The 62,088-nt window shown below is 37.4% G+C and overlaps 2 protein-coding genes across 14 annotated transcripts; both read left to right on the forward strand.

The window, feature by feature from the left end:
* Positions 1–22,493: 22,493 nt before the first annotated feature.
* Positions 22,494–41,911, forward strand: EMB2738 (GTP-binding family protein). Of its 13 annotated transcripts, none has more exons than XR_005484854.2 (14): positions 22,496–23,006; positions 23,278–23,345; positions 24,188–24,271; positions 24,402–24,695; positions 25,124–25,263; positions 26,837–26,924; positions 33,926–34,108; positions 35,434–35,595; positions 36,525–36,718; positions 36,854–37,004; positions 37,238–37,403; positions 37,506–37,581; positions 37,849–37,985; positions 41,705–41,911. XR_005484854.2 is itself a non-coding variant. In XM_039045300.2 (13 exons), exons 1-12 carry the CDS (start codon positions 22,628–22,630, stop codon positions 37,571–37,573), a joined length of 1,977 nt encoding a protein of 658 aa, XP_038901228.2. In that variant the 5' UTR covers positions 22,494–22,627; the 3' UTR covers positions 37,574–37,581; positions 37,849–38,280. The 13 variants fall into 13 exon arrangements, 4 of the variants coding, with proteins under 4 accessions (XP_038901228.2, XP_090162026.1, XP_090162028.1 ...); XR_016523880.1 differs by having other exon boundaries at positions 37,856–37,985; XR_005484856.2 differs by lacking the exon at positions 41,705–41,911 and adding an exon at positions 38,113–38,451.
* A 3,759-nt stretch (positions 41,912–45,670) lies between these two features.
* Positions 45,671–50,769, forward strand: LOC120087742 (aldehyde dehydrogenase family 3 member F1-like). Its single transcript, XM_039044629.2, has 10 exons — positions 45,671–45,923; positions 46,016–46,084; positions 46,211–46,307; positions 46,477–46,683; positions 46,822–46,946; positions 48,236–48,340; positions 48,441–48,613; positions 49,547–49,637; positions 49,748–49,897; positions 50,395–50,769. Exons 1-10 carry the CDS (start codon positions 45,735–45,737, stop codon positions 50,632–50,634), a joined length of 1,446 nt encoding a protein of 481 aa, XP_038900557.1. The 5' UTR covers positions 45,671–45,734; the 3' UTR covers positions 50,635–50,769.
* Positions 50,770–62,088: the final 11,319 nt, after the last annotated feature.

Here is a 62,088-nt window from a genome sequence, read left to right on the forward strand (position 1 = left end):
TCAAACCACATAGATGCAGCAATGACAGGAGCAAAAACCAATTTCTCTTTCAAAAAAATAAAATAATAAATGCCTTCAAATGCATCATTAGAAAACAAATTTAGCATTTTTTTCTAGCAAGTTACTCAAAGGTTTAGAGAATTTTGAAAAATCTTTAATAAATCTCATGTAAAACCCTACATGTTCTAGAAAGCTCTTAACTCCTTTCACATTTGTAGGAGGTGACAATTGTTCAATTGCAGAATTTTTTGCTCTATCCACCTCTAAACCATTCTGAGATATGTTATGCCCTAAAATAATACATTACTTCACCATGAAATGACACTTTTCTCAATTCAACACAAGATTAGCTTCTTGACATCTCTGCAAAACAAAAGTAAGATTAGTAAGACAAAAATCAAAAGAAGAACCAAAAACAGAAAAGTCATCCTAAAAGCAAATGCATTACATAGACCAACGGACATCCTCCTAAAAGCAAATGTCCCACAGGACAAGTGAAAGTAGTCTTCTCCTGATCCTCAAGAGCAATAACAATCTAATTATACCCTAAATATCCATTTAAAAAGCAATAGTAATAATAACCTGCAAGCTTATGAAACATTTGATCAATAAAAGGAAGTGGAAAATGATATTTTCTAGAAGTATTATTTAACTTCATATAATCGTTGTAAACACCTCATCCTGTCACTAATCTAATGGATATGAATTCATCATTGTCATTTTTAACTATAGTCATACCACCTTTCTTAGGGATAACTTGCACAAGACTCACCCAAAAACTGTCAGAAATAGCATTACTTTCATTCAAAAGTTTTAGCATTTCCTTTTTAACCACAGGCATGGAAGGGTTTAATCTCCTTTGATGTTCTACTGAAGGAGTAAATGAATCTTCCATCAATATTCTATGCACTCTTAAGATCCTTAATAGACCAACAAATAGCATATTTATTGTCCCTTAACACTCTCAACAATTTCTCTTCTTCATATTCATTTAAATCAACAGAAATAATAACAGAAAAAGAAGAAAAATCACCCAAGAATGCATATTTAAGATGACTAGGCAATTGTTTCAACTCCATAACAGATTTCTCTTCCTCACTCATAGCATGCAAAGAGTCAAGAGGCATGAGTTTATACATTTTGCTACAAAGTTGTAGACTATCTAACTATTTAACATACAGAGTAATATCATCCGAGCATGTATCAACATCATCACAACCAAAATCTACAATGCTTTGTTCTAAATAATCTCTAGCAAGTAAGACATTAGCATACTTCTCAATAGTTCTATCATTACATTTATCATATTGCAAGAGTTGACCTCATCATGATATTTCAATGACTTATAGATATTGAATGCTACCTTTTCATCATTCACCCTCAGAGTTAATTCACGTTTCTAGACATCAATCAAAGCTCTTCTAGTGGCTAAGAATGGATGATCTAAAATGATAGAAATTTCAGAGTCCCTCCTCCATGTCCAACACAACGAAATCTATAGGAAAAATAAACTTGTTAACCTTGACTAAAACATATTCAACAATACCTCAAGGATATGTCAAAGATCTATCAGCTAGCTGCAAAGTGATCATAGTGGGTTGCACTTTTCTAACATCAAGCTTCCTGAAAATATATAAAGGCATCAAACTAATGAAAGCACCTAAATCACACAAAGTTCTAGCAACAGTCAATGAACCAATAATGCAAGGAATAGTAAAATTCCATGGATCCTTGAGCTTCTGTGGTAACTTTTGCTACAGCACAACACTGCCTCTTCCGTCAGACCAATCATTTCATATTTCTTAAACTTATTCTTCTTTGACATAATATCTTTCATGAATTTTACATGATTAGGCATTTGTTCTAAAGCTTCTAAAAATGGAATATTGATATGCAACTTCTTAAAAATCTCTGGAAACTTAGAAAATTGCTCATCTAACTTATTTTTCTGAAACCTCTAAGGAGAAGGAATATTATTAGGAACAAAAGCTATAGGTGAAGAAGACTTACCTAACGATGATTCTGGTTCACTTACCATTTCCTTTGTTAGTCTTCCTTAGCAATTTCCTCAAATTCTTGCATTTCACTAGATTCTTCACTAAGCTCTTTGATAGACCTGAAACTTACGTCGTTAGTAAGCTTCAAACTTGATCAAAAGAAAATTTGTAAATACCAAACTACACCTATCACCACAAAGACGTAGCTAAAGTGGTAAGTTCGAGTTTATCCGTAGGGAAGCGCGATTGGTTTCGTTAAGTTAATTTCCTAACTAGAGTGGTGAATGGGGGGTTTTGGTGTGAAAAAGATAAATGCGTGAAATTAAAATAAAAGGAGAAATGTAATCTAGAATAGGAGCCTATCTAATTTCTAGAGCAAGAGAGAGTTCCCTATGCAATTTCTTCATTACGCATCAATTACTTACACTAGATCTGTCAACCCCTCAACCTATTAGAAAACCTAATAGTCCAATTAGCCAAATTCGATATTAAACCAAATTAGCCCTAATTCAATTTACAACTCTTCCTTCTTAGTGACATACAAGTTAAAATTGAATTGCATTATGAAATGATTCAATTGTTAAGACATACTACAAGTTGGAAAAGCCATATCTTCTAGCATGATTTATTTGGAAAAGATTATATTAGGGCATACATGCATTTGGTCAGAAAAAGTCTAGACTTTACACATGTGATCCTAATATGCGCAACTAAATTAATCAATTTATGCATAGGCTATGATGATTTTGAAAACAAGAATTTCAATAAACTAATTTGTCAGATCAATTTATAAAAATTCCATCAAGATTCAATCAAATCATCCCAAAGAGTTCACAACAATTAAGTTAAAGTAACTAGAAATCCTTCAAGAAATTAAACATAGGGCTCTTGCTCAAAGAAATTAGATAGGAGTTACCTTTTAATTAATAGCAAAAATTTGTGATACACATCCAATCCATCGATTACAACCCAAAACAAAAAGAAAAACCAACCTAAAGATACTAAAATCTGAAGGGATAGGAAGAAGATTGAAGTTTAACCTCGACCTCCATCAATTCAGCCCCCAAAAGTTAGCATATTTTCACCTAAAGACGAGGGAGGTATTTATAGAAATCTTCACAGCATTCCAACATTGGAAACAATGTTGCAACGCACGACAGAAAAGGCCACGAGCGTTAGGGAAACATTGCAATGCTAGCATTGCTGCCAACTCGGAGCGTTGCAATGCTAGGAGTAGCGTTGCAACGCTCCTGTACACATCAGGCTACTACCTTGCAGCGTGGGGGCTTCGTATAAGGTGAGCATTACGATGCTAAAGTAGGGGAATTTTGGTCTTTTTGACTCCTTTGAAGCCCAGATGCTCAAATCAACTCCAATTTGCTTCAAATTAACCCTGATAAGCTTCAAATCGCCAATTCCACCTTTTGGTTGCTCAGTACCTACAAAATAGGAAAATAAACACGTAAAATCCAATAACAAGCCTGAATTAAGCTAGGAATAATAACTCTTTTTTAGAGCTATCCCTCTTCCATTTCTTTTTCAAGTGGTTCATCATCATCATCATCATCATCTATCAAACGGGTGGCCAACTTTTTCCCACTCCTCAATGTCAAGGCTTTACATTCCTCATTTGGATTCTTCTCAGGATAACTGGGGAATTTATCTTTTTGCATTATTTGAAAGGAAGTGGCAATTTGACTGAGATGCACTTCCATGTTCTGAATTGCCTTCCCATGAGCTTGAACTATGGTATCCAAGTTTGTAGTTCTTTCTCTAGACTCTTTGACAAATTCCAAAATTGCCTCCTCTAGAGAAGATTTCCTCTGGTGGCCTTTATAATGTCCTTTATCAACATAATAGTCGTCCCACTCCCCTGACCACCCTAAACTTGTTGAGATTCTACTGCTATGGTTGCTTGAGAAGCTATCGATGGTGAATTTAATGATTGTTCTCCTACAATCAATTTAGACAAACTGTTAGTAATTATGGTTAATTGAGCCCGAATAGTACTTACCTCATTAACTCCATACACTCCGATGGTTTTGGTGGTGGAATCTTTATCATTTGGCCAATTACAACTCATAGTGGTTGAAGGAAAAACCATTCAAGGTTTACATAGCGAAATGCGAGGATCGATCCCAATTTTCGTTTTTCATAGAACTTACAAAAATTACAGAATTAAAAGAGAATGAATATGCATTAAAATTTAACCTACAACATGATTTTCTAATTAGATAGAAGAGAGAAGAAAAAACTTTACCTTTGAAGAACGATTCTTCAAGAATTCCCTAGAACAGATCTCTTCTATCAAAAGGGACACCACCAAACGGAGCCTCCTGTATTCTCCTTAGGGTTTGAGAATGGCAGAGGTGTGGGCTCTGGCTTAGGGTTTTGGAAGAGGGAAGAAGATGGAGAGAAGGAAGAGAGTGAATTTTCTTCTTTGTAAACTTTTTCTAGAGCACACCTTTCACTGAGAGAATTTTGGAAGAAGATGAATTAGGACCATTCATTCTTCCACAATCCACGTAATTAATTGAGAGAATGGGGGGGAGGGAGTTGTAACTCCCTCCCTTAATTAATTTAAATTAAATATATAATAATATATATATATATATTATATTATATATATATTATATAATATATACATAATAACTATTTTATTATATATATATATACAATATATGTTATATCAAATATAACATATAGCCTATAGTATTATATTGCATCAAATACAACATAACCTATAAATTTTGTTTTCTCTCAATAATACATGGCATTTAATATAAATCACATTTATATTAAATTCACTTATATGAATCTCATTCATATAATTAATATTTGAATCATATTCAAATAATTTTTTTTTTTTTAGAATAGGTGATATTATTATACAACAACAAGGAGGATCCCACAGCCCGAGATCAAGGCATCAAAGCAACCAAGCACAAGCAAAGACAAGGCAACAAAACCAACATATAGACGTAAACTCGCAAACTACCAGGAAAAAAAGCAAAGAAAAGAACCCAAAACCCCATAAAACTAGGGGTTACAGCAAAATAGAGAACGTGAAGTTCAAAAGTAAACAACATCCGTATACACACTAGATAAAACCAAGAAGGTCAACCCGCCAGGAAGTCGCACGAGCACGAACCGTAGAGACCATAAGTTGAAACAGTGCAGACACTGACTTCGGTCGACCTCCATGCAGCCGCCGATTACGCTCCTGCCAGATGTAGTATATGGACGCACACCAGAAAAAATGGAACAACTTACTACGCACCCCCTTACCCGACCCCACTTGACACAATCAATTCAACTCTACATCCCAACCAGCCACCTGATGCGTCGAACCTAACTGACGCAACACACTAGACTACACCTCTCTCCCCGACCCACACTCAAAAAATAAATGATCCCACAACTCCACACCTCCCCCACACAGAAGACACCCCCCCTGACAACACACCCCAATTCCTCAACCAATCTCGCGTACCCAATCTATCCCTCACTACTAACCACGCACAGAAGAAGTGACGCGGAATACCACCCCCTGCCTAATAAATACCAGCCCAAGACACCATAGGACGACATTGACATATACTCTCCCAAGCACTAACGATAGAAAACCGACCACTAGCATCCGGCACCCAAATCCAATAATCCTCTCCCCTCACCCTAGGCCCCACTGCCTAGATAAGACCCAGATCTCAAGCAGCTCCCAAGATACTAGGCCACCTCCAACCTCCCTCACCATCTAAGAACTCCAACAACCGCACATCCAAACTACTTCTTGCATCATGAACCACCGTAGACCAGTATGAATCCAAAATCGCACCCCCCGGCAGCCAAGGATCCCACTAAACAAAATAAGACCGTCCATCGCCAATCATTAAACGAACCAAATGTTTGAATCTATCACTACTTCGCAAGATAGCCCTCAAGCACCAAGGCCTCCCAACCCCATTCCGAACAGCCCACAACGACCGCACATGCAAAACATACTCCTCCACCCACGCCACACATAGTGACCTCGATTTAATTAAGAGATGCCAGAGCAGCTTCATAATAGCAGCCTGGTTCCAATACAGATTAAGTTCTGCTACCCTAGTCCATCTCTCGATAGATCAGAATGACATCTTCACTTCTACTCTCACAGGTGCAGATGTCGTCTAGCATGCTTTAGCTAAACTTATTTTATAACTTTAATACAGATTAAGTTCTTGGTGATTCGTATTGCTCATCAGGAGATTAAGAAGACATCATGAAGAAAGTGACTAACGGGTGAATGGAAATAGACAGAAAATGGTAGATGGAATCTATCGAAATATTTAATATTTCTACTAAGCGTTTGATACATGATTTGTGAATGAAGAGGTAAAGAAAATATGGAATACAATGAAAGAGAGATAGAACAGATACAAACAAATGTCAATGTCTTGGCACAGATTCGATGGAGATCTGCTTGCCGGATCGGATGGTTTCGATGGTAGGAAGAGCTTCCCTCTCAGGCTTGCTCCATCGGTAGTAGAGATCTCTGCATAGAGCTTCGATCGGGTATATGGCAGGTCGGATCTGAGATTCTCCATTCAGCCTTACCTCGTTCTCTTCCCGGATTTCTTCTCTTCAGCACTCAGCTCAGTCTTTTCTCTCTAACAGCACTTAGCCCCGTATCCAGTAGCATACTTTTCTCTGAAATCAATGGGGTATTTATAGGAGTAGATCCTTGACTCCAGCCTTGTGGTCCCCACTTAATGGTTATGGTAATCCCACAGATGGAGGGATATTATTCCTTATGTTATGCAATTAGACCATCAATTCTACACAACCATTAATTATACACGTGTCGCAATCCTCCGCTCTCACATTGCTCAGTTGCATCTTTCGATCATAGTTTCGCATGCGGTTTTTTTTTTATTACACGTTACGCCGTAATTGTGACATAGATGCGTTGATTAGTTTCTCATGAGCCTTGAGCGCAAGCGGTGACTTGGTCTCCTACAAAATAGAGTAAAGTTTGGCTTGTCTTCCATCTTTTTGGCGTTAGTGGGTGTAATCGCAAACATTTATAATTATTGTCATACTAGGCTAATTTTCATACAACTGGCGCATAATTACTAACTTTTGGCCGCAATATCTAGATAAGGCAACATAAATAACTTGTATTTCTACAAGTTATCACACCCCCAATTTTAGATATATGCTTGTTCTCAAGCATATGTTCTACCAAGGCAATCATGCTCCATTCCTATCCTATATTTATGCGATGATTGGTTGCTCCGAATGTTACACTTAGGCACATTACCTGACATCGCACTTTCCTTCTATCCTTGCTAATCCTTAGCAAGCCTTACTTTATTCTTTTATGTAACAAAATTCTGCTCAAAGACACTTTTCTAGTTTGCAAAATAGAATGCTTATCTCTTTTTATCAAAACAACTTGATATCTATATGCGGTGAGCAAAATTTTGCATCATTTATTCACTTAAAGACAGTTGGTCATGGTTACACTCTTCGTTTTGGCTTGTCCCCACGGGTGTCATGCGAACATCCAACTACGGTTGTATGCCAGTTTCAACTTTAAACTCATGATAATCAGAGGATCGTCTCTTGCATTCCTTTTCTCTTTTTGGTTTATACTACGTTGTTCTTGGAAACCCACCTTCATTTTGGCTTGATCCTACGGGTGTCATACGAGCATCCAACTACGAGTAGGCTCCTTTCACAACTAAACTCTTATTAGGTTGGGAACAGTTTTGAAATTTTCCCTTGCGCTGGCATTGGAGTTTTGCCAAAAAAAAAAAAATTCCAGTATAAAAATGGACGCATTTTCTTAAATACTGCATATTCCTGATCTCATCTGCTCAGACCTTCCCCACCCCCAAATTTAAAGATGTGCAAGGTTCTCATTGCGTTGTTTCGATAGACTAGACAAACACTTAGGAGAAAATTTCAAAAAGAAGGTTTGAGCAGAACTGTGAAAGTACTGCTAAACTAAGAATTAACTAAGTGTTAGTCAGAATTTACTAAGTATGGGAAATGTTTCTATGTAACACATAATACATCATAGCAACGCAATGAAGATCGTAAAAATACAAGAGTAAAAATATAACAAAGATTAAAAAAGGAAGATAAAGAAAGAGGCACAGGCAAAGAGTAGAGTGAATTATGTACTTTGATTGTATTGGCTATTAACAAAGTATGCGAATATATTACAAATAATTGCATTACCAAAAAAAAAAAAAATTCTAATGCCTGTACAAGAGTCAAATAATTTGGTTAGGTTACAAAATAATAAAAGAATTGAATACAATTAATGAATGGCCGCATTAAAACGTAAAATGGGAGAAAGAATAAAAACTAAGGTTGAGGAGTCGAGGGATTTGGTAGAGGATATTGCGACGATGCAGCAGAGCCATTGTCAAACATTAAATGCTGCTTAGATGCAGAGGCATCATCGGACCATGCAGATAAGCGGTAAGAAAGTTGAAGTATTCTTGATTGCGGCCCGCTAGCTGTCGTTGGTGTTGGAAGATCTTGTGCATACTACGCTGGATATTGATGAGTGCTTCCCTTGAGGTTGCAGCACTGCGTTGAATCTCATCAATGCGCTCCATTGTTACCTCAAATTGATGGTTGAAGAAGTGATGTTGCTGAGAAACAAGTTCTTGCTGTTTGGCGAAGAGGGTTCTCATTTAAGCTAACTCGGCAGCCAAGGATGTGGAGGATGGTTGTGCCTGCAAAGTCTCGCCAGCACCGTTTTGGGGTTGGGCAGATGTGCCTTCACCCAAATCGTGTAGGTCATCAACTTGTAGCGATCGGTTAGTGGGATGTGGTGGTGAAGTTATTGGTGAAGGTGGGGCTACTGGTTGAATTGGAGAGTTGGGGACAAGGGGAAGGTTGGTAAGAGGTTCATGAAGAGGGGAAGAGGGTTGTGTTGGGGGGCTTGGAGGGCCTAGAGATCTAATGACCAAGGGACGAGGGTTTATGAACTCTGGATCATGCGTTGGCGACTCATGAACCCTTTCTTTTCCCTTATCTTCTCCTCGTCTTCTTTTTGGTCTGGATTTCTACAGCGCATTCAAATCAATCGCATGTCTTTTTGCTAGCAACTCTGGGCAATGTGGGGAATCCTTGAGGAGCATCCTTAGAATTTTATGTTGATGAGGTCGTGGACTTCTGGCATGGGCTACTCATCAATGCCTATACCTGCACTCAGGTATAAACTTGAGATGATCCATGGGAAGAAATACTGCCCTCGTATATGCCCCAACAATGCTCTGATCTGCCCTGCGATCAACCTTTCCACATCAATAGGAATGCCGCAAACAATACAATATATGGCCATCACCCGATCCCTTAATACGGTTTTGTCATGCGTTGTTGGGATCAGTCGCTTGTTGACCAAATAAACCCAGAGCCTTCCCTCTGGCAGCAAAGACTTAGACTCTAGAGTGCAGATGCCTTTAGGGGAGACTGTCCATCGTGTGCCTGATTGCGCTAGAACCCTCAGTGCCTCTCTCTTCAGTTCGTTTGTAGGATCATCAATGATCTTGTTCCCTAGTGGATCAGGGTTGTCCCTCATCTGATAAAGTTCATTGATGTCCTTTGCACTGAAGTGTACTATCTCACCCTTAAAAGTCACTACATCCCTATTTCCGTGCAGACGCCTCGATAGAAGTTCTGCACTACCTGAGGCACGATGATCGATGGGCACTGACAGAACGTGTCCCATCCATGCTCCACAATGACGCTCTTGATGAGGTCAGGTAGTGGGGTTGGCGCAGGGTAGAAGCCCATCTCGATCAGCATGTCATCATTTTCCTTTCTTTTACATGACCGCTTCTTGGCCGATGCAGGCCCGCTGCTTTCTAATACGTCTTTGCCTTGTACCTACGCAAGGCAGGCTGCTTGCCTTTGTCTCTTTTCCCGCTCCTTGCGTTGTTCTTCTTTCTTCCTCCTTTCTTTTTCTTTTGCCTCTCTCTCTTCTCTCTTAAACTCTTCTTCAAACTACTCAAAGGCTAGCAATAAGTGTTGATCCTCTTCGCGTTTCTGGATCCCTTCAAGTCGGGCAAGCTCGTTATTGCTTCGTATCTCCTCAAAATCCAATCTTCTTCTTCTATTCCCCTCTGCGATGATGAGCTTGCCCCACTCCATCTTTCCTTACTTCTCTTCTTCTTCTTTTCTTCTTCTCTCCTCCTCTTCCAATGCTAACATTAAACGTTGAGGGTCGATGCTAGACCCTTGCGGCGCATTCTCCCTGTGACGCCGCATTAGGGGGGTTCCCTCTGTTTCTTCTCCTTCGTCCGTCGCAACCAATTGTGTTGCTTCATGTTACGGTGGCTCCATCAACTAGGTCGTTTTCCCCCTATCCTCCCTTACGGAGGTCGATTCTCCATCCTTCTCGAGGCTTGCAACCCTCTACTTTGCTTTTTCTTCTTCTCTCAGGCACCTCTTCTCCTTTCGGTGCAATTTTCTCTCTTCTTTCTTCTCTCTCCTCTTCTTCTTGGCCTCTTCATTTTCGTCATCATCCTTTTTCTCTTTGTTCCTTCTTGACTTGTGATGATGCGACGACTCCGCCTTCCCCGCCTTCTATCTCTTACTCTTCTTCTTCTTCTTATCTTCCTTCTCAGCCTCAGCAGCCTTCTTCAATCTAACTTCTACTTTCTTCTCTGCCTCAGCTGGCAGCCCATCCCTTGCAACCTCCTCCATCGCAATGTCAGGGGTTATTAATGCTATCTCCGCTTCTTTGACCTCTTCAACTACGATCTCATTTTCTTCTCTTTCAATGATCGCAATTTCCTCTTCTTTCATTTGTGGAGGCTCATAAAAAATCTCTGCGATGATAGTGTCTCCGGAGTCTCCAGGACCAAAACATCATTCCCTTTTTCTTCTTTAACCACCACTTCATCCACCACCACTACTCCATCCATTATTCCTTCATCCGCCACAACTGCCGCCTCCTCCTCCGTAGGCAGTGGCTGGTTACAACCCCTACCTCGGGCAGTCCACCTCCTTGCTCCAGAGTGATTAGGATGTTGCCAAACACCTCAGTATCATCTCGCCTCTTCCGTTCACTTTTAGTGGAGACAGACGGTGTTGGCGTGGGCATCCTCCTCTCTTGAACGCAGGAGGCCTAATGGCCAAAGGATTTCTCCGGGATCTTCCAGTGGGTTTGGGGGCAGTACGGGCTTGTGCGGCAAGCCTGCGACTGGCAGCCAGGAATGCTGCATCTCGCATGGTTGCTTGGTCAAGGACGAAAGGTGAAGAAGGTTGGTTTGATGTTTGGTCGGCCATGGAAACGGATGGGAAGATCTGGTAAACTTCAAGCTTTTGGGAGAAGAACAGGGTTCTGAAAGCAAAATGTTTAGAGTTCCGATTTTTACTGGTAAAGAATTTTCAAAGACGGGGAAGAGGGTATTTATAGGTTGGGCTGTGGTGTGGCCCAACGCGATTTGTGCAATGACTGACCTCGAGCAGCTCAACAAGCGCGTCGTTCCACCTCCCGCATTTATGGAATTTTCAGAAAAAAGCGTCCTTTCGTCTGCCAAGCCATAATTGCTTGGGGATACGAATCAATTAGACTTCTTCCCGAATTACCAGACAAAATTTTCTTTAATATTTTATTTGAATGGACGCATGATAAGTTATAACGCTTTGTGTTCAATAACACAACTGTATCTTTGCAGAGGACAGGTAACAACGCATATATCCCTGCAACACACGCATATTTCTGGAGGATACCTCAACACAGTGCATTTGGCTAAGGACGGGCAAAGGACATATACGAGCGCAACACATCCCTCAACTTAATACAGTTGAGTTAGGTGATCGCAGTGCATTCCTATTAGGTTTAGGATGCGTCCATTGTCATCTTGCTTTCTTGTTGTTAAATGTTTTATTATCGTAACTTATATTTTATTTTACTATTATTATTTTTTTAATTGATTTTTCTTTATGACTCAATCATTCACAATTTAAAGCTCATACGCTAACCACAAAAAAACACAAAGAATTAAAGGCAGGAATGAATTAAATGCATAGAAGTAAATGAAGAATTAAATTCAAAGAGTCAAAATTTGAATTAAATGAATCATTAAAACTGGGTTCAGAAATCAAAGAAGGAATTCAATAAAGTAGAGTAAACGTAGTATTGAGATATGGACCAAAAATTTTGCGTTGTCTTTAATTATCACAATCCACATCTCCGCAGGCGGTCAGGATTGCCTGCTCAATGTCTTCATGGACATTCCTCTTTCCCTGTTGATTATGGGGCTTTAGAATTGCTGGGCAGTGTTCCAGGTGTCTGACTTCTCAGCTCAGAGGCCAGTTAGCCCACTTGGATCTCCAGATTCCTTATCAAGGACGCTTGCGCTTGCATAACTGCATCATTCTTGTCCATGTACTGTTTCAACAGCGCCTCTAACGATCCTCTCGAGGAATTAGATGATGACGATGGTTATTGGTTCTGCGACCTTGATTGCCCCTGGTTGTGGTGAAACAGGGGATTTCCTCTACTGCCCCCCTGATGGTTCATTGGCCCCCCTAGGTTGGGATTACTACCCCAATCGAAGTTAGGATGACTCCTCCAACCCGGGTTGTAGGTGTTGCTGAAGGGGTTGTTCTGGATAGCACACACTTGCTGAAGATTCAATGGGCATCCTTCAGCTCCGTGAGCCCTTCTACAGTTGACGCAACCAATTGTGGCCACTTGAGCAGGCGCAGTGGGTTGTGCTGATTGTGGAGCAATAGCTCCTTGATTAATGGCCATTGATTGGAGGATTGAGGTTACCATGGCCATCTGAGTGGCCAATGTAGTCATTGTCTTTGCAGGGACAATGGCTATTTCAGCTTTTCTTCTCTCGACACCTCGGCCTCTATATTCGTCATCTATCTAGTCATCCATATTTCACGAGATGCGGTCAAGGATGACTTTGGCCTCTGTGTATGTCTTGTCCATAAAACTCCCTGCCGTGGAGGCATCAGCAACAGCCTGCGTTGCTCTGTTCAGGCCATTGTAGAATGTTTTCATCAAGACGCAATCGGGAATCCCGATATGCGGGCAGTTTTTCACCAACCTTCTAAATCGCACCCAGCCGGTGCCAGGGTCTCATTCTCTTTTTGTTCAAAGTTCAGCACATCCTTTCATCTTCTTGCGTTGACAGTCGGTGGGAAGAACTTCTTCATAAACCGCTCAACTAATTGCCCCCATGAAGTGATTTCATTGGGCTCTAGTGAATAAGCCCACTTCTTAGCCTCATCCCTCAAGGTATAAGGGAACAAATATAACCTAATATTCTCCGGGGTCACGCCAGGTAGGGAGAAATTGTTGCACATCTCGACGAAGATGGTCAGGTGGGCATGTGGGTCTTCACCTTGCAGACCCCTAAACTGCCCTGCGTTCTGAATCATTTGTAACATGACCGGCTTGATCTCAAAGCGCGTATTCTTCTCGACAGTTAGCCTTGAGATTCCAGTTCAAAAAATCGTACAGGTTGGGTGTTGCATAGTTTCGCATTGGGATATTGCGATCAGCTGGCAGGAATACGGGATCCTGAGCTAGTCGAACAACCCCTTGATTCACATCTGGCACCGCATTATCGTTATTATCTGCCATGCTGGCTGCCTTTTTTCACCGATTTCTGTTCTGGCATATCCTCGCGCGGAAGGTTCGCTCGATCTCAGGGTCAGCTACAAATTTTGGCTCAGCACCAGGATTCATAAATCGTTAGGCTGCTCTCCACGTTGAATAGCCAGTACAATGAGATATGTCCTACAAAATACCAAAAACCACTCAAACAAGAAACCGTTAACCAGTCCTCGGCAATGGTGCTATAAACTTGTTGACTCGTAGGTATGTATGATATTAAATGCAAATGATGCGATACTACTTCTATTTATGCGTCAATTAGGAATATTCATGTAGTATGCTCTATGTTGTCACAAGTTTCATTACGATGGAGCCAAGTGTAATTTCACCGCAAGTTTCTCGGTATGATCCAAGGTCGAACACGGGGAAATGGTTTTTGGTTACTGCGGTATGTTCATGATATATGCGACCAGGTTTCCAATTCTTTATAAGAAGTTTGTACAAGTATGTAAATTGCGGTAAAATAAAGGAAAGCAGTAAAGATGCGATAAAACATAAAAATACAATAAACCTAAACTAGATGTTACAAGATACAGACTTCATGTACAAGATGCTAGGATTAAGGCTGGCTGTGAAGGTTGTGCAAAGATGTGGGATGTAGCGACAAATCTTATGAACATAATAGAAAGATAAAGATAAGTTTTTCAAACAACGCAAGTTCTTAATTAGATTGAAGGTAAAAAATACTATTCCGCTCTTCTCTTGGCGTACACCTCTCAATGATCGGCCGTGTTCCCCACGTATCTATGGTGAAACAGAGTCTAACGTAATGGAACGCAAGGTTGCTTCCATTTCTGGAAGTACTACTGGCTTTAGTTAACGCACTCTTCTGACCCTCTCTCGATAGATCAGAATGACATCTTCACTTCTGCTTTCACAGGTGCAGATGTCGTCTAGCATGCTTTAGCTAAACGTATTTTATAAGTCTAATATAAATTAAGTTCTTGGTGATTCGTATTGTTCTCAGGAGATTAAGAAAACATCATGAAGAAAGTGACTAACGGGTGAATGGAAATAGACAGAAAATGGTAAATGGAATTTATTAAAATATTTAATATTTCTACTAAGCGTTTGATACATGATTTGTGAATGAAGAGGTAAAGAAAATATGGAATACAATGAAAGAGAGATAGAACAGATACAAACAAGTGCCAATATCTTGGCATAGATTCGATGGAGTTCTGCTTGCCGGATCGGATGGTTTCGATGGTAGGAAGAGCTTCCCTCTCAAGCTTGCTCCACCAGTAGCAAGGATCTCTGCATAGAGCTTCAATCGGGTATATGATAGGTCGGATCTAATATTCAACTTTTTTACCTTATCTCGTTCTCTTCCCGGATTTCTTCTCTTCAGCACTTAGCTCAACCTTTTCTTTCTAAAATCTTACAGCACTTAGCCCCGTATCCAGTAGCATACTTTTCTCTGAAATCAATGGGGTATTTATAGGAGTAGATCCTTGACTCCGGCCTTGTGGTCCCCACTTGATGGTTATGGTAATTCCGCAGATGGAGGGATATTATTCCTTCTGTTATACAATCAGACCATCAATTCTACATAACCATTAGTTGTACACGTGTCGCAATTTTCCGCTCTCGCGTTGCTCAGTTGCATCTTTCGATCATAGGTTCACATGCGGTGTTTGTTTTTATTACCGCATGCGGTCGAAGCATAGCTCTAAACCGACTGTCGCGTTACGCCGTCACTTCGGTAATTGTCTCTTCATGGTTGATCGATTGGTGCAATTGTGACATAGATGCATTGATTAGTTTCTCATGAGCCTTGAGCGCAAGCGATGACTTGGTCTCCTGCAAAACAGAGTGAAGTTTGGCTTGTCTTCCATCTTTTTGGCGTTAGTGGGTGTAATCGCAAACATTTATAATTATTGTCATACTAGGCTAATTTTCATACAACTGGCGCATAATTACTAACTTTTGGCCGCAATATCTAGATAAGGCGGCATAAATAACTTGTATTTCTATTAGTTATCAAAAACCTTCAAGGGAACCATTAATCATCACAGAGAACTTAGGCGAAGTAACACAAGCCCTCACCTAACAAATTGAAGGGGCGTACCTATAGCCAACAACACCCCAAACAGAAAATCCCAATTCACCGAATCGTAAGCCTTATGAAGGTCTATCTTTAACACACAACGTGGTTTTCCTCTGCCCTTCTTATAGCTCCCCACAAGCTCCTGACACAATAAAATGTTATCGAAAATCGACCTACCCAGAACAAATGCAAACTGATTACCACTGATGAAATCTAGCAACCATAAATGCAATCTCCCAGCTAAGATCCTCGAGATACACTTATACACAACATTGCAACGTGAAATAGGACGAAACTCCTCCATATGTTCAACTCCCCGCCTCTTAGTGATGAGAGTAATAGCAGTAGAATTAACTCCACCAAGCAGGTAACATGATTAAAAAAAATTCAGTACATCGTCACAGGAATCATCTCCAACCACACTCTAAGCAACTTTGTAAAAATCCACCGAAAACCCATCAGGCCTAGGTGCCTTCCCAGACTTCATCGAGAATAAGGCCTTCTGAATCTCCTCCCGACTCACTGGGCGACCAAGTGCCTCCACCCCCTCCTCGGGCCAACTAAACTGCACAATATCCCCAATTCGGGCAATAAGAACCCTACACCCCACATGATGGCACCTAAACAACCCCGAAAGAATTCTGCCGCCACCCCTGCCACCCTGTCATGCACCATCTAGCGAGTCCCTCCAGCATCCACGACCATAAATAAACCACTGCAGCTACGACGAGAACGAATACAATGATGAAAAAAAGTTGTGTTCATATCATCTAACTCCAGCCACTTGACCCTAGCCTTCTACCGGAGCGACGCCTCCTTCAATCTCGCCACTAACCAAAACACCTCAGTGGCCCGAGCCGCCTCCGCACACACCGACTCTGAATGAGGATTCCTTTCTGCCGCAGCCTGAACAACCTCCATAACCTGCCTAGCCACTCACACCTCATCAGCTAGCACAGAGATACACCTACAAAACGATGTACGAAAAACCTGCTTCACTGCCTTTAAATTGGCACAAAACTAACCATGGGAGACGCATCCTCAAACCTTTTCCACACTGACCTGATAGCATCAAGAAAACCCTCTTTCTCTGCCCAATGAGAAAAATAATGAAACATAGGAGGTGGCCTACTCCTCGTCTCCCCTGTAGAAACCAAAAGAGGGCTATGATCAGAAATCCCCCACTGACCAACCCTAATCTCCGAATACGGAAAAGCTACCTTCCACGCCTCATTGAACAAGCATCGATCCAAGCGTCGTAAGATACCATTCCCCTGAAGTTTACTAGTCCAGGTAAACCAGTTACCTGTCATACCCAACTCAATCAGATCCGCCTCCAATAACACCTCATCAAACTCTTCCATCTCCCTCAAGCTAGGGCAACCCCCAAAATCCTCCGAACTACTACGAATAGCATTAAAATCCCCCAAAACAACTTCAGAAAGCTGCCACGAGGCACATACATCAATCAACTAAGACCACAAGTTCCTCCTCTCGCTCACGTGATTAGAGGCATACACAACACCAATATGTACCCTAGTACTAGATACAATATCCACTAAGGTTCTAGAATTGATCCCCACTGACATCAATAGAAAAATCATAGACACTCCTTCGCCACATCACCCAAATCCTCCCAACTTCTTGCACACTATAGCTACATACACAACTCCAGGCATCACCAAACCTACCCATCACCATACCAAAATTCTCATGACGAACCCTCGTCTCAAGCAAACAACAGAAAGTAACAGAGGAGGAAGCTAGAAAGTCTGCCACCACTTTATACTTGACAGGGTCATTCAACCCCCTAACATTCCAAGAACACCAAATCATGAATCTTGTAAGAGATCACACCTACTACTTCCCACTGGGCCTTTGCCCAAACTCCCGAACATCCTGTCCATAACAAGCAACAGATCAGGATCTGCCTGCACTAGTGCCAATGCCAACGAGTCTCCCCTTTTATCACATAAAACATCAAACTGATTATGATCATCAACATGCTTTACAAACCCCGTAATTCCAGGGTACCCATAAACTACTCTGCTTTTCAAAGATGTTGTGCCTGGTGACCCACTACTACCCCTATGCCCTACAACTCCTCTATCATGCCTACATGACTTAAATTCTTCAACCCTCTCCGCGCCCTTAATATCATCCACTAGGCTAGCTCCCATCGCACCCATACCCAATTCCTGCTCCTTCCTCACACTCTTTTACTCCCTCATTCTCCTTTAAACACCCCTCATTGACTGCCACAATACACAACTCCTAACCCTTCTCTGCACACTGTTGCTCACACACCGCCCCAGTATGCCCAAAGGAACCACAGTAAGAATACCTATGAGGTTTCCCCTCATACACTACTAGAATAATAAACTCCTGACCCCGCATTCTAACAATGATTGAAGTGGGTACTAACGAATCACCATCCACCTGAACACAAACCCCTCATATACGATAACTGTCACCGCTCTCTTGTTGCAACATCAAAAGAGACAGGTTTACCCACGACACTAGCTAACACTGGTAAACCCCTATCCGTCCACAACTTCAGGGGAACACGCTCCAATTTAATCCAGATAGGAATAGAGTCAAAAACAAATGTTTCAGGAAAAATACCTGGAGACCACTGTCGTAATAAGATGGGCTTTTCACCCAAGTGCCACGGACCATTCTCCAGCACCCAATCCTGTGACTCTACCTTCTGAAAATTAAAGATAATAACACTGTAATCCATGAAGGTAATAGTCGACATCTCTACACATCCACAAATTCTCTGAATGAGATGACAAATAACAGAATACGGGAGTTTGACATTCACAAACTAACCAACTAGAGATTTCTCTCTCACACAGACACCCTTATCAATAATCTCTTCACAAGGTTCAACAATAACTTTATCATTTTCAACCAAATTACACCTCAACTTAGACCCAAAAAGGACTGCCCACGACTTTCCCCTTTTCACGTCGAATCCAGAACCACCAGAACCACCAGAACCACACCCCTCCTTCAATTGAACCACCTCTGGACCAAACCCCCTAGCTAAATGGTTTTAGGAACTAGCTCCTCCCACTCACGAAGAACCTGAAAGTCCACCGATCGACACTCACTTCCACAAAGCCCAGCTCGCGAAACCTCCTCACTGTCTGGCTTCTGCGCCCCCCCCCCCCCCCCCCCCCCCCCCGAGCCTCCTAACTTCGGCCCTGCACCACGTGGCCCATCCATCAAAGCTCCCACGCCTATCGACCCTTTCCCCAGCTCCCCTTGCACCAATCCACTTCCTTCACTCTGCCTCAGCCCACTCCCAACAGGCCCGCTCATCCAGCTCCCTCAAGGCCCACCTCAACACCCCCTCATAACTCGGTTTTCATCTGGTCCTCCAACACCCTCAAGGCTTCTAGACGCCCCTTTCACTTCCTACCTATCAACTAAACCAATACCCAGCCCACCTGATTCAACCCTCACAACCCGAATTTCCTTCTTCAACCCAATACTCCCTATACCAGACCTTTCACCTTCCTCAGAGCGACCGTTAGACAACCCAAAATCCTTCACCTCCGAAGAACGAGCACCCAATCCCAAATCGATCTCCGGTCTAAGCTAACAAAAGGGTTGACGAATAACTCACCCTCCATTCTTTTCCTTCAGTCTTAGAGGTGACCGCTTATGCACCATCATCACCAACTCTCACCGTGTTAAACCAACATCTCAATAAGATGTCTGCCACCAACAGAACCCAACCTCACCAGTCAACAAGCCGCGAACGAAACCCGCGAGCACCTCTACCAGTCAACAAAACTGTGAGCACCTCTACCAACAAGCCACAAACGAAACCCACGGCGGCCATCGATCCCAGCTTCGAATCCACCCGAATAGGAACCTCAGTCGACGGTGAATAGACCAGACACGAAACTAACCGAATAGTCCACCCGAACATACACGAACAGATGCGAACAGGCCAGACGTGAAACCAACACTATTTACCACTTGAACTCACCCGAAAAGATGCAAAAATGATGACCGACGGAAGCCCACCTGGTGCAGACGAAGCGACGACGAACTGTAGAGATTCACCCGACAAACCCGTAACGACGAAGGAAGCCACGACCCGTAGAGAACCCTAGGCGGCACAATTTCTTCATATGATTATGGTATTTCTTCATATTCAAATAAATCCTCTTAACTTATTTATGGTATTTAATATAAATTATATTTATATTAAATTTAATTACATGAATCTCATTCATATAATTAGTATTTGAATTATATTCAAATTCCTCTCATATTACCTTATATTATAATGTATCAAATACATTATATTAATTATATAACATATATAATTAATTTAATTAATTATATCATATATAATTAATTCCTCAACTAATTTGAACACTTCAAATTAATCCAAAAATAATTCTCAATTAAATCCCTGTTGAGCTATAGAGGGGACCTTATGGACCTGTAGATTGAAGCTCCAACGGTACTTGGATAACTAATTAAAGTCTTTAACCCAACAACCATTAACTGTCAGTCATTCCACTAAAGACCAACAGCTGCACTCTTTGTACTACAAATAAATTTTTGTATCCATTGGATATAATCAACAATGCGATGACCTTTCACAAATTGTTCGTAAGTATAACTGGGCCAAAATTATCGTTTTACTCTTGTAGTTACATCTAACTCTTTAAGTACCACTGATCCCTCTAATGAATAATAAGTTATAGTCCAACTATGACCAAGTCCCTCTCGGGCCAGGAGAGAGTGTGACCACTATGTTCAAGCCCCGGAATCAGCCTTTAAAGGAGCAATTTATCTACTTATCCCTGCATCGGGGAAGGTGAGAATTTCGTTTCGTGTAACTGTATTTCCAACTCCCAAGTCAAATGAATCCCCAAAATGGTAGGCTTATTGAGTTGACAATCTGGCCACTCCCACCCATACAAATCAAAGGATCGCCTTCATAAGCAGGAGTTCACACCTTACTCAAGATTCAGGTCATGCCACCTATGGTCATTCTAGTGAAATATAAGTCTCTATCATTAATGGTGTTATATAAAGAGACTAATCATTTCGTCATCTGGTCTTATACAAACTCTTTGTATAGGATACCCTCGCTCACATATCTCTACATGAATGATTAGGATTAGATCATTTATAGCACTTTACAATACTTGTAACACTTACAAAGTGGGTCATATCCATAGTGTCACAAGAATAAAGTACCTAACCTTATCTATCTACTACAGACCGTTTAAGTTATTATTTAAACAAGATCCACTTGTATATCTCTACATACTTGTTTAAATTATATAAAATAATCTAGGATCTTAGTTTATTAGATTCAGTACATGCTTATAAAATAACACTTATTTTATTAACAACAATATGTTTATACAAACTTTACAAACTACGAGATTACAAGGAGATTTAGGACACCAATCCCAACAATCTTCTACTTGTTCTAAAGCTTAGGGAGCCTAATGTACAATACAAATAAAGTACAAAATCATACTAAACTAGGGCATACACTATACCTTCGTAACATCTCCCACTTGCCAACAGTATGTCGCATATCCCATAGACCCAGGCTTTCTAGATGACCTTCGAACTCTTTAGCTGTGAGAGCCTTTGTAAATTGATCAGCAATGTTGTGCTCCGAAGCAATCTTCATGACAGACACATCACCTTGATGCACAATCTCCCAAATCAAATGATATTTTCGCTCTATGTGTTTGCCTCTTCGGTGACTCATAGGTTCCTTAGAATTTTCCACAACACCATGTTATCACAATAAAATGTGATGGGCAAAGACATATTCGAAACAACTTCCAAATCAATAAGGAACTTCTTAAGCCAAACAACCTCTTTAGCAGCTACATATTCGAATTCCATTATAGAGTCTGCGATGCATCATTGCTTGATGTTTCGCCATACTATATCTCCTCCATTCAGAGTAAATACTGACCCTGATTTAGATTCTCGAGAATCCCGATCAGTATGAAAGTCAGAGTCTGTGTATCTTGTAAGTATTAAATCCTTATGTCCATACACGAGCATATAGTCCCTCGTTCTCCGAAAATATTTGAAGATCATTTTAACCGTCGTCCAATGATCTAATCCTAGATTGGACTAATACCGACTGACAATCCCTACTGCATAGCAAATGTCAGGTCTAGACATAACATTGCATACGTAAGACTGGCAACAACCGATGCATAAGGAATTCGTCTTATTTCCTCAACCTCTTGAGGAGTCTTAAGACATTGTTCCTTAGACAATACATTTCTATGCCTGAAAGGTAATAAACCCTTCTTGGTATTGTGCATCGAATATCTCACAAGCATCTTGTCAATATACGATGCCTAAGATAAAGCCAACCTTTTGTTCTTACGATCCCTAGAACAAACTGCACCTCTCCCAAATCTTTCATTTGGAATTGGGCGGCTAGCATCTTGTCAATATACGATAACAATGTCTATCACAATTATTTGAAAGCAACATAATTTTCAATAACAATGTCTAGTATATGGATCATAAACTATCTAAAAGCAAAAAAACTACCAACAACTAGCGACAATGTAGGAGGAGGAAGAAGAGGAAAAGATAATTGAATTTTACTATTTTTGTAAATATTTTCCTTTATTTTTCTATTCTTGAAAATTCCCCTCTCATTTTTTGAAAACTTTAAAAATAGGTTTTTATTTTAAATAAAAGCGATTAGTTTTATTTTAAAGTTCTTATAATTTTTTTTTATAAAATATATTAATTTCAACATTCAAGTAGTATTTTCCAAGTGGCGTCACCCTTAAAACCCATTGCCACGCCGAGCGGATAAAGATAAACCTTTCTGCAGTCTGCTTAACCACCAAAACGTTCGTCTTCCCAATTTCGTGTTCCTGGCGCCAGTTCGGAACTCCGGCCATGGCTGCTCTGAAGCTCTGGTACACTTCAACTTTCTTCTCTTTCACTCCATCTAAATCTCTCTCTAGGCCTTCTCCGCTTGCTGCCACTCCTTCAATTTCTTCCTGTTTCCCTGTTCCACCTTCACTTTCCTCGTCAAACTTATTCGGTTGCCACAAATCTTCCTCGCTCTCGTTTCGAACGCTTTGCGAATGCACTGCGGTTACTGGTAATACTGGACTCCCTGAAAATTACGTAGATGCCGAAGGAGAGGATCCGGGAGAGTTCGATGACGAATTTGACGATGAGGATTACTCCATTGATGTGGAGGCTCTGGAAGAAGAAGCCAAAGACGTTCTTCGAGATTATTCTAGCTCTTTATCTCTCGAACTAAGAATCGGTGCGTGTTCGAGTATTCTCACTGGCGTTCTTTTTTCTCCTGCGTGAGTTACATATTTGTATTCGTAAAAGAGAAATTTGCTAATTCATATGTAATATGGACTGCCAATTTTGTATAGATTATGGTCGGATTACCTAAATTCCTTAATTATAGTGTTGAATTATGTATCTGATCCATAGCTTTTCCAGTTGTCCTATTGGTCATATTGTCAACATGTTGCATCTGATATCTGTGATTACTGCTAACTCCATTCATTTTCTGGTCTCCTTAGATGATGAATTGAATGATCAACCAGAGACTCGTCGGAAGAAGAAGCGTAACACTACACCTAGAAATTTAGTAAGTCTCTACTTGTTAATATCGATCTTCAGTTCATTGGGGGCTATGTTTAGCTGATATCATCAGATGGTAACATAAAATAGTTCGGATTAAAGAATTAATTTAACTAACTAAAGGTATATTAGTTCCTGTTGTTTCTTCCTAGATATTACGGTTGTGATCGAAACAAGAAAGGAAATTAGAAAGAAAAGAATAAGGGAAAAATAAGGACCCCCTTGGTTGTTTAAAATTGTGCTTATTTTCTCACAATTTCTTTACAATTTGACTCATCTTGCTTGAGGAAGCATTTGAATTCTTAGTCAAATTTCAATAATAAAAACTAGTTTTTATTATTTTAAAAGTATTGATAATACAAAGAAATCCATTGGAAGTAGTGTTTATATCCAATTTTCAAAATCCAAAAAACCAAATGTCAAATAGCTATCAAACATGACCTAAGTTACCTTGCAGCAAAATTCTCTAGTAAATTTCCAAAAACCATAGTTCGCTAGAGGATTTGGAGATCATTTACATTAGTACTTGACACAGGTTTATAACAAACTTAAATGCTAAAAGTCATTGACCGGTCGTAACCTGTTAGTTGCCAATTTCATTAACTCACCACTGACCATACCCTTTACTTGTATTAGGACATTTTGGAACTTTGTCAAGTATGCAAGTCTTTGCTTTTTGTTATTTACCAATCCATGTGCAAAGTTATTGTGTGAAAACCAGGATGCTTTCGAGCTTCTGTTGTTGCAAAACACAGGAGAACAGTGCTAACTTAGGAATTCAGTGGTGGCTTATTTCCTATGCCACAATGTACACGTTTTTTTGGCTACTCATATAAATTTTATCTGCAGATCCCAGACCATCTTCTTCCAAGAGTCGCAATTGTTGGAAGGCCAAATGTTGGTAAATCTGCATTGTTTAATAGACTTGTTGGGGTAATAATCTTGTTTCTTGATACTCCAAGTACCCTTTGTACTATTCAATGCCCTGGAAATGAGATTTAAAGCTTCCAGTATGATTATTATCCAGACTATGTCGTTCCTTCTAAATTAGCCTTTACCATAGGGGAACAGGGCTATTGTCGTGGATGAACCTGGCGTTACTAGGGATCGGTTATATGGTAGATCCTTTTGGGGGAACAATGAATTTATGGTGGTGGATACAGGAGGGGTTCTTTCTGTCTCGAAAACACAAAATGATGTTATGGAGGAATTGGCTATCTCGACAACCATAGGCATGGATGGCATTCCCCTTGCTTCCAGGGAAGCAGCTGTTGCAAGGATGCCGTCAATGATTGAGAGGCAAGCTACAGCAGCTGTGGAAGAATCATCTGTTGTCATATTCCTTGTGGATGGCCAGGTAGTCTTAATTTATGATCATCAAAGCATACTTCCTTTGAGTTTATTTTCCAGGATTTATTACTTTATATGTTGGAGGCTTGGAGCATAAGATATTTTGTCAAAATTCAATTAGATTTTTTTTTGGATAAAAAGGATGCTTGCATATAAAAAGTTATTAAAAAAAAAAAAAAAAAAAAGAGCTATATATAAGAAGTTTTCCCCCTCTAATAAAAGTGGCGTTGTCCCTACTTATTGTAATATTGGGTACTTATCAAGTTAAAGTATGAAGTTTTTGTTGTATTTCATCAATGATGTGTATGTGTGTTTTAATTTGAACAAAATATACGGATAGATTTATTTCTTCCTCTTGATTTCCATTATGTGATCTTATTCTCTGTTGCTAAATACTATTAGTAATCTGATCAAGAACAAAGGTATTCTTACCAGGCAGGTCTAACTGCAGCAGATGAAGAAATTGCTTATTGGCTCCGTAGAAACTACTCAGATAAGTTTACAATTCTTGCAGTTAACAAGTGTGAGTCTCCGCGTAAAGGAATGATGCAGGCATCAGAGTTTTGGTCTTTGGGGTATGTTGTTATTGGGGAGTTTCCTTTTAATTTAATTTTTCTTTGCAGTACGTAGTTCAAAAGTTAACATTGTCTTTGATATTCCTTCAACCCAAACTCTTACCATTTAATCACAGATATCATTGAGAATGTCATTGAATTAAAATATATATATATATATATATATGTTGAAAGTAGGGATTTTTCCTAGGGGTATTTTTGTAATTGTCTTCCACCTTAGGGCTCTCTACTATCTATTTATTCGCCCTGTTCTCTTGTATTCAGTGTATCCATTAAATAATAAGAAAAAGATCTGTATCGTGGTTTTTCTCCCTGTTCTAGGGTTTCCACGTAAACTGTATGTTGGTCTCTCTTTTCTTCTCGCCTCTTTTATATTTCATCAATATATATATATCACAAATATTATTGAGTATGGTGTTCTCTTTAGACCTTGGAGAAATATATGTATACTTGAATTTAGAAAAATGGTGTTAGGTTTATTTTTCTGAAACAGCATAACGTGGAATAATAATAGAAGTGAAGTTACAAAATGTCATCCCTTTGGATAAGTTAACAGAGATCCAAATAGGAGAGAGTGAATACTCCAGAACTACTGTTAATCATGACAATTGATAATAAATCCTGAAAATTTTCCTTGAACTTATTTTAAACTAATATTTAATATTATAGGATTTTCATTAAAGTGAATTTGATTACAGTAATCAAATAACTACACCCTTACTTGAATAGGATATGTTCTATATGTTGTATATTTGTGTCTTTCAGTTCTACAAAAAAATAATAAAGTAAATCTTGCACAGACGAGATCCCTACCTGGAGATGATGTGCTATTAATTTTATCTGATATAATGTATGTCTGGACGTGCTGTAATATTTATATGTGGGATTTATTTCTAGGATGCATGCTATAGAAAGGGTTTTTTTTTTTGAGTTTGGAGATGTTGCAGAAAACTATGTGAAGGTTGTAGCCTATAAACTTATGGAATGAGGAATGCAATTGGAACAAAATAAGTAGTGGGAAGGGTGCCAAAGCTAACGAACTTTTGGTGTTATTCTTTTGGTGTTATTTGGTTTCTTTTTAGCATGAAAATCTTTTTTTGAGAGAGAGAAAGCCAAAGCTTTTCATTAGGGGGGGAAGTTAGAAACATGGTCTTGGCTTTACTCCTATGTTCTCATCTTGCTATTCTTTCTTTTTATCTCTTTTTCTTTTTCTCTCTCGCTCTGTTTCTCCAATTCAATTGTTGCCTAGATAGTAGTCTTGGGATGGTTGGAGCCATGAAATTTGGATTGTGGTTCAAATTTAAATATTTTGGAATGACTATGATCTCATAGGGAATCACTTCAAGATTCCTATTAGTGATGGCTTATTCTGTTATAATTTTTCTGAATGTCTTCTTGTCTTACGTTATCAACTGCCAAAATAGCCTACTTGAGTTAATTTAGTATTTGTAGGAGTGTGAGGACTTGATTGAGAGTTTCATGGTTGGAGACTACTTGTCAAGTTTGCTCTTTGCACTCCCAGACTCCACAAAGTCTAATAGAATTGGCTTTGATCATTTGATCTATTAACCAGGTTTACACCTCTTCCAGTATCTGCTCTATCTGGAACTGGGACTGGAGAGCTTCTCGATCTTGTATGTTCCAGACTACAAAAAATTGAGGTGAGATTTGAATGTTTCAATGTGTGTCTTTATAAGTAGATATGGATGTAGTATAATTTGGTCGAATAATTTTCTGCTGTGTTGGCATCTGCACTTGTTTGAGTATCTACAGTTACCAACTTTGAAACACTATTGTTGAAAATGTTGTTTAGCCCTAAGGGCATTTTAGTCTTTGTACGTGGTGTCTATAGTCTAGGGTTTCTTACATTTGGTTCTTTATACTTGTCCTTGTTGTAATGACCCGAGTTCAGGAGGGGTACATGAATGAACCGATGTCACATTCGAATGAGAGGGATCTTGAGGACATGAAAGTATGGTTAAGAAAGGTTTAAAAGAATTGAAAGTTACTACCTATACCAACAAGGTGCACCTTCCTTTTTGGTGGCTCAATCATAAGAACTCCAAAGTTAAGCGTGCTTAGCTTGGAGCAATCCTATGTTGGGTGACTTCCTAGGAGTTTTCCTAGGATGCATGTGAGTGAGGACAAAGCATGCTGAAAGGACCCGTGTTGGTTTGTGGGGACAACTTTCACTTCTAGAAGCATTCGAGGCAAGTGAGGATGATATAGCCAGGTCGCAGGGGACGCGCAGGGGAATGCTTTGGCCATCAGGGACCGAATCCGGATTTCGAATCCTGGGCCTGGAGTGTTACAGATGGGTATCAGAGCGGAACCTCTCCTAGTAAGATGTGGTTCGGGGACGAACCAAGCGGAAGCTTGTGGGCATGTAACGACCCGAGTTCAGGAAGGGTACATGAGTGAACCGATATCACATCCAAATGAGAAGGATCCTGAGGATATGAAAGTATGGTTAAGAAAGGCTTAAAAGAATTGAAAGTTACTATCTATACCAACAAGGTGCACTTCCCTTTTCGATGGTTCAATCATAAGAACTCCAAAGTGAAGCGTGCTTAGCTTGGAGCAATCATATGTTGGAGTATGTTGAAAGGACCCGTGTTGGTTTGTGGGGACAACTTTCACTTCTAGAAGCATCCGAGGCAAGTGAGGATGATGTAGCCAGGTCGCAGGGGAATGCCGGGGCCATCAGGGGCCGAATCCGGATTCCGAATCCTGGTCCGAATCCTAAGCCTGGGGTGTTATACCAGTATTGTGTACTGTGTATCAGAAATTAATAAAAAACTCTTATCGTGGTTTTTCCTCCTTGGTCTAGAGTTTTTTCACGTAACTTTGATGTTTTCTCTTCTACCATGTACTTTTCAATATGGTATCAAAGCACGGTGATGAGACTGTAGCTGGAATAGAAGAGATTCAGTCATCAACCATAGCAGAGGATGGAACTCTGGTGGAAAATTCCCAAAGTGCTGAAATTAGGGCTGCCGTCGACCAATATTTACGCTCGTTACTTGGACCATTACAAATCCAGTCATTCGTTGGGCAGACAACCGTCGATCGAATAGACCCAATCGGCCATGCTTCTTCTGTCGCGGAGTCGTACAGTGGGGCGCCTCCGATTGGGCAATATTTCCCGATCGAGCGATTACTCCAGCCGCTGATCGCTCCAGCTGCCGTCGGCGATCCTCCATCGCAGCCGTCGTTTCTGCCTGGTCACAGCCAGGTTGTCTTTCGCAGCCCAGACGCAGTTGGCCTTCAGTGCCTTCCATCTTCTCCATCGCAGACGAGTCCATCTCCTTTGCCCAGTCCTTCGAACCAACCGGCCCAGCCGAACCAACCAGTCCAGCCAAACCTGGTCTAGCAAGCCCAACAGAGACCGTCAACAGACTTTTTTCCCCACGCTCCTCACGCTCCTTTCTTTGGTCAGCTGGCTCATCAAACTTTTTTTCCCACGTCAGCAGAGACCAATTTTTTAGGGGTTTATGGGCTGAAACAACCCACAGTGGGTTTTGGTGGGACCATTGGGTTTCAACAGCATCTGACAAATTTGCAGCAGCAGATTTCTGCGTATGGGGCAGCCGTTAGATCCAAGGCAAATCCTTCGACTGGCTTTCATCCAGATACATATCCGGACTTTCCATTATGTTTAGAAACACCTGTAAGTTGTAACTGCTTACCCTACTTTACCTATTGCAAACATTATGTCTGGTTCTGTAGGCAATTCTGTGGAAATATCTATCGGTGAAAAACTTAACGGCCATAACTATTTTTCTTGGTCGCAATATCTGAAAATGGTCCTTGAGAGGCGACACAAGTTCAGATATCTAACCGGGGAGATACCCAGACTGAATCCTGTGGATCCTCAGGAACGTATATGGTAGGGGGAGGATTCTCTCCTCCACTCGATTTTGATAAACAGTATGGAACCTCAGATCGGGAAGCCACTACTTTATTCAGCATCAGCTTGGGATATTTGAGAAGCTGTCCAGAAACTATATTCGAAGAGGCAGAATGTTTCATGACTTTATACATTGAGGAAACAGGTACATGAGTGCAAGCAGGGGACTCTTGATGTAACGTCCTATTTCAATAAATTGTCACTATTGTGGCAAGAAATGGATCTGTGTCGCAAAGTAGTTTGGAATTGCCCAGTTGATGGGGTTCAATATTTGAAGATTGAGGAGGCTAACCGCGTATATGATTTTGTGGCTGGCTTAAACTCGAAATTTGATGGCGTTCGGAGCCGAATTTTGGGACAAAGACCAATGTCATCCTTGATGGAAGTTTGCTCAGAAGTTAGATTAGAAGAGGATAGAACCAGCGCTATGAATGGTACAGCAACCACCTTAGACTCTGCTGCATTTGGAGTCAAGTCATATGGATCAGAGAATGACGAACAGAATGGAAAGACATCTCCAATTTGTGAACATTGTAAGAAACCATGACACACAAAAGACCAATGCTGGAAATTACACGGTCGTCCACCAAATGGCAAGCGGCACCCTCCAAACGATAAGTCTAAATCCAGTCGAGTCTTCGTTGGTGAAACGGTTGATGGTGCTCCCCAGGTGGCCAGCCATGTGGATCCAGGTACAGTTGGAACCGACAATATTGTCCAATTAGGTACTCCTCAATCCTTTAGTTTCTTTGTTGAGGGGGATGAATCCTGGATTCTTGACTCAAGAGCAACTGATCACTTAACTGGATCATCTGATCAATTCCTCTCCTATTATCCAATCGCTGGAAATGAGAGAATACGAATTGCAAATGGGTCTTTTGCCCTCATTGCTTGAATTAGTCACTTATCTCTGATTCAGGGATTGATTTTACAGAATGTTTTACAGTGCCAAAGATATCTTACAATTTGCTATCGGTCAGTAAAATAACCAGAGATTTGAACTGCAAAGTTATTTTCTCACCAGATGATGTTTTGTTTCAGGACCTGAGCTCGGGAAAGACAATTGGCACTGCCCGGCACAATAGGGGACTCTATTTCCTCTCCGATGATGCTTCTTCTAGGAGTTTGTCTGGGACTAGTTTATTGTCTTCTCTTACTGTTTCTGAAACTGATTTTTTATTATGGCACTTTTGGCTTGGACATCCAAACTTTCATTATATGAAATATCTGTTTCCCCACTTATTTCGTAATGTGAATGTGTCATGTTTATCTTCTGATGTTTGTGTTCGTGCAAAGCAACCCAGAGCCTCATTTACTTCACAATCCTATAAACCTTCTCGACCCTTCCACTTGATACATAGTGACGTTTGGGGTCCGTCTAATGTCACAACTGTGTCAGGTAAACGGTGGTTTATCACCTTCATAGATGATCACACCCGTCTTACATAGGTGTTTCTTTTTACAGATAAATCTGAAGTGATGGCGATATTTCAACAATTTTACACTATCGTCGAAACTCAATTCAATACCAAAATTGTCGTTCTTCGGAGTGACAATGGACGTGAGTTTATTAATCAGTCCCTTCGTGAATTTTTAACCTCTAAAGGTATCATCCACTAGAATTCTTGTGCCTATACCCCTCAGCAGAATGGGGTGGCTGAGGGAAAAAAGCGTCACCTTATTGAAGTAGCCCGATCTCTCATGATACCTGCATCCTTACCCTCGTATCTATGGGGAGATGCTGTACTTACTGCAGCTCATCTCATCAATCAAATGCCCAAATTCCAAACCCTTTTAGAATGTTTTAAAGAGTTTTTTTCATCCACTTGCCTTTTCCTAGATGTTCCTCTTCGGGTGTTTGGCTGTACTGTTTTTGTTCATAATCACAGTCCCCACCAGAGTAAATTTGCTCCTCAGGCCCAAAAATGTGTGTTTGTTAGGTATCCACTTCATCAACGGGGCTACAAGTGTTTTCAGCCTTCCTTTCGAAAGTATTTTGTTACCATGGATGCCATCTTTCAAGAGGACAAACCTTTTTTTCCCGTTAGTCCTCTTCAGGGGGAGACCACTAGTGAAGAGGCTAACGCATCTACCTACCCTATTCCTTTAGATTTGTTTCCTGAGCCTATTCCTGAAACAAATGATGCTGTCCTCCTTACCCTACAAAACAAGTACCTTGGATAACCTACTATAGGAAGAATCTTTGAAAGGAAATAGTTCCCGAAATAGTTCCCCTTGTTGCTCCACCGACAGGTGTTCAAGAGTTAGAGCCAGAACTGGCTGAAGGTACTTCTATTCTTGATGATAATGAATGTGTTGAAGGTGATGTAGTGAACTCTGACGAAGTCAGGATCGATGGAAGTGGTGAATTGCTAGGAGATACACAGGGAATTGAAAATGTGCAACCGGTGGGTACAGATGAATAGGTAGAGAAGACCAGTGAGGTTGATGCTATCTTGGATTTATCGATTGCCCTACAGAAGGGTACAAGGTCGTGCACCAAGCATTCTATGAAAAACTTCTTGTCCTACAGTAACTTGTCTACGAGATTTAAAGCTTTCACTACCAACCTGGATACCGTGACGATTCCAAGCAATGTGCATAAGGCTCTGGAAGTTCCTGAATGGCGAGTCGTAATTATGGAGGAGATGCGGGCCCTTGAGACAAACAGAACGTGGGATCTGGTTGTTCTTTCGAAAGGTCACAAAATAGTAGGATGCAAGTGGGTGTTCACTGTCAAATACAAGTCTGATGGGACTCTCGATAGATATAAGGCCAGGTTGATTGCAAAAGGATTCACTCAGACACATGGGGTGGATTACTCAGAAACCTTCTCACCATTGGCAAAACTTAACACTATTCGTGTTCTTCTCCTCATTGTCGTTAATCAAGACTGGTCCTTACATCAGTTGGATTTGAAAAATGCGTTTCTGAATGGTGGGTTGGAAGAAGAGGTCTATATGAACCCACCACCAGGTTTTGAAGCACAGTTTGGCAATTAGGTTTGCAAATTAAAGAAGTCTATGTATGACTTGAAGTAGTCTCCTAGAGCCTGGTTCGATAGGTTCACTACCTTTGTCAAGTCCTAAGGTTTTGTTCAAGGGCATTCTGATCATATCTTGTTCACGAAGAGGTCAACACCAGGGAAAATAGTTGTTTTAATTGTCTATGTTGATGATATTATCCTATTAGGGATGATTCGATTGAGATTGGCAAGTTGAGACAAAGGATGACATATGAGTTTGAGAGATCAAAGATCTTGGTGACTTGAGATATTTCCTAGGAATGGAGGTAGCAAGATCAGAGGAAAGGATCTCAGTGTCCCAGAGGAAATATACACTAGACTTATTGAGAGATTGACTGGGTGCAAACCTGTAGATACGCCGGTAGAAATCAATAACTATCTGGTAGAATCAGTAGATGATGTTCCTGTTAACAAGGAAAGATATCAACAACTTGTAGAGAAGCTGATCTATCTTTCGCATACCAGACCCGATATATTGTATGCAGTTAGTTTGGTCAGTCAGTTTATGCAGACTCCTTATGAAAGACCCATGAAGGTAGTTACGCAGATTCTGAGATATCTGAAGTCTACGCCTGGAAAAGGCTTGGTGTTCAGAAAACATGACAAAAGATGCATTGAGGCTTACACAGATTCAGACTGGGCTGGTTCTATTTCCGATAGAAAGTCTACCTTTGGATATTGTACTTTTGTGTGGGGAAATTTAGTTACCTGACGGAGTAAGAAGCAAGTTGTCGCGGCTAGGAGCACTGCCGAAGCAAAGTACAGAGCTATGAGCCTTGGTATTTGTGAAGAACTTTGGTTGAAAAAGGTTCTGGTAGATCTTCATCAAGAAAGTCATGACCTAATGAGACTTTATTGTGATAATAAGGCTGCCATTAATATTCCTAACAATCCTGTTTAACATGATAGAACCAAACATGTTGAGATCGACCGACACTTCATTAAAGAGAAACTGGATAACGGTAGTATCTGTATTCCCTATGTTTCGTCCAGTCAACAGATTGCGGATGTCCTCAGGGTTACCAAGACAGACATTTGACACCTGTGTTAGCAAGTTGGGCCTTATTGATATCTACGCCCCAACTTGAGGGGGAGTGTTGAAAATGTTGTTTCGCCTTAAGGGCATTTTAGTCTTTTTACGTGGTGTCTACAATCTAGGGTTTCTTACCTTTGGTTATTTATACCTGTCCCTGTATTGTGTACTGTGTATCAGAAATTAATAAAAAACTCTTATCGTGGTTTTTTCTCCCTGGTCTAGGGTTTTCCATGTAACTTTGGTGTTTTTTCTACCCTTTACTTTCCAATAACCATCTTTTTGGTCATTTATCTTCCTAGAATTTTCATCCAGATTTGAATTATCTAAACACCTGTAATTTTTTGTCTCTGTTAAAAAGCTTTAGAAAGTATAGCATGAGAAGGATATCTCTAGGTAATCGAATATGAAGGGTTCCATGTCAATATTGTATCCATATTTATTGTACTGAACAAAATTCTCTGCCAAAGTGTTGCTCAGGATTAATTGGCATGTACTCCATCGTATAAGATCGTAGGCTCGATCTCCTATCCTCGTAATTGTCTTTAAAAAAGAAAAAGAGAGAAAATAAAAGAACAAAATTTTCTTCATCAGAATACCAATCAACATTGACAGATCTCATGTATTTGCATTGCTGTTTCTTAACATGTTTGTGTTCTGTTAAAATAACATTAAAATATGGTGGTGCTATCAGAGTCCTGACGATCTTCATGAAGAAGAAGATTACATTCCAGCTATAGCAATTGTTGGTCGACCTAATGTTGGTAAAAGTAGTATTTTGAATGCTTTGGTCGGAGAGGACAGAACAATTGTCAGCCCAATCAGTGGAACTACCCGTGATGCTATTGATACTGAATTTACAGGACAAGATGGTCAGGTTTGAGATGCTGCAACTCTACTCTTCTGTCATGGTGTTATTATTATGAGAAACAATTTCATTCACGAAATGGAAATGGGAATAGTGTGAGAGGGGTGGGGGGGCCTAATGGTTTGTTATGTCAAGCTACATTATCCTTTCTCCTTATAAGCAGGCATAAGATGTGTCCAGTATGTGAGATTTCACACTTGAAAGCATTCTTTTTGGTTCTTTTCATGGTTGCCAGCTGCCAAGTGGCTTTTTTTTTTTTCCTTTTTTTTTTTTTTTTTTGAAAGGTGACAGAGTCTTGATGTTACTTTGGTGGCTAATGAATCTTTAGAAGATTGAGAATAAAAAAGGGCTTATTTCTAAGTTGACCTTGGAAAGGGTGATGACATAGTAGATTGAAATTATTGGAGAAATTGAATCTTTTGGTGTGTCTTCTTTACAAATTGCTTGATTTTCACAAATAAAAGACCAAAGGATTAAATTCTAATTTCTAGAAGTCTTGGTCGAGGAGACCTTTCCCCATTCCTCTTCACTGGTTGCTTATTCTTTTATTAGATTGGTGGACAAATGCATAACTTTGGGCTAGATTGAAGGCCTGGCAGTGGGCAATACAGCGTTTATGTTGTCAATGATACTCATTAACTGTGTCGAGGAATGGATTCTAAAACATTGGCGCTTCTTCTCCTTAGTTCTGAGAAACTTCAGGCTTGTCCATAAACCTCGAAAAATCTGCTACAGTTTGGGTCAATATGGAGGAGGAAAAAGTTGATGAAATGGCTTCTTCCTTTGGCTGCGGAAAGGTCCTTAGTATGTAGAATCTTAGACTACCTTGAGGGGAAATTCTAAGTCTAATTCTTTTCAGGAATAAGTGGTAAAAAGATTTCTGGAAAGACTTCTTAAATGAAGGAATTCTTCTATGTCAATTTTCAAAAGGAGATTAGCTAACCTATACTCAGTTGGTACTCTACTCTCAAATGTTCTGACGTATTTCCTCTCCTGGTTCAAGGCCCCTCCCACTTCTTGCAAAGCTACTGGAAAATAAGGATTGTATTTGGAAAGGTCCAAATTTTGGACATGAGAGCCATGTTGTAATTTGTAAATTGGAAGTGGGTCTCCCTTAAAGTTTCAGGTGGGCCGAGCACAGATATTTTTATTTTTTGGATAGCAAGATTTTAAACTGAGAGAATTAGCACCAATACAACATTGTACTAATCTAATCTGGAAAGGTTAGACTAATGCTGCTTGGGCAGATTCATGTGCAAATGAGCTTTAGTGCCCGTTCTTTCTCAAATCTAATCTTGATTGCTTCTAATGCTAGATTGTGATCTTTCTTACAGAAATTCCGATTAATTGACACTGCTGGAATTAGAAAATGGGCTGCTGTAGCATCATCTGGTAGCATGACTGAGTCTCTATCTGTCAATCGAGCATTTCGTGCAATTCGTCGTTCTGATGTAGTGGCTCTTGTCATTGAAGCCCTGGCTTGTATCACTGAACAGGTAGTTCTCGGGGTTCTTAATTGAAACATATTTTATGGTAGTATGACCGATACCCCGAAAGTGTTCTCACATTTCATTTGTTTAAGCTTCTGTAGGACAACTTCAAATCAATAGAAACCATTGTGGTACATTGCATTATTTTGTATTCTTGTGTTCAAGTTAAATGATATCGATAATAAAATTTTAATTTCACCTGGAATTTAAGCTTGAAATCATAGCTAGGAGCATGATATTAAAATGCTTAGAAAGAATAGATAATGGATGTATATTATGGAGGTACTGAATTGGATTCAGGCTTTGTGAAATCACATTCTGAACGCCTCCCCTTAGATTTTATTTGAGGGACCTAGTAAGAGAGTAAAAAGGGAATGAAAGGACTTCTAAAGGAGTGAGTTGGTAAGGAATGACCTGATCATGAGAGAATTTCTAAACTACCAATTTGCTTTAGTACTTAAGCTAGGAAGAAGAAAGATGAGGATAGCAAGGACGGGATTGTGAATTTTGTTGTAAGCGGGAAGTTATACACCAATCCAGAGGTAGGATAGTCATGCATGTGCTACATTCAGAAAATGTCAAATTGAAGGTTATTAGGGGTTGTTAGCATTAAGACAGAAAACGGGAGGGGAGAGCGAGGCTGGTGTGTTGTGTATTTTGGTGGGACTAGATTGTATGTCTAGTATTTCGTGTATCATCCGGAGTTAATAGACGATTCTTGAACAGAATGTGAATATACTCGTTAAGCTTCATATTTTCCTTGAAGAACTTTGTTGGGGCTCTGTTATTCCACATTCAAAAGCAATGATTTCCTCTTCTCGTTTTTGCTGGATGTTGCATATTTATCAACTTGTTTATCATTTTTGCCTTCCCTTTTGTTTCTTCCTTAATTGTTTACTAATGCCACCTTATCATATTACACCTGAATGTCCTAGGATTGCAAAATAGCCGAAAGAATTGAGAAAGAAGGAAAAGGTTGCCTAATAGTTGTCAACAAGTGGGATACTATCCCAAATAAAAACCAACAGACGGCAATGTATTATGAGCAAGATGTTAGGGAGAAGCTACGTTGTCTTGATTGGGCACCTATTGTGTACTCGACTGCAATAGCTGGTCACAGTGTCGACAAGTATGTTCCAACACGATTCTCATGTTATTCGTACTTATGACTTAAGACACTACTTAGACACTGAAAGGAAATATAATTTATATAAGCGTTCTCTTGGACGGATGCTTATGGTCATTCTTATTATGTTGGGTTCAGGATTATAACTGCTGCTAGTGCAGTTGAAAAGGAGAGATCTAGAAGGCTAACTACTTCCATACTAAATCAAGTACTACAGGAAGCATTAGCTTTTAAGGCACCCCCAAGGACTAGGGGTGGCAAGAGAGGACGTGTTTACTACTGCACGCAGGTATTCATTACTAAGGCCGATCCCTTTATTGGGTTGTCGATCTACAACTTTTGGCTTAGGATGAAGCTTGAAAAATTGTTTTGTTTGTTCCAACATTTCATAGTATGACAAATCGCAATCATTTCCTCCATTTTGGAGGGCAGCACATTGTTGGTTGGACTTCAAGGCACTATAAATATATCAAATAATCTCGTTAACTTGGTTTTGTGTTATATTTACTTCGTCCTTTTCAGGCTGCTATAAGGCCACCCACGTTCGTTTTTTTTGTAAATGATGCAAAGCTTTTCCCTGAGACATATCGGCGGTATATAGAGAAGCAACTGCGTGCAGATGCAGGTTTTCCTGGAACACCGATTCGACTTCTTTGGCGAAGTAGAAGAAAAATGGAGAGGGATGAAGGTAAGAATCACTTGATGGGGTAACATAATCCTAAATACCTGATCAAATTTGGACTGTGGACATTTCTGAGCAACTAAAATTATTTTTTCCTATTGGTTACAGCTAAGGGTACGACAAAGGCACATACTAATCTAATACAACGAGATAGAGAAGTTTCTTTCGCAATATGAGTAGATGGGTAAAGATATAAGTTCTTTGTGCTTTCTTGCAAGAATGACTTTCATGCATCTTTGGAAGTGGTTTTAAAGTGGTTAAAATTAATTTTTAAATGTTTAAAATCACTCCAAAACATATTTAAAAACTCAAAATCAGTTTAATATTTAATTCTACAGCTTTAAATGCAATTTATAATATTATGATTGATTTGAAATGATTAAAATGTGTCTGCGAATAGTTTTGAAAAGGATGGAATTACTTCTATGCTCTTACTTGAATTGTTTATCAGTGGAAAGATAAGTACGAAATGCAGAACAATCAAATCAAATAGTTGAAAAATCGCTGTCTAGACTGTGTAAACCTGGAGCTGGAAGGACAAACAATTCAAACGTGGTTGTTGAGGAGCAAATATTTCAAGTCCTCCAAGTATGGCAACTTTTTCCCCATTATTTTTAAAGTTTTAATTTTATCAATCGGTGATTCAATGTTATGGTTCAAAGTAAAATAAAGATTTGGATATATGGATGTAAATTGCCTTCTGATTGCACGTTAGTTTTAGTCGATGGAAAAGCTGCTCAAGTAATAAATGAATGAACTGCAACTGCACCAATGGGAATGAAACTGTGTCAGATGTGGGCCCTCTGTTTGATAAAGACGAGATCCACCCTTAAGATCTATTGAAAATAGAGAAATTAGAGTTCCTGAGTTTGTACTTTCTAAACTTCATCTAATCTTTTGGTGTTGTAATTTCTTTAAGGAGAATTAGAGCGTCGGACAGATTTTAAGGTTTAGTTTTAAAAAATGTTAAAATCGATAAATAATAAAATTTATGATAACTCACATAATATGTACATGATCACAAATTTTTAAATCTTTGTTTTATTCCTGTTTAGTTCGTGTCTTTTGTTATTGATAAAATTACAAATACATGATAAGTGTAGAATCATAAACAATGATGAAGTTTTGTATACGAAGTAATTGTTGATAGCTTAGTTTTTCATTTACCTAATCAAATTCTAAATTTAGTCAAATGTTTGGATTGTTTTTCATTATTTTATACATATTTTTAATAAATTAATTAGATATATTTTTTTTTCATTTTTTTTTAAGGTCTTTAGAATTAATTAATTTTTAATTTGTTTATCATCATTTTGATTTTAATTTATAATATATCTTTAAATTTTACCTTATTTTATTCTTTTTTATTATTATTTTAAATTCAAAATATTTTTTTTATCTTAATTAGGGTCGCTCTTAATATTTTATAAATATTATCATCTAACACTGTATATTTTATTTAAAATTTATCATTTTTTGTATTTCTTTAATCACCTTTTATAAGTTATTATCTTATTATCTTATTATATCATTAATTTGTCTTTTTGACAAATAAATAAATATTCTCTTGTTGTTTTTCCTATGCCTAGAATGAGTTAGGTTTCTTTTATAGGTTTTGTGGTTGATGAATTTATAAATACAATATAATTGTTGAAACTTAAATAGAAATAGAATTATGAATACATTGTAATTATAAAAAAACGAACTCTTTTCTCTCCTAAATTATATTTGAATTTATAAATAACCATAATAAACAAAGACTTACAAATTTTGTTCTCCGATTTATATTTGAATTTATTTTTTATTATCAAAATTTATTTTATCCAACTAACTTTCAATTTGTTTAAATATTTGTTACAAATTCAATTGTATCTAAATATATTTTTTTAATTTTATATTTATTGTTATCAAATTAATTATTTTTTTTCATATTTTATACATATTGTTATCAAATTAATTAATTAAAGTGTAGGGTAGGGGAATCGAACTTCAGACCTTAAGATCGATAGTATAAACACTATGTCACATTACAAGGAGAAGGAGTTCTCTCGATGCCTAAATAGAGCGTTGGGAGTTAGGTTGTTGGGAGAGACGGTCTCTCTCGATGAAGTAAAGGACCGTCGGGAGTTCCACGCCGAGTGTTGACCGTCGGGAGTTCCCGAGAACTCCCGACGTCCGTCGAGCGGCGTCGGGAGAGGGGTCTGGCTTCTTCTTCCCCACTCCCCTATTTTTTCTTCCTCTCCTTCTAAAAAAAACCCTAACCCCAATCTTCTCCCACCCGTCGTGCCCCTATTTTCTTCCTCTCCCTCTCAAAATTTTCCCTCTTTCTCCCATTTTTCTCATTTTTCTTCACTATTCTTCTTCCCTCTCCCCATTTTCCTATCATTTTACACTTTAACTCCCATTTTCTCCATTTTTCCCATCCAACTTTTCTTCCATTTTTTCCATCAAAATTTTCTTCCATTTCTCCCTTTTTTTCCATCAATTTTTGCTATCGACGCCATCGCTGCAATCAACTGCCCACCACCGTCGTCATCTCCTTGCCGGTAATTTTCTCATTTTAGTTTATCTTGTATATTTATTTAAATCATATGTAAAATGCCCATTAAAATGAGTTAAATATTGTATTCACTTTTGTTAATTTTTTGAAATTGTTGTACAAATCATGCCCATCAATATTATGCCCATTAAAATCTTATTTTAATTTTTTTTTGTACAAATCATGCCCATTAATATCTCCTCAATTTTGCAGAATATATTTGTTTTACAATTCTCTGAAATTGTTGAGAGTAATTTTATAACGAACATGTCATATGATGTTGGTTATTTGGAGCCTAAGCATGCATGATTTAACATTTTGAAGATGTTGAATAAATGAAAGGCCTATATTAATCTAAAAAATATAAAATAAATCTTTAAACCTCCAATTTGGTACTTAACACATTTAATATTTTAAAAAAGTTTAAAGAATCTACTAGACATAAAACTAAATTTTGTGTCTAATAGAAAATTGAATTTTAAATTTTGTGTCCAATAGGCTTGTAAATTTTAGAAGATGTTGAATAGATGAAAGACCTATATTAGACACAAAATTGAAAGCTTGGAGACGTACTAAATAAAACATTAGAAAGTTGTTAAGACAATTTAAGCGGTCTTATGTATTTATTTTGCTTTAAGAAATGAAAATTATGGAACTCAATGCTTAATAATACTTTTTACTTTGTCCTCTAATCCAAGTTCTTGTTTTGGATTACAAGTTGTCAGAAGATATTTATTTTTAAAGATGAATAAAGAATGGATTAAACTAATGAATAAGTTATCAGTGGAGTATAGAGGAGTATCACAGTTCTTAAATATGACAAAGTTTCATGTTAATGATTCCGGACGAATAAGATGTCCATGCAAGAATTGTATTAATTCAATTTGGAAAAATATAGATATTGTGGAACATCTATTAACATATGGAATATCTCCCTCATATTGTGAATGGGTATATCATGGAGATCCAGTGAACTTATCTAGAAGTCATACAAGTCATTCAATACAGGATGTTGAAGTAGATAGTATAGAGAGTAATGCTGTCAAAGAAAATGAGATGTTGAATCTTATAAACAATTTACAAATTCCAATTGAAAATGAAAATGCAAATGAAGGATTTAGAATAATGAAATGTCCTTTAATGGTCAAGAAAGAGATACCATGAACTTATTTGAGGATTTAATAACCGAAGCACGTAATGAATTATACCTTGGGTGTTCGCAATTTTCGTCCTTAAACTTTTTAGTGAAGTTGATGCATATCAAAGTTCTGAACGGCTGGAGTAACGAATCGTTTGACATGTCGTTGGAATTGTTAAAAGTGGCGTTTCCAACTAACACCTCTCCTTGCCTCTTGCTCTCATCTTGCCTCTCGCTCTCTCCCTGTATCTCGCTCTCTCCTTGTATCTCGCTCTCTCCTTGCCTCTCGCTCTCTCCCTGTATCTCGCTCTCTCCTTGAATCTCTCTGCTTCTTGCTTTTTGTGAGTTTCCTCTTTTCTTACGTTTTTCATTATCTTAACTTTTTGTGTATTTATGAATGTTTAGAAGGTTAATGTGTTGTGGTGGGGGGATTGAGATAAACCATTTTGGGGACAAATTTGAGTTTTTTGTGTGTTGGTCATTCTTGAGGCGTTTTGTGTGTTTCTGATGTTCGAGAGGTTACATGTTTGTCGTGGGGGTGGGTAGAGTTTCATTACCACCCGTATTGAAGTTTGAACATGTTGTGTATGTCTATTGATATAACATTTCAATGTTTTTGTTTTATTGTAGAATGTTGTTCGGAAATGAGCTGAGACAATTGTTGAAGATGCTGTGTTCGAGAAGTGTTCTAGATGTTGTTTTGAGCTTACTTCTTTTATGTATTTGTGATATGAATGTTTATCGACTTCGTTTGGATATTGTATTTTCTAGTATCGACTTCCTTTGGATATTGTAATTTTTTACTTGTTATAATATGGATTTTATTTTTGTTTTTTAGTTATGTGAATTTTTATTTGGTATAATATGTTTTATAGATTTTCAGATCAAATTTTAAAAAATTACAAACGATATATTAAATTTTAATACTCCCCACGCATATAGGATCTCCCGACGCACTTTAAAACGCGTCGGGAGTTAGAGGGAACTCTCGACGCTTACGTGGCGTTGGGAGTTAGGGGGAACTCCCGATGCATTGTAGTGCGTCGGGAGTTCCTCTCCCGACCAAACTCCTGACGACCGTTTATGCGTCGGGAGAGGAATTTTCCACACTTTCCCGACGAAATGTGACGTCGGGAGAATTCAGATTTCCTGTAGTGTCAGTTGAGCTAGGCTCTTGTGAACTTTTCTCATATTTTCATTATGTGATCTGCTCCCTCAATATTCTTCTTTGTGTTCAACATTGTTGAGTTGGATTTCAAAAATTCTTTGACCTAATGTTGGTTTATGCTTGGACTTCATAGGCCATGATACTATATCATTTAGATAAATATATAGTTTCATTTCAAAATCAATTAGAAATATGAAGAATAACTCATATATCTTATAAAGATGGTGAGATCTTTTTATATTTTTAATTTTAAATTCATTGTTGGTCATATATATATATATATATATTTATGTGGATCCTCGATAGCTTCAGATTGCAAAATGAGACAAAATTGGTAGGTGGTTGTTAGTCTCACTAATTCATCCCTTAGTACTTGTCATAAGTTTTAAGTTGCAACTTGCATGTAACTGCTTCTTGTTCAAATAATGTGTGGTTCTCTTCACTTTTCTTTTCCATTCATTGAATGACCCATTTTAGAGATGAAAGAGACTTGTCGATTGCTTTAGGTCCCAATTAATTTGTTAATCTTTAATAAAAGAAAAAATAATTGACTAGAGAACTTAGAAAATAGCTCGTGAATAAATATACGTCGAAGAGCATTAATGAGGTCTATGATTTTACTTATGTTCACTTCAAAAATATAAAACAACCATCTCTAATGCTATAATAATAACAATAATAATAATAATAATAATAATAATAATAATAATAATAATAAAGAAAAGAAAAGAAAAACTTGACTAACTAGCATAGTTTTTTCATTAAATTTCGTTGTGTATCAAGAAATATATATATTCAATAACTAATTAATTAATGAATGTATTATGATAATACGGGAGTTTGTTTACTATAAATGAATAATATTCTTGATCTATGATCTTACATTATTGATAAAAGAAAACCCAAAGAACTGAAAAAAAAAAAACAAACAATTTAATTGTTTATATTACCATTTTATTTCATATGATTATTGTTATTATGCATTAGACTTTAGGGTGAAAATCAATACTCATTTAAAAATACTTTGGAGAATAAATGAATACATAAACTTTTTTGGAGAAAAAAAAAACAATTTTAGCTGGAAAAGAGCAGATATTATTTATTATTATTATTATTGCAAAGGTTGAGTTAAATACGTGGACGAGGGAATCAAACTTCAAACCTGATGGTACAAACATTATGTCAATTGAATTTTCCTCATTTTGGCGAACAAATATTATTCAATAGACTTTTTCATGCACATTTTATTATTGGGAACCCGCAGCAATAAATGTGAACCATCAACTTTTGTTATTGCAAGCAATTGATGAATATTTGTGTACATATTTATCTCACTATAATCATATAATTTCTTTTAAAACAGAATAAGAAGAGTTTGTTACGGAACAATTGTGATTGGATAATTTAGTATAAATATATAGTAAAAAAATAATAAAAAATATCAAATTATACCTTTTTAAATTTTAGAAATTGTATCATTTTAAATTTTGAAAATTTGTAATAGTATCAATTTATACCTTTCATTACGTTCCATTTAAACAATATACGTATACAAATTTTTGTATCAATTGAAAATCTCTAAATTTTCGTAAATGAAATAATTTAATTGACTCAAATGATAAGTTTTAAATGGTGTAATTTGACATTTATGAAATTCTTTTTTATTATAATGAAAATAATTTTTTTCTTAAAAACAAAAAAGATGAGACCCGTAAATGCATCATTATCATGCCAATCCAATATTGTCGGTGGTTCTTTACTGGAAACCGTGTCTGCACTTTCTGCTTTTTGTACCCAATTGGCACATTTTCACATTAAAACTCAATTAATCCAAAAATAATAAGTAAAATAGTAAACATTGGAGATCATAGTTTAAAATAATAATAAGCTATCATTGCAAAGTATAAGCTTTCCCATACTTAGGTTCTATCACTTTTTCTTCCGACAGTGATAAAAATATGAATTAAATCGAAAGTATTAGTAGATATTATATAATGCAAAAAAATTTACAATTATAATAAAATTTAGATCCAATTTTTTGAGTCTATTAATGATAGGTTACATTGCTAATAGACCTATTAGCGATATAGCCCAACATATAAGTGGTCCAAATTAATGAGATTTGATCCAACATTTGAGAATCTTAATTCTTTATATCCATATCACGTGATCAAATTACTGTAACAACCCTAAGAAGCATGTATGGTGACCACAAATTTCGATACTCGCTCTAGCTACTCAAAACTTACTCTAGCTTCTACTGTTTTTTTAAAAAGAAAAAAAATTGATAAAATTATAAGTCTCACAATTTTTATCTACATGAAACGTAATTAAATATATAATTGATACACTCACGAAAGTTCAGTGTTTAAATCGATAGTGTTCAAATTTTTTATTATGTACAACTCCCAAAATTTAATTGTCGTGTAGCTTGATTTCTTTGGGGGAAAAAAAAAAAAAACCTTAAACAAGTGAGGAATAGTGCATAAATGTCACGTATTTAATAACTTCTATTATTACAACTTGATGTATGGTTGGATTTGTTTTTCAATAATGTAGCTACCAATGAAAGGGAGGTGTAGTAGTAATGTGTGTCCATTTTAGTTTTTGGCCAAGAATTAAGCCACATCACTTCTCTTAAAAAAATACAAATATTTTCATGTATCAAATTATTTAAGCCATACTTCTTCCCTCTTTAAATGCAAAATTATTTAACCTATATCATATACACTTTTAAAAACTATATAATGATATCTAAATCAAATACGATTTTTTTTTTCAATTTTCATTTTGTTTGGATTTTGATTTAGTTGAGATCTAATTGAGCATTTAATCTTCCCTAGAGACTAGAGACTTCTCAATTATAAACATGAAAAAGATAAAAAATACAATTTAATACTACAACCTAACTAACATTAATAAATTGTAAAGCTGAAACCTCCCATGTTTATTGTACTAAAAAAGTGGAGAGCTATTAAATCACATGTGAAGTAAATTCAATATAGGATAATTATATTGGATAATATTTTTAGGGATAATAATAAAGTATATATCAACGTTTTTAAAGAATTGCAAAGATAGCAAAATTTAGCAATAAATTTCTAGTTTATCACCGATAGACCTTTACTAGTGATATAATCTATCATGAATAGATTTTGAGAGCAAAATCTAAATTTTGCTATATCTACAAAAAAAATTTCATTGGGTTACATATGCCAATACTTTGTGCATAGTTGATTACTATATATGCAACTGTCCCTTTAATATATATATATTTGGGAGGAAATAACATTACAGAGATCTCAACACAAAACTTTGTTATTTTAATACCATATTAAATCATCGATTGACTCAAAAACTTAACTTAAATTGAATATCATATCTAACAAAAGTGCGACTTGGAGTGTATCTGAGTATAAATAGGAAAGTTGGAGGAAGATACAAGAATAAGGAAGAAGAGAAGTAGTGTGAGGTTTTGGAGGCATATTAATTATGGAGAGTTTGGAGGTGAATTTAGAGGAAACAAGAGAGTATTACAAGACTGGAATAACAAAGGAAGCATCTTGGAGAGTTTCACAGCTTAAAGCCATACGCCAATTTCTTAACCACAATCAACAACAAATTTACAATGCCCTTTCCCAAGACTTGGGAAAACACCATGTTGAAGCTTTTAGAGATGAGGTAATTATTTTTTTTTTGTTAATATAAAAAAAAAAAAAAGAAAAAAGAACTCCTCTCTATAATTAAATGTCTCAACTTTTGAGTTTTTGCAGATTGGTAATCTGGAAATGTCCCTCAATTTTGCTTTGGAAAATTTGAAACATTGGATGTCTCCCAAAAAGGTAATTTTCTTTTATTATTATTATTATATCATGCTTCCAATCATATAAAGATTATTATTCAGTTTTCTATTTTTTTTAGGTTTAAGAAATGTGTCATATATAAAGTCTGTGTGTTGATTTTTATAGGCAAAATTGCCGACAATAGCGGTGCTGAATTCAGCAGAAGTGGTTTCCCAGCCTCTGGGAGTTGTTCTTATAATCTCGTCTTGGAACTTTCCGTTTGGTGAGTGAGATTAATTATTGGATCAATTTTAATATTAATTTCCTCATCTGCAGAGACGTTATTAATAATTATACATGAAATTGGGTTTTTTTTAATTAGGTGTTAAAATGTAGTTAATGTTTTTTTAATGAGGATTTAATAATTTTAATTGTGGAAAATGGGAACAAAGGGTTGTCGTTGGAGCCGTTGATAGGAGCACTAGCAGCCGGAAATTGCGTGTTTCTGAAGACGTCGGAGTTTTCTCCGGCAAGTTCAGCTTTTCTGGCCAAAAACATCGGAAATTATGTTGACAATAAAGCTGTTAGAGTTGTTGAAGGAGGCGTGGCGGCCGGCGAGCGGCTGCTGCAGCAGCGTTGGGCGAAAATTTTCTTTACAGGTGGAAGTAATTAATGATTTGGTTAGAGTTGGTTGTTGGATTATTATTATTATTATTATTGTTAGTATTATTATTATTATTTGTGGTGGGTTTTTTTAATATATAATTTATTAAGATAAATTTTAATTTTGATTAAAGGAAGTGAACGAGTGGGGCGGATTGTTATGGCGGCCGCCGTGAAACACCTTACGCCGGTGGTTTTGGAGCTCGGTGGGAAGTGCCCTGCCATTGTTGACTCCCTTTCATTTTCATGGGATATTGAGGTTTGTTTTCTTTTTCTTTTTTTTCTTTCTTCTTCCTTAATATATAGGTTAATAGTTAGATAAAGACGTGGATACAACAACCAAATAAAAAAAAAAAAATGGAAAATTAGATAAAGACAAGAATTCATAATTTAAAGATATATATATATATATTTTAAAAGTTTTGTATGTCTTGATTTATTTTTTTCTATAAATTTTAAAATATTATCTATTCAGTATTTAAGTTTTGAATTTAATTTTAATTTAGTTTTTAAATTTCAACATATTATAATTTTATCATTGAGATTTGAGTTATGTATCAATTTAGTTATTGAGGTTCGAGATTCAATTTTTTTTATTACATACTTATTTTCGTTTTAATTATACTTAATTAAGTTTTTTTCCTTTGTAAATGGTAGTATTCAATTTTTTTTCTATATATAAAACTTGAAATAACCTTGCCATCTTAAATAGTTTGGAGATTAATAAGCAATAACATATCTTACATTCATTTTTAAAAACATTACGGTTGAAGTATAGCTCAATTGTTATTAAGTATATGCTAATTATGATGTCAAAAGTTCAAAGAATTTAAATAACTTTTTGCGATAAGAGTATAACAACTTACATTTCTGACTTGAAGAGAATGTATATATGTCAAATCACCCACTTCAACAAAATAAATAAATAAACTAGATACCTTAAACATACTTTTGTAATTTTCGTTCATGTTTCATTTAATCCAAAATTTAATAATAGTAATTACAATAAGAGATACTTTTAAGATTAATAATGAAGTGTATAGCTTGTAAATATAATAAAATCTCTTGGTAATAAATTCTATCATTGATAAATTTATATTAATTTTTAAAATGAAAATGTAGTGGAATGCAAGATAGTTAGATTAATTTTTTTAAATGTTAGATTAGGACTTTGAGAGCACACTTAAATGAAATTGGTAGTGTTAATACCTTTATCAAGTTTAGAGTTTTTTTTTTTTTTTTTTGAAAAGTCAAGTTTAGAGTTAAATTCATATATTCTTTCTTGATTTAATCTCTGGACCCTTATTTTGTATAAAGAAAAAAAAAAATAAAAGGAAAAAACAATCACTATGCACCACTTCATAATGAATTTTCATTTTCTAACATTAATTTTGATTTTCAATTTTTTTTATTATTTAAAATTAAAAAAATGCCGAAAAGCTCCAACAGAAATAGAATCGATTTTCCCGCTATACTTGCTTTCTTTACTTCTGCAATATTAGAAACAAATTAGGGCATAAATCTTCTTCTTCGATTTTGACCTGCAAGTCTGCTGCCAAAAGGATCGTGATCGGAAAATTTGGAACCTGTGCCGGACAAGCTTGCGTAGCAATCGATTATATCCTTCTTGAACACAGATTTATATCCACCTTGGTACGATTTCTCGATTTAATTGCTCGATCGTTTCCCCTCATAAATTTCTAGAATCAGGTTTTGGAGATGGCATCATGTTCATTCTAAATTGTTGTTATAGGTCGAGTTGCTGAAGAAGTTCATCAAGGAACTCTTCGGTAAAGGTCCTAACCAGGCAAAATGCATGGCGAGGATCATAAACAAACAAAATTTCTTGAGGTTGAAGAAGATGGTGGATGAACCTGCTGTCCAATCTGCAATCATCTATGGAGGATCCATGGACGAGGACAAATTGTAAGTGATTAAACGGAAATGTGGCATATTATTTAATTCCATGCCTTTCCTTTCTTTTGATTCCTCAATGGCGTCTCTGTAACTCTGGAATCGTGTAAATCAATTTTTATTTTTGGAACTGTCGATTAGTATAGCAAAACGAAGATCAATTCTTAAAGATAGCGCTAACAATTTTGACTATTCAAAGTCTTTTTGTTGACTTCTATAATTAAATGTAACTGTAGTTGGTGATTACCTTTTTTTTTTTTGAAAACTTAAATAAGATTATTAATTTATTTTCGCAGTTTATTTTGAAAATTTACGTACTTTTGTAACTCATGGTTTTCTGACGTTTGAGATATAATTTATGAACTACAGAGAGAGTTATTTCCTCCTTTAGAGTTTTACATTTGGAAAACAACTCCAAAGTTGTCTAATTTTTTCTTAGAAAAAAAAGTTATAATACTATTTTGGTCTTTGTACTTCGTACATTTTTATCCATCTTCTTTCAACTTTGGTTCATTTTGATCATTCAACTTTAAAAAATAAATATTTTGATCACTTAAAAATGAAAATGGAGGGATCCAAATTGTCACTTTAAAAAAATATAAGGATAAAAAATGGTTCAAGGTTAAAAGTACAAGAACTAAAATGAACAATTTTAAAGTATATGGATCAAATTAATCAAAGTTCAAAGTATAAAGACCAAAATGAAAAGAAAAAAAATAGTATTTCAACCAACAAAAAGAGGTGAAAAAGACATTAAAATTTGAAGTCAGTCAAATTTATTTAAAAAATGAAAATCAGGGAAAAAATTATTTATGTTAACTAAATTTGCATGACTAATAAATTGTTTATAATTAAGAAGTTGAACATGAGCATAGACACTTTGGATAGAATAATGTCAAAAAAGGGGGAAAAAAAAAACTATATTTAACGTCAATCTTTATGCAGGTTTGTTGAGCCGACTATTGTGTTGAATCCACCAAACGATGCAGAAATTATGAGAAATGAAATCTTTGGACCAATCCTTCCCATAATTGGAGTGAGATTTACCTTCCTCATTTATAGCTATAATACTTGTGTGCCTTCATTTTGGTCGATTATAAAAAGTGGATGGATCTTATATTCATTATTCACTTTCTTTCTTGGTAGCTTGACAAGATTGAAGACAGTATAGATTTCGTCAATTCAAGGCCTAAGCCTCTTGCCATTTATGCCTTCACAAAAGACAAAGCTTTTCAAAGAAGACTCGTCTCAGAAACTACGTCTGGCAGCTTGACATTTAATGATGCAATTATTCAGGTCTGTACTTCATCACTTCCCCATCTATTTTATTTCAAGTCCCATTTCCATTGTACAAAAGCAACCAGTCAAGTCTGAGCTTAATTAGTTATTTGAATATGAATTTATATGGTCTATGTTTAGATTATGTAGCATAATTACCCTTTTAGAAAACTTGCATTTACCTCGCATGTATAGATTTGGTTTGCAAGTTTATGATCTGTAAAAGTATGTATTCTCTAAGAAGCTTAGAAGCTTAAATTTTTTACAAGCAGGTAGGATAAGGTAGAAACTTCATAGATCAAAATTAACGAACCAATATCAAATATAAGGTTGACCTCATAACTTGAGGTCATAGTCTCATTTGGATAAAACGACTTTTTTAAGATAAGAAACATTTGTAGAAAACGACATAGGAATGTGCTGATACAAGTGGGATCAAAAGCAAATGTAAAACCATCCATTTTAAGCTGTTGCGCTTCAAAAAGGCTTATTGTCATTTTTGTTGTCAAATACAGTATGCAGTGGATACACTCCCGTTTGGAGGGGTTGGTGAAAGTGGGTTTGGCAGATACCATGGAAAATTCTCATTCGACACCTTTAGTCATGAAAAGGCAATTGTGAAAAGGAGCTTCTTGGTGGACTTCTGGTTCAGATATCCCCCCTGGAACAATCACAAGCTCCAGCTACTTAGACACACTTACAATCTTAACTATTTTCAGTTAGTACTCACTGTTTTGGGTCTGAAAAAATCTTAATTATTAGAAGACACGTCTTCCTTGGCTTCTCTTCAGATCCTCATTCTACCGTACAAATAAAACAAATATCTACTTTTGTAATAACAAAATGTGTATTCAATTTCAATGAGGACAATCCCATCTTAATTCTTGTCAGTTACCATTACTCCTTTAAATAGTTAAATGTTATTTGGGGTCACCACCTTATCTCTAGCCAATACGATCCCAACTGTAAAAGTTCAATACTCTTTGTCATCTTTACTTATTTATTTCAAGAGCATCCTATTAGATGAACAAAAGATTAATGATTTTTAGTTCAGGTTCGTCAATTTTTCTGCAAATGGTATGTCGAACCAAATATGAACGACTTTAGGTTCAATCTTTGATTAGATGTACAAGATGTTACCAATTCAAAACAAAACACCTTCTTTGAGAAGTTACTATAACCAGCGGTAATTATTGATTCCTTCCATCGACTACTTCAATAGATTATTTATTTTAACTCTTCAATCTTCTTTCAAATTAAAAATTCACAGAAAAAGAAAAATCGTTACACAACCTTCTGACCTCGGGTTAGACTTTCAAAAAGTAAAGAAAACTTAGCCTCGGATAGAAATCTCTCAACTACTACTAGAGATGTCCAATTTCCTTACGGGACGGGGCGAGGATTCCCCGATTAAGTGGGGAATGAGAGAGTGAGTGAGGGAAAAAATTCCCCGTGAACTAAACGGGGACAGAGAATGCATTCCTCGACCCCGCCCTGTTCTCCGTCCTCGTCCCGATTAGTTTTTACATATTTATTTAGTATAGTTATCTAATATTATATTATTATTATTATATAAATATTACATTTAAATTTCAAATTTGATTATTTATTGGAAAAGATAATTAATATATTTAAATTGATTATTTAAATTTAGATTATATATGTGAATAATTTGATTTATATTTATTTCTTTTTACTAAAAAAAATAATTAGCTTTATTTTAGGCCAAATTTTGAGTAATTTATCTTTAAATTCAAATTGTCATATAAAACTAACCATAATAAACAATTTAGTGATAAAGTTAATTATTTAATTAAAATTTGCTCACATTAGTGATTTAAATTAATTAGCTTTTTACAAAAAAAAAAAAAAGTAATGGAAAAAAATTTCCCGCATGGAACTCCGCGGAGAATCTCCGTCCCGATCCCTAGAGAATTTCACGGGATGAGGAATGAAATGGGGAATAGAGACGGGAATGGGAAATGGCATCTTCGACCCCGCTCCGTCCCATGAACATCTCTAACTACCAACCACAGTACGTGACTCTGTTGTATTAATGAACAATTTATTTCATAGATGAAACATAAAAGGCACTGACATCGGACACCCAAAACAGGACAAAGCCAAATGTTCCAAGGCCAAAATTGTACCTTGTTATATATATATATATATAAATCCAAACTTTTTATTGAAATAGATTTGATTTTAGAAGTAGATTATCTGAATGGCCAAAAGAATTATATCGAGCATCAAATTCTGCAATTTGAGACAATTTTTTTTTCAACATAGAACCCTTTACTTTTCTCTGCTAAGTTTATTGCACATGAAGAATTGCATTCACGACATTATCATATGAGTGACATCACTATATAAAAGATAATAGATAAACGTATACTTTTAACCAATCTTTAATCATGTCGTTGATGATTCGAGCATTAGATTGACAATATCATGGTTAGATCACCAATAAGTGGATAGGTTAGGACTAAACACTTCAACAACTAAAGTATAATGAAGATAATTGGAAATTATAATATTGTAAAAGTTCTATAATCATAATCTTTCATCAAGATACCATATTAAATCACTAAACAGGGTTTCTGGGGCAAGGAATGGAGTTGTGAACTCCAAGGAACTGTGAAATTTGAGGAGTTGTGAATTCTTGCGATCCATAGTGTAAAAAATTAATAAAACATAAAATTGTCCACAAATTCCTTGGCCAAAGGCCCAAACAAGGAGTGGAGTTTGCAACTCCACACTTCTCAATCTCTACTCTTAGAACTCCGTGGTCCAAACACTCCCAAAGAGACTCAAAAGAATAGGTTTTGAATGTTTTTAATTTTTATCGACAGTTTTCTTAACTACATATAATAAGGTTGTTTCTCCTTTCAAATGTATTTTTTTCCATATTTTTCTTTATTTAGCACACTTTTGTTGATTTGAACTTGCTTCTAGTTCACTAACAAAACTAACGGTCAGTTTAGCATCAAAAAGCTTACAAATCTATTTCGAAACTTGAACATTAAAATACATTATTTTCATAAAGATTACAATTTCATCATCATAAATCAGGCATCAATGCATAAATAAAATACAACAATGGATATAATTCAATTTTTAGCATCTGGATCTTGGAGGCCAAAAATTAATACCAACTCTTTCTGATTTGCTCGAAAGGGATCTAGTGACAATCAAATCATTAAATAACTTGATCAACTCGAACTTCACCTTATGTATGGAAAGTTGGCTAATATTATTCGTGCAATTTAATATAATTTAAATTCCGTCACTTGGTGAACTTTTGAGGTGGGGTGAGATGAACTAGTATAGATGATGTTTGGACGGTGATGATGGTGATTTGTAGTAATAAGTAGATGGTGGTGATGGAGATGATGGTGGTGGAGATTTCAATGGAGATGGAGGGGGCTATAATAGTAAGGAGGTGGTGGCGACGGGAAGGGGGGGTGAAGGTGTAGGTGAAATTTAGTAAATTTGTTGCAAGACATATTGGAGAGGATGAAGGTGTGATATTGGAGGCAGAGTCGGGAGATTTTTTTGGCCAACATTGAGGATTTTGGTTTTATACGATTAGCCAACGCCAAGGTCTAAGACTTCTTGGAGGACCTTGGTATGCCTTTTCAGCTTCTTTTCATTAAAAAACAATCCAATGTTCTCTACTGTTTAGTGGTTGTATTATGTACGACCATTACCAAAACTTCAAGAACATCTTAAATTCTATTTGTTAGAGTAGATTTGAACATTCCAGTATACCAGTTTAGTTTTTAGTGAAAAATTATATTGGATTATTTCTAATATGGTGCCTCACAAGTTCACATTCTTTACTTGCGTGTCTCGCTGAGCTATATTACAATGATGATTTCAGCTTTTATGCCTTGGTCTAATGTAGGTATGCTGTGAGAAAAGATATCAAGAACAATGTAGTATTTGTGATGAGAAATTATTTTTCATTTGACAAAAGAAGGTAGGTGTTTCGTGTTGGATCACTAAAATGGCTTACTAGTTTGCCCCAGACCAATTTTTTGGGTTTCAAGGCCACTGCCTACTGAGGTATGCCTAGTCCAATAGAACAACCAACGTCAAGTCAGAGTACCCAGTTGTAGCTCCCCAGCTTCTGTTGCATGGCTTCTAACACATGACGTAGAGCATCCAAAGCTTTGACATCCTTGTCAGAAAGGATTGGGGTGGTCTCGATCTCGTTTATCACCCCTCGCATCTCGGAGGCCTCAAGCTTATGCCGAGTCAAAAGGCCTTCGCTCTCGGAAATTAACCGCGATATTTCGGCCCGTTCGACCCTGATAGTCTCCAACTTGGCTAATAGTTTCTCTTTTTCATGTAAGGCCCGAGAGTCGCGTTCAAGGAGCGACTTTCGTTTAGCAAAATCACTACTCTCATCGTATAGCATCTTCTCCATATCAGACTTGGCCTCCTCCAAATGTTGCTCCTTACTTGTCTGAGTCAACTGAGAGGAATAGGATAACTAGAACTGATTATACTTCTCCACGTTTCGAAAATACTCATCTACAAGTTTTTTTAGAGGAGGGAGTTTGGCACCACAAATGTCGGAAATGGCTCGGAATATCTCATGCGTTTCTTTCTCCAGACTAAGAACCTTTTCGAAAGGAGTACACATGATCTTCTTGTGCATAGTCTCCCACATGGCTGAGGCTGCATGACGCCGAACGTTGAAAATCACAATGGCAGCACAAAATTTGAAAATCTCGAGAACGGTCAAAGGTGGTGCCCTATTTGCTTGCATCGGGAGCTCATTATCGCTTGGACTCGCCAAGACCCTCAACGCCTCTCTGGGTTGGAGAACCCTTCCTGCTGCAAGCGCCAAAAGGCAACTAGTTTCCTTGGATACTAAATCTGAAGTTTTGATGTTCTCGACAACCATCGCCTCCTTGGCATGAGGGATGTCTCCGGGGATAGAACACGCTTGACAGGACCTTGGCACAGGATCCACTGGCAACGCTTCAGAGGTATCAACTCCCTCAACGACTGAGTCAACGAAAAAAGGGCCCACCAAAGATTCTTCGCTTCGTGATGCTTCAAGTCCTTGGAAAGAAAGGTTCAGAAGCGACTACAAAAAAAGGAGACTAAATGTAAACCGTACAAAAAATAAATAAATAAAAACGACGTACCAATGAGTTGAGAGCGTTAGGAGCCACCGGATCATTCTGAGCCCGCTTAAGAAAATTAGCATCCGATGCCCTTTGTTTTTTGGAGCATCGCTTCTAATAATGGTCGCCGGTACTACTTTGACTGTCCTCCTCGATCGGTTTGGAAGCATCTTTTTGTGCGATCGTTGCCGCCCTCTCAGTCAGATGAAGTTGCTTCCCTCCATAGTTGATTCCTTTACCTTTGGGTAGTCTTGGTGGCACTGGGGGAAGGATAGCACTGGTCACTAACAGATGACGATTCTTTTCGAAGTAGTTTCCATGCTTCGTTAACCACCAATCCTTGAACCACGGGGTAACATGGGTGTGCGGATCCAATGTATGGGTCGGCAGGAATACTTGAGATGAGAGCTTGCGTCTCATACATACTCTCTAGTAATATAAAATGTTCTTCGGCGTAGGGGCAGGAGGTATTCCCCCTATATCATTCGGAATGTCCTGATGGAAGCCTAATTGTCGACCGAAGCTAAAGGGACTATACGACTCTATAATTCGGACATCCCCATACTGGGAGGATAAGTAACCTAATCACTTGCTGGAAAAATAACTGGACTTCAAGAAAGGTAGGTCTCTACTATCAGTTAGGTGTTCATGCCTGTTCATATTGTGAATGCTTACATGCCATTGAATACTTGCGCCACTATGGATTAATTCTCGTGCCTCGTACTCGTCGAAGTAAATCGAGCCACCTTCGCTAGAAAAGTGGGCCATCTTGGGAGCTCGAACATCTGCAGGAACGGGGTAATGTATGTCGAAGTAATGGGCCAGCTAACCATGGACATAATGCATGGGGAAGCGAAAGGCCATACACCTGATGGGATTCGAAGCCTCTACTATCAACCCTAGGCCGTGATAGATGTTGGCCAGGACCGGAACAACAAGACTATAAACAGTTTCATGAGCCATCAACCAAGCCATTCTAAAGACCCTAGGGCGAAGATAGCCTCCCTTCTGAGGAAATACAAAAAGACATAACCAGCAAGATAGAAAGGCGGTCAGATAGGTCTTGTCCTTCAACTCGTCTCTTACCTTTAGCTCTACGAATAACATGTTCTCCCTGCTCGACCAATCTTGAAACGCGATCTGTGTACCGTCAAGATTTTGCATGGACCGGGACTGAGAGACTTTCTTTTGCTTCCGTGTAAGGGGCTTGTCATATTTGCGAGCCCCCAGGAACCAAAAAGAGATCCATGAGCTGATAGACACTGAGGAATCATGCTTCGTGGGAGTCATCTGATTTTCTCTCTGCGAGCACACTATAAAAAAATATGCCCGAAAAAGGTGTTCGCACGTTTTCGGAAAGTACTTCTCTTTGTCACGGTGACCAGTTAGCTTTTTGAGGGAAGGAATCACTTCTTCGTAAAAGCTTCCTTTGATCGGAAGGCCCCCAAACAACTAAAGGTCCCATAAGGAAATTGACGCTTCGCCCGCCGCAGTATAAAGAGTGTTGGTTGAAGGGCACCAGGCTTCACAGAAAGCTCGAACTATGTCACCATTGCACTTATATGTGTACAAAGAGGCCATCACTGTGCCAAGAAAATTAATGTCACGAAGGAATCACTCGTTTTGACCTACTACAACCTCAAGCAACTCCCAGTAGCAGTCAACGAAGCCGAATTCTCCAGGGACTTTTGTCACAACGGTCCAACGAACATGACCCTTAATTATGCGACGTCTGAGAGTTAGCACTCGATCTGGGTTAGGGGTTTCCTCATGAATAGAAGATCGCAGGATCCATGCACACTCTCCTCGGGTCAAAGGTACTTCCGTCGATAATTTGGAAAGGATTATGTTTTCATTTAAACTTGGCCAACGATCAGCGAAAGGACTGGCTAACAATTTTGCCACAGGAAGGTTGAGTCCTTCCTTCATGGGTTGACTTTGGTTTTTAAGAATCACGAGGTGCCTCTTGTCAGATGAGAAATGCTCAGTGAAGTAAACAATTGTTTTGCAAAAAAAAATAGGGTCACAGGGGAATGAGCTTCAACAATAGGGTTCAAAAAACAAAGAAAAAAAAATCAAATTATCCCTAGGGCGATCGGAATGCTCCCATGACGATCAGGATGCACGAACGATGCCACAAGACAAACCTTATCGGGATCCTTCCTCGGATGATAGCATGGGAGAGCTGTGAGCCTTGGCAGGGCCCCTCCCACGACGATCAGGATATACGAACGGTGCTACAAGGTAGATCTTTTCAGGATCCTCCCTAGGGTGATAGCATGGGAGAACTATAAGCCTTGGCGGAGTCCCTCCCACGACGATCAGGATATGCGAACGATGCTAAAAAATAGACCTTTTCGAGATCCTCTTTAGGGTGATAGCATGGGAGAGCTGTAGGCGGGGCCCCTCCCACGACAATTAGGATATGCGAACGGTGTTACAAGGTAGACCTTTTCAGGATCCTCCCTAGGATGATAGCATGGGAGAGCTGTAAGCCTTGGTGGGGCACCACCCACGATGATCAGGATATGCGAACGATGCTACAAGGTAGACCTTATCAGGATCCTCCCTAGGGTGATAACATGGGAGAGCTGTAAGCCTTGGCAGGACCCCTCTCATGACGATCAGGATGCACGGACAATGCCACAAGACAGACCTTATCGGGATTCGCTCTAGAGTGATAGCATGGGAGAGCTGTAAGCCCTAGCGGGGCCTCTCCCACGACAATCAGGATATGTAAATGGTGCTACAAGGTAGATCTTTTCAGGATCCTCCTTAGGATGATAGCATGGGAGAGTTGTAAGCCTTTGTGGGATACCTCCCATGACGATCAGGATGCACGAATGGTTCCACAAGACAGACCTTATCGAGATCCTCCCTAGGGTGATAGCATGGGAGAGCTGTAAGCCTTGGCAGGGCCCCTCCCATGACGATTAGGATGCACGAACGGTGCCACAAGACAGACCTTATCGGGATCCTCCCTAAGGTGATAGCATGGGAGAGCTGTAAACCTTGGCGGGCCCCTCTCATGACGATCAGGATATGCGAACGGTACTACAAGGTAGACCTTTTCAGGATCCTTCTTAGGGTGATAGCATGGGAGAGCTGTAAGCCTTGGCGGGGCCCCTCCCATGACGATTAGGATGCACGAACGGTGCCACAAGATAGACCTTATCGGGATCTTCCCTAGGTTGATAGCATGGAAGAACTGTAAGCCTTGGCAGGGCCCCTCCCACGACGATCATGATATGCAAACGGTGCTACAAGGTAGACCTTTTCGGGATCCTCCATCGGGTGATAGCATGGGAGAGCTGTAAGCCTAGCGAGGCCCTCCTATAAAGATCAGGAAGCACGAACAGGCAAACAGTAGATAGACCATACCAAGGTCATCCCTATGTGCACCAAAGATTCAATCACGCGGCCAGACATTTCTGCAACAAAAAAAAATAGAGAAAAAAATTGTTGTTACAAAACCAAGCTTATAAGAGGAGAAACTCACCCTTCAAGATTATTGGCGGGTTGGCTAAAAAAAGCGGTTGTGTTCCCGTCTTAACTCCTACAAAAGAGTAAGGGGAAAAGTTAGTAAACTTACAAAAAAAAAAAAATTAAAAAATAAGGGGGCAAGTTAGTTAAAAAAAAAAAAAAAAAAGTGATGATGATTGCGGAAAAAAGGCAAAAAAAAAAAAAAAAGAAGAAAAACAGAAATTTTATTTTAAAAAATGGCAAAAAAGTGAGGAAATCTTTTTGAAAAAAAAAAAAGAAGAGAAAAATGAGTAATAAAAAAATGAGTAAAAAAAAGAAGAAAATAAAAAAAAGGGAAAACAGAGGCGAAAAAGGGGGCGCCGAAGGCCCTAGGGCGCCCCCTATCTTCAGCCGTCAGAGCTTGGCGAGCGGCGGTGGCGAGCCTCGGCGAGCCTTGGACGGACGGATCGACGTTTGCGGCAGCCGAACGGATGAGCAGGCGGTGGCCTTCAACGAGCGGACGGCAAGCGCGGCTTTAGCACGGTCGGCGGTGGCCTTCGACGAGCGGACGGCAAGCACATGGTGGCTGGGTCGGTCGGGCGAAGGCGTGAATAAAAAGACCAGATGCGGCTAGGCTCGACACAACGGCGGCGTGAAGGCACTGGAGATGGCTGAAAACGGCTCGGCTCGGCTTGGTGGCTATGTGAAGGATTGGGGCTATCGCACGCGGCTCGGCTCCTTGATGGCGGCTCGGCGGTAAAAAAACAAAGAAAGGAGGGACATTTTTTTTCTATCCTTGGGGATGAAAATGCAGAAGGCTTTGAGATCCAATCAGAAAATCTTAGATTTGGGTAAATTTAGATTTTATTGGTTAAATTTAGATTCTATTGGTTAAAAAATAATAATAATAAATAAATAAAGTAATAAAGTAATAAAAAATTTTACTATCTAAATCTTATCTTTGATTCTTTCTTTGTTTCTCATTTTATAAAACTTTTGGCCATGCACCGAACCTTTTGTTAATTGCATTTTTAGCCTCAAATTACATTAAATTAGAGATGAATCCTTATTTATTTATTTTATTTTTTTCGTAAATTCGGCTATATCTCAAATTTGATCCCAAACTCAAGTTAAACTTATGTACTAAATTCTTAGTTTGACTGACACATCAATTGAGGCCAAATTCAAGAACATATGTATTTGGATTTTGATTCCAACTTTATATTTTTCGAGATTCATCCACCCATATATGTGCATAAATCTTGAAAGAGACATTTTTTGAATGAAGAATTTTGGATCAATCACAAGTTGTCACGTCGTTTACTAAATTAATGACAAAATTCTAAATCATTAAATTTGGATCCAATTAGAAGTTGACATATGTCCCAAATTGAATTGAAACAAATTTCGATGACGCCATGTAGTTAGATCAGATGAGATTAAATTGGTCCAATTTAATATTATTATTTGGGTTTAAAGTTCAAACTACCAAAAAAAACTGAATTGGACCCAAATTTCAAATCAAACCCAAAACCAACTAATTAGGCGCAAGGGCGAGGCCCATGGACCAACCAAGCCCAAGCCCACGAAGCTCACCTGAGAACTAAATAGACTTTGAGCGAGAATCCATCAACAAGCAAAAGACTCCCAAGACTCTTGAAGCTGACACAAAGACTCTTCTTCTTCCTGAGAGAGAATCAGAGGATCAAGTATTAGAAATCGAACCACATCGCATAAATCAACATCAACATCAATTCCAACTCCACGAAACATGTTTCTCTGTAAACTTCGTGTGAACAGGTACCAACTATATATAAAAATTATTGTATATTTATTATTTTACATAAATAATTATCAAATTAAAGATTTTTAGTCATAAATAGATAACAAAATAATCAAAACAATCCTGATTTTTTTTTTTTAAAAAAAAAGAGGTGCCTAAATGTGGGAGTTAACACATCTGTAAAGAAAATGTTCCAGGTAACAAATTTGTAAAGAAAATCAAATAGATTTTATTTTACATAAAATATAAATCATTATATGGTTGTTTTCAAATATAAAAAAATCATCTAAAATATTTAAAAAATATAGTAAAATTTTAAAATCTATCAATGATAGATACGGATAGACTTCTATTTTCAATAATTTTGATATATGAATAAAGTAAAAACCGATCACATTTTTTTAAAATTTAAAAATAATAAATAATTATAAAAATTTAGAATTTAATTGTAAATATATAACATAATAATCAAATCTGAATCAAAATTAAAATTTTGAAATAAATCAAATTAGTAAAGTTAAATGACGAAAATTTTTATTTTGATTTTTATGATTTTATTAATTTGCAATTTGTGACCTCTTTGTTTTTTTTTTTCCCACACACGCATGCGTGCGCGTGCACACACATGCTCGATGATTATCATAATTTTAATTTTTTTAATTTAAACCAACCTATTGTTTTTCTATTTGCGGAACTTAAAATCTTATTTTCATTTTTAGATTTGCAATGTATTTTCTTAATTTCAAACTTTATTTCAAACAAAATATTGTTTTTTATAAAGGTGAAAAACCTTAAAATATGATCATCTGCCTTAAGCATATGAATCACATATGAATCCGTGTGTATTTACAACAAAATTGAAAAGGGTAAAAAAGAAGTACAATCATTAAACTAAACTCATTTTTGCGTATTCACATTTACAAAATTGAAAAGTGAAAAAAGGCATAAACTTAAAATGTGATTTTTTTTTTTTTTTATTTAAAAAAAAGGCATTCATTCTATTTAATGTGAATGCATACAAATAGGATAATTTTTTTATTTAATAATTTTGATAAAAATTTCTTCCCCCGATAAATAAGAGATACAAATATATAGAAGATAGATAGATAGATAGATACCTTGAGGGGTTTAATATAAAAACTAGGTAAATGATTAGCTTACAAAAGTGTAGGGGTTAAATTGATTTTTATTGTAAAATTAAGGAGCAAAATGATGCACCACGGGAACATGGATCGAGAAATTATAATATTTATAAATAAATAAAATATAAAATAAAAAAATATTTGAAATTATGTAAATAGAGAATAGGGAAATTTAAAGTAGAAAATATGGAAAATGGTCCTCATCAATGTTATGTCTCTTCATCTACCAAATGTCACTATTTATAGGTATATTGGTCCGTAAGAGATAATTAATTATATGGATACTAATAATATGTAATTTTGAGACACATGGACAATACATGTGGTAATAGAAAAGTAACACTTGGTCTTTGAAGCATCAAAATTAGAAAAATTGGATAAATATTGTAATTTAGAAAATATTTAGAAAAATATTACAGTTTTGAGGGTATTTATAAAAATATTGTAATTTACTTGATATTTTTTTAAATGGTATAGTGTTCAACACTCTACCAATTTAATTTTTTATTCTTTTGTTTTTTTCTTATAATTGGTTGAGTGTTGAATAGTCGACCAGTTTGGTTTTTTTTTTTTTTTTTTTTGTGTTCGTTTTATAACTGGTCGACCACACTCCACAATTTTAATAATAATTATCTTTCAACTTTTACTCTTTTAAATATGTAGAAGGAAAGTATGCAGCCA

Source organism: Benincasa hispida, chromosome 10, assembly GCF_027475165.1.
Source record: "Benincasa hispida cultivar pf3 chromosome 10, pf3_genome.v1.1, whole genome shotgun sequence".
In the NCBI taxonomy this organism is placed as follows: Eukaryota; Viridiplantae; Streptophyta; class Magnoliopsida; order Cucurbitales; family Cucurbitaceae; genus Benincasa; species Benincasa hispida.

Excerpts from the sequence above, each read along its gene's own strand:
- LOC120087742 (XM_039044629.2), top strand. The coding sequence starts at position 45,735 with ATGGAGAGTTTGGAGGTGAATTTAGAGGAAACAAGAGAGTATTACAAG. Across the intron at positions 46,947-48,235 it reads CATTTTCATGGGATATTGAG|TCTGCTGCCAAAAGGATCGT; the intron begins GTTTGTTTTCTT and ends TTGACCTGCAAG. Across the intron at positions 49,638-49,747 it reads CAATCCTTCCCATAATTGGA|CTTGACAAGATTGAAGACAG; the intron begins GTGAGATTTACC and ends CTTTCTTGGTAG.
- EMB2738 (XM_090305900.1), top strand. The coding sequence starts at position 22,628 with ATGGCTGCTCTGAAGCTCTGGTACACTTCAACTTTCTTCTCTTTCACT. Across the intron at positions 23,346-24,187 it reads ACACTACACCTAGAAATTTA|ATCCCAGACCATCTTCTTCC; the intron begins GTAAGTCTCTAC and ends TTTTATCTGCAG. Across the intron at positions 26,925-33,925 it reads CCAGACTACAAAAAATTGAG|AGTCCTGACGATCTTCATGA; the intron begins GTGAGATTTGAA and ends TGGTGCTATCAG.